This window comes from Triticum aestivum, chromosome 6A (assembly GCF_018294505.1).
Source record: "Triticum aestivum cultivar Chinese Spring chromosome 6A, IWGSC CS RefSeq v2.1, whole genome shotgun sequence".
Lineage (NCBI taxonomy): Eukaryota > Viridiplantae > Streptophyta > Magnoliopsida > Poales > Poaceae > Triticum > Triticum aestivum.
In genome coordinates this window covers 54351329-54423417 of record NC_057809.1, presented here as the reverse complement: position 1 = coordinate 54423417, position 72089 = coordinate 54351329, and the positions used below count along the sequence as shown (strand labels likewise).

The 72089-nt window shown below is 45.0% G+C and overlaps 1 protein-coding gene, 1 long non-coding RNA gene and 1 pseudogene across 14 annotated transcripts; 2 read left to right on the top strand and 1 right to left on the bottom strand.

Moving 5' to 3' along the window:
• The first annotated feature begins 25147 nt into the window (after positions 1-25147).
• On the top strand, positions 25148-38880 carry LOC123131964 (vacuolar protein sorting-associated protein 8 homolog). 10 transcript variants are annotated; one of them, XM_044551700.1, is made up of 22 exons: positions 25150-26678; positions 28379-28672; positions 28774-29016; positions 29133-29265; positions 29359-29498; positions 29583-30216; positions 30738-30802; positions 30882-30983; positions 31181-31323; positions 31852-31907; positions 32248-32894; positions 32996-33186; positions 33304-33595; positions 34527-34895; positions 34983-35092; positions 35796-36126; positions 36670-37074; positions 37448-37685; positions 37790-37830; positions 37960-38118; positions 38355-38481; positions 38565-38880. In XM_044551700.1, exons 1-19 carry the CDS (start codon positions 25245-25247, stop codon positions 37813-37815), a joined length of 5853 nt encoding a protein of 1950 aa, XP_044407635.1. In that variant the 5' UTR covers positions 25150-25244; the 3' UTR covers positions 37816-37830; positions 37960-38118; positions 38355-38481; positions 38565-38880. The 10 variants fall into 10 exon arrangements, with proteins under 10 accessions (XP_044407637.1, XP_044407635.1, XP_044407629.1 ...); XM_044551694.1 differs by having other exon boundaries at positions 38352-38481; XM_044551695.1 differs by having other exon boundaries at positions 37790-37859.
• Positions 38881-56620: 17740 nt separating this feature from the next.
• LOC123130252 (F-box/LRR-repeat protein At3g26922-like) lies at positions 56621-58692 on the top strand (annotated as a pseudogene).
• A 5561-nt stretch (positions 58693-64253) lies between these two features.
• LOC123131963 (uncharacterized) lies at positions 64254-66970 on the bottom strand. 4 transcript variants are annotated; one of them, XR_006464436.1, is made up of 5 exons: positions 66560-66970; positions 66321-66387; positions 65218-65380; positions 64999-65060; positions 64254-64862 (listed from the first exon to the last, which is right to left on the bottom strand). It is a non-coding gene; the product is annotated as an uncharacterized lncRNA (long non-coding RNA). The 4 variants fall into 4 exon arrangements; XR_006464438.1 differs by adding an exon at positions 66189-66248 and having other exon boundaries at positions 64999-65380; positions 66347-66387; XR_006464437.1 differs by having other exon boundaries at positions 64999-65380; positions 66189-66387.
• Between the last annotated feature and the right edge of the window lie 5119 nt (positions 66971-72089).

Sequence of the window (72089 nt, the reverse complement as noted above, 5' to 3'; positions counted from 1 at the left end):
CAGCGACCAGCTCTCGCCCTATCATGACAGTCAGTTTTAGCGTTCTCAACTGAGGTGCTTAGCCCAGCTCAACCGGGGCACAATCGCAGTAGTTCTCCCAGCGCTACCTTAGCCGATACAGCGGAACATAAGGTACCAAAACATGGGAGCCGGGCAAACCCAACTATTGACCAAAGACATGATTCGGAGCTAAAGCATATAATGCTATAAGTTCGGAGGGGCGCACTTTGTGAAAGTGTTCGGACTTCTCATGCCGTATTATGGGGTGCTTGAGCCCCTGGCATATGGACCGTACCAAAGTGTACGGGTGCTAAATGTCATAACTGAACATATGTATTGAAAAAGAAATGAATAAAGAATGCAATAATAAGCTGAAGCTAAGCATTGTTTATTTTAAAAGGCTGCTGTGAAAGCAGAACGATACAAATAGTGTGATAAGCAAGAGATGGGACTATTTGACATGTCCCCCTCCAGGGGCGAGCTGCAAGACGGTATGTAAGACAGGTATTTTGCTCGTTATAGAGACCACCTGGGAATTCGACGTAGCTTTCTGCCTCCTTGGTTGTTGCATCGTGTGTTCGGTGGTTGTGCTGCCGGACAGGCCTTCCGAAGAGTGGAGTCCTGAAAGTAGGAAATAATGACAAAATCGGGAGCCCCTAGTGCGGTTGAGCCGCATTTTTGGGCGTGCCGTGGTCGTGCCCCTCCCCCTGTGCCCATGGTATTTTCAGAGCGTAGTTATGTACGCGTAGTACTGATTTCGTAGTTTCACGAGGGCTGGGGTTGGGGTCGTATTGCTATGCTTGCTCGGAACGTGCCAGACAGTCTTGTTGTAGGTTACTCCGGGCGCGCTTGACGGTGTCCGGACGTTTAATAGCTGGACTGGAGAATTGCCTTGAGAGGCTGCTCTGTACTTCCGTTGTGAGGGCCACCGTGTGCTCCTCCATTCGGAGAGAGCGTTTGGTGTTTCCATTGACCGTAATGACTCCTCGAGGGCCTGGCATCTTGAGCTTGAGATTTGCATAATGCGGCACCGCATTGAACTTTGCAAATGCGGTTCGTCCGAGCAGTGCGTGATAGCCACTACGGAACGGGACTATGTCGAAGATTAACTCCTCGCTTCGGAAATTATGCGGGGATCCGAAGACCACTTCAAGTGTAAATGAGCCTGTGTAGCTGGCCTCTACACCTGGTATGACGCCTTTAAAGGTCGTTTTTGTGGATTTAATCCTTGAGGGACCTATGCCATTTTCCGCACTGTATCCTGATAAAGCAGGTTCAGGCTGCTGCCGCCGTCCATAAGGACTCTAGTGAGGTGAAATCCGTCAATGATTGGGTCTAGAACCAATGCGGTGAATCCGCCATGGCGGATGCTAGTGGGGTGGTCCCTTCGATCAAAAGTGATCGGGCAGGAGGACCATGGGTTGAACTTTGGGGCGACTGGCTCCAACGCGTATACGTCCCTGAGTGCACGCTCCCACTCTCTTTTGGGGATGTGGGTTGCGTATATCATGTTCACCGTCCACACTTGTGGGGGGAAGCCCTTCTGTCCACTATTGTTCGGCGGCCGGGGCTCTTCGTCCTCGTCGCTGTGCAGCCCCTTGTCTCTGTTTTCGGCAATTAACTTGCCGGCCTGCTTGAACACCCAACAATCCCTGTTGGTGTGATTGGCTGGTTTTTCGGGGGTGCCATGTATCTGGCACGAGCGATCGAGTATACGGTCCAAACTGGACGGGCCCGGAGTGTTCCTCTTAAATGGCTTTTTCCGCTGACCGGGCTTAGAGCCTCTGAATCCAGCATTAATTGTCGTATCTTCAGCGTTGTCGCTGTTAATGCGGCGCTTGTGCTTGTTGCGACGCGACCTGCCATTGTTGTCCTTGGTATCCAAATTACCAGGGCTCTTGGTCATGTTATTGCTACGAGCCAGCCAGCTGTCTTCTCCCATGCAAAAGCGGGTCATGAGTGTCGTGAGGGCTGCCATAGATTTCGGCTTTTGCTGTCCAAGGTGCCGAGCAAACCATTCGTCACGGATGTTATGCTTGAAGGCTGCTAGGGCCTCTGTGTCTGGACAGTCGACGATTTGATTTTTCTTGGTTAGGAACCGTGTCCAGAATTGTCTGGCAGATTCTTCTGGCTGCTGAATTATGTGGCTCGGGTCATCGGCGTCTGGTGGTCGCACATAAGTGCCCTGGAAATTGTCGAGGAATGCGGCTTCCAGGTCCTCCCAACAACCAATTGATTCTGCTGGTAGGCTGTTAAGCCAATGTCGAGCTGGTCCTTTAAGCTTGAGTGGGAGGTATTTGATGGCGTGTAGATCATCGCCATGGGCCATGTGGATATGAAGGAGATAGTCCTCGATCCATACCGCAGGATCTGTTGTGCCATCGTATGATTCAATGTTTACGGGTTTGAAACCCTCTGGGATTTGATGATCCATTACTTCATCTGTGAAGCATAGTGGGTGTGCGGCGCCTCTGTACTGGGCTATATCATGACGTAGCTCAAATGAGCTCTATCTGCTGTGTTCGGCCCGGCCGGATTTACTGTATCCAGCATGACGGTTATTGTCTTGTGTCGTGGGGCGCCCGCGTGATCGATCTTGTTTGCCTTGCCCTGTCTTCCAACATATCTCGCAGGTCTAGCGCATTTCCCCGTGCCTTGGTATTTTTTGAGCGACGCTGGGGTGAGGCTTGAGTGGAGGGCCGGGAGGACTCTCTGTCGCGGTCGTGAGGTGGCCGGTCAGCCGCATCATGCGCTGGTGATGTAGGTTTAAGTGCTTCCTCCTCTAAACGGGGTAGCAACCTGCGCTTTGGGTAGCTCTTGAAGGGGCGTTCGAGTTCATATTCCTCAGCCGCAAGGACTTCCGTCCATCTGTCGGCTAGCAAGTCTTGATCAGCTCTAAGCTGTTGCTGTTTTTTCTTAAGGCTACTCGTCGTGGCCATAAGCCTGCGCTTAAAGTGCTCTTGTTCGATGGGATCCTCAGGCACGACAAATTCGTCGTCGCCGAGGCTTGCCTCGTCTTCGGAGGGAGGCATGTAATTATCATCCTCTTCTTCTCTGGCTGCCGCTCTCTCAAGGGGGCTGGCTTCTCCATCCTCCTGCGCTGAATCTTGCTGGAGGGAATTGTCTTCGGCACTGTCCAGGGTGTTATTATATCCCGTGCCGGCATCACCGTTTTTGCTTTGGCGGGACTTAGAGCGACGCCGCTGACGCCGGCGCTTGGGTTGCTTCTTGGAGGGGTCATCCCCCGTTGTTCCGTCACCATTGCCTTCTTTGGGTGTATCCACCATATATATGTCATATGACGAGGTGGCTTTCTAGTGCCCTATAGGCGTTGGTTCATGTTCGTCTCCTACATCGTCGTCCATACCGTCGATGTCTTTGGAGTCGAAGTCGAGCATGTCGGTTAAATCATCGACAGTGGCTACGAAGTGGTGGTGGGTGGGCGTCGAATTTCTTCGTCGTCCGCATCCCAATCCTATTGGCCATAGTCCGGCCAGGGCTCTCCTGACAAAGAGAGAAACCTTAGTGAATTCAGAATGTCACTGAAGGGCGAGTGCTGAAAGATATCCGCGGCGGTGAATTCCATGATCGGCGCCCAATCAGATTCAATTGGTAGGGCGCGGAAGGTTCGGAGTCCGGAGAAGAGTCCAGCACCTTGGAGTCACGGGCTTCGCAGAGGATGAGGCTGGTGTTCGGCTTGACCGCCGTTGAGACTGCAGCCCCTAAGGCGGTGTCTAGCCACCCGTCCTCGATCGGCGCAGTTGGCTCCGAGCTAAGGGTCGGAGCTGATGCGGGCACGGCCTCTAGGGTACTGTTCGGTGGCAGAGCTAGGTCATACCCATTGTGACAGTGCGGCGCCCGGCTGTGGCTCGAATCCGTCGAAGATCAAGTCTCCACAGATGTCAGCCGTGTAGTTCAAACTTCCAAATCTGACCTGATGGCTAGGGGCGTAGCTTTCAATCTGCTCCAGATGGCCAAGCGAATTAGCCCGCAGTGCAAAGCTGCCGAACACGAAGATCTGTCCGGGGAGAAAGGTCTCACCCTGGACCACATCATTGTTGATGATCAGAGGAGCCATCGGGCCTAAAGGTGATGACACAGAGGAACTCTCAATGAAAGCACCAAGGTGTCAAAACCGGCGGATCTCGGGTAGGGGGTACCGAACTATGCGTCTAGGCGGATGGTAACAGGAGACAAGGGACACAATGTTTTTACCCAGGTTTGGGCCCTCTCGATGGAGGTAAAACCCTACTCCTGCTTGATTAATATTGATGATATGGGTAGTACAAGAGTAGATCTACCAAGAGATCAAAGAGGCTAAAACCCTAGAAGCTAGCCTATGGTATGATTGTTGTTCGTCCTATGGACTAAAACCCTCCGGTTTATATAGACACCAGAGAGGGCTAGGGTTACACAGAGTCGGTTACAATGGGAGGAGATCTACACATCCGTATTGCCAAGCTTGCCTTCCACGCCAAGGAAAGTCCCATCCAGACACGGGACGAAGTCTTCAATCTTGTATCTTCATAGTCCAAGAGTCCGGCCAAAGGTTATAGTCCGGCTATCCGGACACCCCCTAATCCAGGACTCCCTCAGTTACACATGATGATTTTGATAGATATAATATGCATGTGCTTGCTTCTCCTACTTGCAATTATTATGAGAGAGGAACTATATCTCCACCTCTCTATGTTTCCAACATGATAAAATTGCAAGAAACTGTTTATACTATGCATTGGCCTTTACTAGGTGTGCATGAATTGTTCTTTTATGACATGCCGATGCATAGGAAGAGAGTTAGACTTCATCATTGCTTGATATATGTTGCTTTGTGCTCACTACTAAATTACAAATCATTGTTAATTAAAATTGGCTTTGATATACCTTGGGATCCGGGTGGATTCACTACTTGAGCACTATATGCCTAGCTTAATGGCTTTAAAGAAAGCGCTGCTAGGGAGACAACTCGGAAGTTTTAGAGAGTCATTTATTTCTGTTGAGTGCTTTTATATAGTTTAAAAACAACAAAAATAAAGAGGGGAACCCAAAACTTTTCAAAAAGGAAAGTGAAAGTGAGAAAGACAAGCACTGTTGAAGTGGGAGAGCTCCTTGAACTTTGTTCATGCTCACGGCAAATTTGTGAATATTGATTACAGAAACTTTTCAATAAAAATAATTATCCCCTTGTACAATTCCATTGTATTATAAAAATAATGTGCCAAGGTTTGCCTTTAGGATGTTTACATTTGCTTGATGGTTTGTACGGTGCAGGACAGAAACTTTGACTGTAGTGCGCGATTTTAAATTTTTAGCTGGAACATCAAATGGTTCTGATTCTTTTTGCACTGTATTCCTACACAAATTGTTTATTTTTCCTAATTTTGGTAGAATTTTTCAAGTATCATAAGTATGGTGAATGTTCAGATTGTTACAGACTGTTCTGTTTTAGACAGATTCTATTTTTGATGCATAGTTTGCTTGTTTTGATGAAACTATCAATTTATATTAGTGGATTAAGCCATGAAAAAGTTATATTACAGTAGACACAATGCAAAACAAAATATGAATTGGTTTGAAACAGTACTTAGAGTAGTGATTTGCTTTATTATACTAACGGATCTTACCGAGTTTTCTGTTGAAGTTTTGTGTGGATGAAGTGTTCGATGATTGAGAAGGTCTCGATGTGAGAAGAAGGAAGAGAGGCAAGAGCTCAAGCTTGGGTATGCCTGAGGCACCCCAAGTAAATATTCAAGGAGACTCAAGCGTCTAAGCTTGGGGATGCTGGGGAGGCATCCCCTCTTTCTTCAACAAATATCGGTATGTTTTCGGATTCGTTTCGTTCATGCGATATGTGCAAGTCTTGGAGCATCTTTTGCATTTAGGTTTTTATTTTTCTTTTATGCACCATGCTGGTATGAGATGGTCCTTGGTTGATTTATAGAATGCTCTTTGCACTTCACTTATATCTTTTGAGTATGGCTTTATAGAATGCTTCATGTGCTTCACTTATATCATTTGAAGTTTGGATTGCCTGTTTCTCTTCGCTTAGACAACCGCCATTTGTAGAATGCTCTTTTGCTTCACTTATATTTGTTAGAGCACGGGCATATCTTTTGTAGAAAGAATTAAACTCTCTTGCTTCACTTATATCTATTTAGAGAGATGACAGGAACTGGTCATTCACATGGTTAGTCATAAAATCCTACATAAAACTTGTAGATCACTGAATATGATATGTTTAATTCCTTGCAATAGTTTTGCGATATAAAGATGGTGATATTAGAGTCATGCTAGTGGGTAGTTGTGGATTGTAGAAATACTTGTGTTGAGGTTTGTGATTCCCGTAGCATGCACGTATGGTGAACCGTTATGTAACGAAGTCGGAGCATGAGGTGTTTATTGATTGTCTTCCTTATGAGTGGCGGTCGGGGACGAGCGATGGTCTTTTCCTACCAATCTATCCCCCTAGGAGCATGCGCTTAGTACTTTGTTTCGATAACTGATAGGCTTTTACAATAAGTATGTGAGTTCTTTATGACTAATGTTGAGTCCATGGATTATACACACTCTCACCCTTCCACCATTGCTAGCCTCTCTAGTACCGCGCAATTTTCGCCGGTACCATAAACCCACCATATACCTTCCTCAAAACAGCCACCATACCTACCTATCATGGCATTTCCATAGCCATTCTAAGATATATTGCCATGCAACTTTCATTATCATCATATACATGACTTGAGCATTCATTGTCATATTGCTTTGCATGATCGTAAGATAGCTAGCATGATGTTTTTATGGCTTGTCCGTTTTTTGATGTCATTGCTACGCTAGATCATTGCACATCCCGGTACACCGCCGAAGGCATTCATATAGAGTCATATCTTTGTCCTAGATATCGAGTTGTAATATCCAGTTGTAAGTAAATAAAAGTGTGATGATCATAATTATTAGAGCATTGCCCCAGTGAGGAAAGGATGATGGAGACTATGATTCTCCCACAAGTCGGGATGAGACTCCAGACGAAAAAATTAAAAGAAAAAGAAAAAGGAGAGGCCAAAAAAAGAGAAGGCCCAAAAAAGAGAAAAAAGAAGAGAAAACAAAACAAAAAAATGAGAGAAAAAAGAGAGAAGGGGCAATGCTACTATCCTTTTTCCACACTTGTGCTTCAAAGTAGCACCATGTTCTTCATATAGAGAGTCTCTTGAGTTATCACTTTCATATACTAGTGGGAATTTTCATTATAGAACTTGGCTTGTATATTCCGATGATGGGCTTCCTCAAATTCCTGAGGTCTTCATGAGCAAGAAAGTTGGATGCACACCCACTTAGTTTCAGTTAGAGCTTTCATACACTTATAGCTCTAGTGCATCTGTTGCATGGCAATCCCTACTCACTCACATTGATATCTATTAATGGGCATCTCCATAGCCCGTTGATACGCCTAGTTGATGTGAGACTATCTTCTCCTTTTTGTCTCCTCCACCATCATATTCTATTCCACCTATAGTGATATGTCCATGGCTCACGCTCATGTATTGCGTGAAAGTTGAAAAGGTTTGAGAACGTCAAAAGTATGAAACAATTGCTTGGCTTGTCATCGGGGTTGTGCATGATTTGAATATTTGTGTGGTGAAGATGGTGTTGGGCAACGTAGTAATTTCAAAAAATTTCCTACGCACACGCAAGATCATGGTGATGCATAGCAACGAGAGGGGAGAGTGTGATCTACGTACCCTTGTAGATCGACAACGGAAGCGTTTGGTTGATGTAGTCGTACGTCTCCACGGCCCGACCGATCAAGCATCGAAACTACGGCACCTCCGAGTTCTAGCACACGTTCAGCTCGATGACGATCCCCGGACTCCGATCCAGCAAAGTGTCGGGGAAGAGTTCCATCAGCACGACGGCGTGGTGACGATCTTGATGTACTACCATCGCAGGGCTTCGCCTAAGAACCGCTACAATATTATCGAGGACTATGGTGGAAGGGGGCACCGCACACGGCTAAGAATATGATCACGTTGATCAACTTGTGTCTCTAGGGGTGCCCCTGCCTCCGTATATAAAGGTTCAAGAGGGGGAGGCCGGCCGGCCATCATAGGGCGCGCCAGGAGGAGTCCTACTCCCTTCGGGAGTAGGACTTCTCCCCCAATCCTAGTTGGAATAGGATTCACGAGGTGGGAAAAGAGAGAGAGAGAGAGAGAGAGAGAGAGAGGGAGAGAGAGAGAGAGAGAGAGAGAGAGAAGGAAGGGGCGCCGGCCCCCTCTCTCCTTGTCCTATTCAGACTAAGGGGGAGGGGTGCACGGCCCAGCCCTGGCCGCCTCTCCTCTTCTTCCACTAAGGCCCATTAAGGCCCATGTACCTCCCGGGGGGTTCCGGTAACCTCCCGGTACTCCGGTAAAATCCCGATTTCACCCGGAACACTTCCGATATCCAAATATAGGCTTCCAATATATCAATATTTATGTCTCGACCATTTTGAGACTCCTCGTCATGTCCGTGATCACATCCGGGACTCCGAACAAACTTCGGTACATCAAAATGCATAAACTCATAATATAACTGTCATCGTAACCTTAAGCGTGCAGACCCTACGGGTTCGAGAACAATGTAGACATGACCGAGACACGTCTCCGGTCAATAACCAATAGAGGAACCTGGATGCTCATATTGGTTCCTACATATTCTACGAAGATCTTTTATCGGTCAGACCGCATAACAACATACGTTGTTCCCTTTGTCATCCGTATGTTACTTGCCCGAGATTCGATCGTCGGTATCCAATACCTAGTTCAATCTCGTTACCGGCAAGTCTCTTTACTCATTCCGTAATACATCATCCCGCAACTAACTCATTAGTTGCAATGCTTGCAAGGCTTAAGTGATGTGCATTACCGAGAGGGCCCAGAGATACCTCTCCGACGATCAGAGTGACAAATCCTAATCTCGAAATACATCAACCCAACATGTACCTTTGGAGACACCTGTAGAGCACCTTTATAATCACCCAGTTACGTTGTGACGTTTGGTAGCACATAAAGTGTTCCTCCGGCACATGAGAGTTACATAATCTCATAGTCATAGGAACATGTATAAGTCATGAAGAAAGCAATAGCAACATACTAAACGATCGGGTGCTAAGCTAATGGAATGGGTCATGTCAATCAGATCATTCAACTAATGATGTGATCCCGTTAATCAAATGACAACTCTTTGTCCATGGTTAGGAAACATAACCATCTTCGATTAACGAGCTAGTCAAGTAGAGGCATACTAGTGACACTCTGTTTGTCTATGTATTCACACATGTATTATGTTTCCGGTTAATACAATTCTAGCATGAATAATAAACTTTTATCATGATATAAGGAAATAAATAATAACTTTATTATTGCCTCTAGGGCATATTTCCTTCAGTCTCCCACTTGCACTAGAGTCAATAATCTAGATTACACAGTAATGATTCTAACACCCATGGAGCTTTGGTGCTGATCATGTTTTGCTCGTGGAAGAGGCTTAGTCAACGGGTCTGCTACATTCAGCTCCGTATGTATCTTGCAAATCTCTGTGTCTCCCACCTGGACTAGATCCCGGATGGAATTGAAGCGTCTTTTGATGTGCTTGGTTATTTTGTGAAATATGGATTCCTTCGCCAAGGCAATTGCACCAGTATTGTCACAAAAGATTTTCATTGGACCCGATGCACTAGGTATGACACCTAGATCGGATATGAACTCCTTCATCCAGACTCCTTCGTTTGCTGCTTCCGAAGCATCTATGTACTCCGCTTAACATGTAGATCCCGCCACAACGCTTTGTTTAGAATTGCACCAACTGACAGCTCCACCATTTAATGTAAACACGTATCCGGTTTGCGATTTAGAATCGTCCGGATCAGTGTCAAAGCTTGCATCAACGTAACCATTTACGATGACCTCTTTGTCACCTCCATATATGAGAAACATATCCTTAGTCCTTTTTAGGTACTTCAGGATGTTCTTGACCGCTGTCCAGTGATCCACTCCTAGATTACTTTGGTACCTCCCTGCTAGACTTATAGCAAGGCACACATCAGGTCTGGTACACAGCATTGCATACATGATAGAGCCTATGGCTGAAGCATAGGGAACATCTTTCATTTTCTCTCTATCTTCTACAGTGGTCGGGGATTGAGTCTGACTCAACTTCACACCTTGTAACACAGGCAAGAACCCTTTCTTTGCTTGATCCATTTTGAACTTCTTCAAAATCTTGTCAAGGTATGTGCTTTGTGAAAGTCCAATTAAGCGTCTTGATCTATCTCTATAGATCTTTATGCCTAATATGTAAGCAGATTCACCGAGGTCTTTCATTGAAAAACTCTTATTCAAGTATCCCTTTATGCTATCCAGAAATTCTATATCATTTCCAATCAGTAATATGTCATCTACATATAATATCAGAAATGCTACAGAGCTCCCACTCACTTTCTTGTAAATACAGGCTTCTCCGAAAGTCTGTATAAAACCAAATGCTTTGATCACACTATCAAAGCGTTTATTCCAACTCCGAGAGGCTTGCACCAGTCCATAAATGGATCGCTAGAGCTTGCACACTTTGTTAGCTCCCTTTGGATCGACAAAACCTTCCGGTTGCATCATATACAACTCTTCTTCCAGAAATCCATTCAGGAATGCAGTTTTGACATCCATCTGCCAAATTTCATAATCATAAAATGCGGCAATTGCTAACATGATTCGGACAGACTTAAGCATCGCTATGGGTGAGAAGGTCTCATCGTAGTCAACCCCTTGAACTTGTCGAAAACCTTTTGCGACAAGTCGAGCTTTGTAGACAGTAATATTACCGTCAGCGTCAGTCTTCTTCTTGAAGATCCATTTATTCTCAATTGCTTGCCGATCAACGGGCAAGTCAACCAAAGTCCATACTTTGTTCTCATACATGGATCCCATCTCAGATTTCATGGCTTCAAGCCATTTTGCGGAATCTGGGCTCACCATCGCTTCTTCATAGTTCGTAGGTTCATCATGATCTAGTAGCATGATTTCTAGAACATGATTACCGTACCACTCTGGCGCGGATCTTACTCTGGTTGATCTACGAGGTTCAGTAGTATCTTGTTCTGAAGTTTCATGATCATTATCATTAGCTTCCTCACTAATTGGTGTAGGTGTCGCAGAAACAGGTTTCTGTGATGTACTACTTTCCAATAAGGGAGTAGGTACAGTTACCTCGTCAAGTTCTAATTTCCTCCCACTCACTTCTTTCGAGAGAAACTCCTTCTCTAGAAAGGATCCATTCTTAGCAACGAATGTCTTGCCTTCGGATCTGTGATAGAAGGTGTGCCCAACAGTCTCCTTTGGGTATCCTATGAAGACACATTTCTCCGATTTGGGTTCGAGCTTATCAGGTTGAAGCTTTTTCACATAAGCATCGCAGCCCCAAACTTTAAGAAATGACAACTTTGGTTTCTTGCCAAACCATAGTTCATAAGGCGTCGTCTCAACGAATTTTGATGGTGCCCTATTTAACGTGAATGCGGCCGTCTCTAAATCATAACCCCAAAACGATAGTGGTAAATCAGTAAGAGACATCATAGATCGCACCATATCTAGTAAAGTACGATTACGACATTCGGATACACCATTACGCTATGGTGTTCCAGGTGGCGTGAGTTGCAAAACTATTCCGCATTGTTTCAAATGTACACCAAACTCGTAACTCAAATATTCTCCTCCACGATCAGACCATAGAAACTTTATTTTCTTGTTACGATGATTTTCAACTTCACTCTGAAATTCTTTGAACTTTTCAAATGTTTCAGACTTGTGTTTCATTAAGTAGATATACCCATATCTGCTTAAGTCATCTGTGAAGGTGAGAAAATAATGATATCCGCCACGAGCCTCAATATTCATCGGACCACATACATCTGTATGTATGATTTCCAACAAATATGTTGCTCTCTCCATAGTACTGGAGAACGGTGTTTTAGTCATCTTGCCCATGAGGCACGGTTCGCAAGTACCAAGTGATTCATAATCAAGTGGTTCCAAACGTCCATCAGTATGGAGTTTCTTCATGCGCTTTATACCGATATGACCTAAACGGCAGTGCCACAAATAAGTTGCACTATCATTATCAACTCTGCATCTTTTGGCTTCAACATTATGAATATGTGTGTTACTACTATCGAGATTCATCAAAAATAGACCAGTCTTCAAAGGTGCATGATCATAAAAGATATTACTCATATAAATAGAACAACCATTATTCTCTGATTTAAATGAATAACCGTCTCGCATTAAACAAGATCCAGATATAATGTTCATGCTCAACGCTGGCACCAAATAACAATTATTTAGGTCTAATACTAATCCCGAAGGTAGATGTAGAGGTAGCGTGCCGACCGCGATCACATCGACTTTGGAACCATTTCCTACGCGCATCGTCACCTTGTCCTTTGCTAGTGTTCGCTTAATCCGTAGTCCCTGTTTCGAGTTGCAAATATTAGCAACAGAACCAGTATCAAATACCCAGGTGCTACTGCGAGCTCTAGTAAGGTACACATCAATAACATGTATATCACATATACCTTTGTTCACCTTGCCATCCTTCTTATCCGCCAAATACTTGGGGCAGTTCCGCTTCCAGTGACCAGTCTGCTTGCAGTAGAAGCACTCAGTTTCAGGCTTAGGTCCAGACTTGGGTTTCTTCTCTTGAGCAGCAACTTGCTTGCTGTTCTTCTTGAAGTTCCCCTTCTTCTTCCCTTTGCCCTTTTTCTTGAAACTAGTGGTCTTGTTGACCATCAACACTTGATGCTCCTTTTTGATTTCTACCTCCACAGTCTTTCAGCATTGCGAAGAGCTCGGGAATAGTCTTATTCATCCCTTGCATATTATAGTTCATCACGAAGCTCTTGTAGCTTGGTGGCAGTGATTGGAGAATTCTGTCAATGACGCAATCATCTGGAAGATTAACTCCCATCTGAATCAAGTGATTATTATACCTAGACATTTTGAGTATATGCTCACTGACAGAACTGTTCTCCTCCATCTTGCAGCTATAGAACTTATTGGAGACTTCATATCTCTCAATCCGGGCATTTGCTTGAAATATTAACTTCAACTCCTGGAACATCTCATATGCTCCATGACGTTCAAAACGTCGTTGAAGTCCCGATTCTAAGCCGTAAAGCATGGCACACTGAACTATTGAGTAGTCATCAGCTTTGCTCTGCCAGACGTTCATAACATCTGGTGTTGCTCCAGCAGCAGGCCTGGCACCCAGCGGTGCTTCCAGGACGTAATTCTTCTGTGCAGCAATGAGGATAATCCTCAAGTTACGGACCCAGTCCGTGTAATTGCTACCATCATCTTTCAACTTTGCTTTCTCAAGGAACGCATTAAAATTCAATGGAACAACAACACGGGCCATCTATCTACAATCAAACATACATAAGCAAGATACTATCAGGTACTAAGTTCATGATAATTTTAAGTTCAATTAATCAAATTACTTAAAGAAATCCCACTTAGATAGACATCCCTCTAATCCTCTAAGTGATCACGTGATCCAAATCAACTAAACCATAACCGATCATCACGTGAAATGGAGTAGTTTTCAATGGTGAACATCGCTATGTTGATCATATCTACTATATGATTCACGCTCGATCTTTCGATCTCAGTGTTCCGAGGCCATATCTGCATATGCCAGGCTCGTCAAGTTTAACCTGAGTATTCTGCGTGTGCAAAACTGGCTTGCACCCGTTGTAGATGGATGTAGAGCTTATCACACCCGATCATCACGTGGTGTCTGGGCACGACGAACTTTGGCAACGGTGCATACTCAGGGAGAACACTTTTATCTTGATAATTTAGTGAGAGATCATCTTATAATGCTACCGTCAATCAAAGCAAGATAAGATGCATAAAAGATAAACATCACATGCAATCAATATAAGTGATATGATATGGTCATTATCATCTTGTGCCTGTGATCTCCATCTCCGAAGCACCGTCATGATCATCATCGTCACCGGCGCGACACCTTGATCTCCATCATAGCATCATTGTCGTCTCGCCAATCTTATGCTTCCACGACTATCGCTACCGCTTAGTGATAAAGTAAAGCATTACAGCGCGATTGCATTGCATACAATAAAGTGACAACCATATGGCTCCTGCCAGTTGCCGATAACTCGGTTACAAAACATGATCATCTCATACAATAAAATTTAGCATCATGTCTTGACCATATCACATCACAACATGCCCTGCAAAAACAAGTTAGACGTCCTCCACTTTGTTGTTTCAAGTTTTACGTGGCTGCTACGGGCTTAAGCAAGAACCAATCTTACCTATGCATCAAAACCACAACGATAGTTTGTCAAGTTGGTGTTGTTTTAACCTTCGCAAGGACCGGGCGTAGCCACACTTGGTTCAACTAAAGTTGGAGAAACTGTCACCCGCAAGCCACCTATGTGCAAAGCACGTCGGGAGAACCGGTCTCGCGTAAGCGTACGCGTAATGTTGGTCCAGGCCGCTTCGTCCAACAATACCGCCGAACCAAAGTATGACATGCTGGTAAGCAGTATGACTTATATCGCCCACAACTCACTTGTGTTCTACTCGTGCATATAACATCAACACATAAAACCAGGCTCGGATGCCACTGTTGGGGAACGTCGTAATTTCAAAAAAATTCCTACGCACACGCAAGATCATGGTGATGCATAGCAACGAGAGGGGAGAGTGTGATCTACGTACCCTTGTAGATCGACAACGGAAGCGTTTGGTTGATGTAGTTGTACGTTTCCACGGCCCGACCGATCAAGCACCGAAACTACGACACCTCCGAGTTCTAGCACACGTTCAGCTCGATGACGATCCCCGGACTCCGATCCAGCAAAGTGTCGGGGAAGAGTTCCGTCAGCACGACGGCGTGGTGACGATCTTGATGTACTTCCGTCGCAGGGCTTCGCCTAAGCACCGCTATAATATTATCGAGGACTATGGTGGAAGGGGGCACCGCACACGGTTAAGAATATGATCACGTGGATCAACTTGTGTCTCTAGGGATTCCCCTGCCTCCGTATATAAAGGTTCGAGAGGGGGAGGCCGGCCGACCATCATAGGGCGTGCCAGGAGGAGTCCTACTCCCTCCGGGAGTAGGACTTCTCCCCCAATCCTAGTTGGAATAGGATTCGCGAGGTGGGAAAAGAGAGAGAGAGAAGGAAGGGGCGCCGGCCCCCTCTCTCCTTGTCCTATTCGGACTAAGGGGGAGGGGCGCGTGGCCCAGCCCTGGCCACCTCTCCTCTTCTTCCACTAAGGCCCATTAAGGCCCATGTACCTCCCGGGGGGTTCCGGTAACCTCCCGGTACTCCGGTAAAATCCCGATTTCACCCGGAACACTTCCGATATCCAAATATAGGCTTCCAATATATCAATCTTTATGTCTCGACCATTTTGAGACTCCTCATCATGTCCGTGATCACATCCGGGACTCCGAACAAACTTTGGTACATCAAAATGCATAAACTCATAATATAACTGTCATCGTAACCTTAAGCGTGCGGACCCTACGGGTTCGAGAACAATGTAGACATGACCGAGACACGTCTCCAGTCAATAACCAATAGCGGAACCTGGATGATCATATTGGTTCCTACATATTCTACGAAGATCTTTTATCGGTCAGACCGCATAACAACATACGCTGTTCCCTTTGTCATCGGTATGTTACTTGCCCGAGATTCGATCGTCGGTATCCAATACCTAGTTCAATCTCGTTACCGGCAAGTCTCTTTACTCGTTCCGTAATACATCATCCGGCAACTAACTCATTAGTTGCAATGCTTGCAAGGCTTAAGTGATGTGCATTACCGAGAGGGCCCAGAGATACCTCTCCGACGATCGGAGTGACAAATCCTAATCTCGAAATACGTCAACCCAACATGTACCTTTGGAGACACCTGTAGAGCACCTTTATAATCACCCAGTTGCGTTGTGACGTTTGGTAGCACACAAAGTGTTCCTCCGGCACATGGGAGTTACATAATCTCATAGTCATAGGAACATGTATAAGTCATGAAGAAAGCAATAGCAACATACTAAACGATCGGGTGCTAAGCTAATGGAATGGGTCATGTCAATCAGATCATTCAACTAATGATGTGATCCCGTTAATCAAATGACAACTCTTTGTCCATGGTTAGGAAACATAACCATCTTCGATTAACGAGCTAGTCAAGTAGAGGCATACTAGTGACACTCTGTTTGTCTATGTATTCACACATGTATTATGTTTCCGGTTAATACAATTCTAGCATGAATAATAAACTTTTATCATGATATAAGGAAATAAATAATAACTTTATTATTGCCTCCAGGGCATATTTCCTTCAGATGGAGCATAGCTAGACTATATGATTTTGTAGGGATAACTTTCTTTGGCCATGTTATTTTGAAAATACATGATTGCTTTATTAGTAGGCTTGAAGTATTATTGTTTTTATGTCAAATGATAGATTATTGCTTTGAATCACTCATGTCTTAATATTCATGCCATGATTAGACATATGATCAAGATTATGCTAGGTAGCATTCCACATCAAAAATTATCTTTTTTATCATTTACCTACTCGAGGACGAGCAGGAATTAAGCTTCGGGATGCTGATACGTCTCCGTCGTATCTATAATTTTTTATTGTTCCATGCCAATATTATTCAACTTTCATACACTTTTTGGCAACTTTTTATATTATTTTTGGGACTAATATATTGATCCAGTGCCCAGTGCCAGTTCCTGTCTATTGCATGTTTTTGGTTTCGCAGAATATCCATATCAAACGGAGTCCAAACGGGATAAAAACGGATGGAGCTTATTTTTGGAAAATATGGAAAATTCGGAAGGAAAATCAACGCGAACCAGTGCCCGAGGTGGTCACGAGGCAGGGGGGCGCGCCCCCTACCCTCATGAGCCCACCGTAAGGCGGTTGACGCTCTTCTTTTGCCGCAAGAAAGCTAATATTCGGAAAAAAATCACGGCGAAGGTTTCAGGCCAATCGGAGTTACGGATCTCCATATGTATACGAAACGGTGAAACATAGCCAGAGGAGAACGCAGAAACAGAGAGAGACAGAGAGACAGATCCAATCTCGGAGGGGCTCTCGCCCCTCCCACGCCATGGAGGCCATGGACCAGAGGGGAAACCCTTCTCCCATCTAGGGAGGAGGTCAAGGAAGAAGAAGAAGGAGGGGGGCTCTCTCCCCCTCGCTTCCGGTGGCGCCGGAACGCCGCCGGGGGCCATCATCATCACCGCGATCTACACCAACACCTCCGCCATCTTCACCAACATCTCCATCACCTTCCCCCCTCTATCTACAGCGGTCCACTCTCCCGCAACCCGATGTACCCTCCACTTGAACATGGTGCTTTATGCTTCATATTATTATCCAATGATGTGTTGCCATCCTATGATGTCTGAGTAGATTTGCGTTGTCCTATCGGTGGTTGATGAATTGCTATGATTGATTTAATTTGCTTGTGGTTATGTTGCTGTCCTTTGGTGCCCATCATATGATTGTGCGCGTGGATCACACCATAGGGTTAGTTGTATGTTGATAGGACTATGTATTGGAGGGCAAGAGTGACAGAAGCTTCAACCTAGCATAGAAATTGATGCATACAGGATTGAAGGAGGACCAATATATCTTAATGCTATGGTTGGGTTTTACCTTAATGAACATTAGTAGTTGCGGATGCTTGCTAATAGTTCCAATCATATGTGCATAGAATTCCAAGTCAGGGATGACATGCTAGCAGTGGCCTCTCCCACATAATACTTGCTATCGGTCTAGTAAAGTAGTCAATTGCTTAAGGGACAATTCCGCAACTCCTACCACCACTTTTCCACACTCGCTATATTTACTTTATTGTTTCTTTACCTTAACAGCCCCTAGTTTTATTTTCGTGCTCTTTACTATCTTGCAAACCTACCCAAAAACACCTACAAAGTACTTCTAGTTTCATACTTGTTCTAGGTAAAGCGAATGTCAAGCGTGCGTAGAGTTGTATCGGTGGTCGATAGAACTTGAGGGAATATTTGTTCTACCTTTAGCTCCTCGTTGGGTTCGACACTCTTACTTATCGGAAACTATTGCGATCCCCTATACTTGTGGGTTATCATACACCGTTTCCATTCCACAGCTATAAAAGTTCTTCAACTAATGGCCTTAGGTACACATCAATGTCGTTGCCGGGTTGCTTAGGGCCTTGGATGAGAACTGGCATCATAATGAACTTCCGCTTCATGCACATCCAAGGAGGAAGGTTATACATACATAGAGTCACGGGCCAGGTGATGTGATTGCTACTCTGCTCCCCGAAAGGATTAATGCCATCCGCGCTTAAACCAAACCATATGTTCCTTGGGTCACCTGCAAACTCAGCCCAGTACTTTCTCTCGATTATTCCCCACTGCGACCCGTCAGCGGGTGCTCTCAACTTCCCGTCTTTCTTATGGTCCTCTCTGTGCCATCACATCAACTTGGCATGCTCTTTATTTCTGAACAGACGTTTCAACCATGGTATTATAGGAGCATACCACATCACCTTCGCAGGAACCCTCTTCCTGGGGGGCTCATCGCCAACATCACCAGCGTCATCTCGTCTGATCTTATACCGCAATGCACCGCATACCGGGCATGCATTCAAATCCTCGTACGCATCGCGGTAGAAGATGTCGTCATTAGGGCATCCATGTATCTTCTGTACCTCCAATCCTAGAGGGCATACGACCTTCTTTGTTGCGTACGTACTGTCAGGCAATTCGTTATCGTTTGAAAGCTTCTTCTTCAATATTTTCAGTAGCTTCTCAAATCCTTTGTCAGCCACAGCATTCTCTACCTTCCACTGCAGCAATTCTAGTACGGTACCGAGCCTTGTGTTGCCATCTTCGCGATTGGGGTACAACCCTTTTTTGTGATCCTCTAACATGCGATCGAACTTCAGCTTCTCCTTTTGACTTTCGCACGGTGTCCTTGCATCAACAATGACCGACGGAGATCATCATCATCGGGCACATCGTCTGGTTCCTCTTGATCTTCAACAGCTTCCCTCGTTGCAGCATCACCGTATTCAGGGGGCACATAGTTGTCATCGTCCTCTTCTTCTTTGTTGTCTTCCATCATAACCCCTATTTCTCCGTGCTTCGTCCAAACATTATAGTGTGGCATGAAACCCTTATAAAGCGGGTGGGTATGAAGGATTTTCCGGTCAGAGTAAGACTTTGTATTCCCACAATTAGGGCATGGACAACACATAAAACCATTCTGCTTGTTCGCCTCAGCCACTTCGAGAAAATTATGCATGCCCTTAATGTACTCGGAGGTGTGTCTGTCACCGTACATCCATTGTCGGTTCATCTACGTGCATTATATATAACTAAGTGTGTCAAAAACCATTACAGAACATCATGAATAGATAAGTGACCAAATTAATAGAAGTTCATCATCACATTAAAACCAAAGTACATACATAGTTCTCATTGAACAACATATAGCTCTCCAGAGCATCTAGTTAAACCATACATTGAAACTATGTAAACCTTTCAATGCAACAACAAATGCGATCATAATCACAACCAAGGTAACAATTGATCTAATGGCATAATGATACCAAGCCTCAGTATGAATGACATACTTTCTAATCTTTCTAATCTTCAATCGCATTGCATCCATCTTGATCTTGTGATCATCGACGACATCTGCAACATGCAACTCCAATATCATCTTCTCCTCCTCAATTTTTTATTTTTTCCTTAAAATAATTGTTTTCTTCTTCAACTAAATTTAACCTCTCGACAATAGGGTCGGTTGAAATTTCCAGTTCAACTACCTCCTAGATAAATAAAATCTATGTCAACTTGATGGGCATAATTTTCATAAACAACAAATGAACCAAATAGTTATAAAAGATAATATATACCACATCCGAATCATAGACAGGACGAGGGCCGACGGAGGCGGATACCAAAACCATCGCACTATATAATAACAAGCAATAATAAAAGTAAGAAAATTAGACAAGTATCTATCTAAAGTAAGAATTTTTTTTCTTTCAGAAGAAGATAAGAACAAGAGGCTCACCACGGTGGTGCGGGCGACGAGATCGGCGCGGGCGATTGACGGCGGTGAAGACGGGGACGGGACGGGATGGGCCGCTAAATCTAGACAAATCTTAGGGAAAATGGAGTTTGGAGGTCGAGCTTCGAGAGGAGAAAGCTTAACTAGTGTGGCTCGGGCATTTCATCGAACACCTTGTGTGCATAGGAGGTGAGCTAGAGCACCACAAAGCTCTCCCCTCGCCGGCCAGAAAAAATAGAGCAGTGTGGAGTGCTCTGCTCGCGGGCGAGGGGTATATATAGCCACCTCATTGGTCCCGGTTCGTGGCTGGAACCGAGACTAAAGGCCCCCCTTTTGTCTCGGTTCTAGGCACGAACCGGGACCAATGGCTGTGGGCCAGGAGCGAGTCCCATTGGTCCCGGGTCGTGGCTAGAACCGGGACAAATGGGTCACATGAACCGGGAAAATGCCTCCCGAGGCCCGGCCAGGCCCCTGGGGGCACGAACCAGGACGTATGCCCCCCATGGGTCCTGGTTCTTGACTGAACTGGGACTAATGGGCTTGGCAGGCTCCAACCAAAGCCCTGTTTTCTACTAGTGCATATATAAAGGTGGGGAGGCGCGGGGGGCAACAGCCCTTCCACCCTTGGTCGCCGCCTCTCCCTAATTCCTCCCATCTCCTCCGCGCAAACGCTTAGCGAAGCCCTGCTGTAGTTCTGCTGCCACCACCACCACCGCGTCGTCAAGCTGGCCTAGATCCCATCTACCTCTCCACCCTCCCTTGCTGCATCAAGATGGAGGAGACATCGCCGAGCCATATGTGTGCACATCTCGGAGGTGTCGTTCGTTTGCCGCTAGATCAGATTGGACCGCGAAGGGAGTACGGCTACGCCGTACACGATCTCTAGATCGTTAACGCTTTTGATCTACAAGGGTATGTAGACACTCCCCTCTCGTTGCTAGCATCTCCATAGAATAGATCTTGGGTGTTTCGTATGATTTGTTTTGTTTTCCATACAACCTTCCCCAACAAGACCATGGGAAGCCGCCGCCGCTTGGGTCCCAGGAAGGCCACCGCCACCATCTTGCCGGATTACACAACCCGTGACTTTCCCTCTTTGCGGGGGGCATAGGTACCGCGACCGTCTTCTCCCGCCCAAAAACCAACCACTGATTCGGTCTTCGCGGAGGGGAGGCTATTCTTTCCCTCCCGCTAAAGCATTTAGCTCTGGGCTCACGACGGGCCGGTGATCTTGCTGTTGGACATGGGGAAGACATGTCGTGGGAAATGGGCTCTACCTTGACCGCAATAGACTAGGTTAGAATATCCTATTCTAGTCCGCTATAGTTTTGTTGAAATATGTCTGAAATGTAAATGTTTTCATTCAGTTTATATTGAAATCATTCAGTTTGCATGAACCATCCGTTTTGTTAAAATACACTTTAATTTGGAATGTATGCGGGTAGGGTTTGGTGGCAGCTCCCACATCAGTGTCAGTGGACTGCTCCCTACCGATCCGCAACTGGATATGGTGTCTAGTTTGGGAGGCCAACATTCGAGATGCCCTTATTACCTTTACTTTTGGTTTGGAAGGATCCTTTCAGCCTTTTTCTCGTTTCTTGCCTTACATGGTTTTCCCCTAAGAGACCCTGGCCAGGGTGGTTCTTGGGGCAGCCATGCATTATTTGCTTTTTCCTTCATCTTTCTCTTATTATTTATTTTATACTTTTCATTTATTATTTCATGCTTCTTTATCAGCAACCATGGTCAAAAAAACTATGTTCGTGGAGATTGATGCGGCAACGGAGGAATATTTTCTCAAGTTTGTGAACATTTTTTAAAATCATGCACTAGTTTTCAAAAATTGCAAACAATTTTTGAATTCTAATGTTTATTGAAATACCATAACAATTTGCAAATTAATAATTAAAAAAATCGTGAACATCCTCTACAACTTAACCGTGGCTACCTAGGCCATCGCTCAGGCCACATGCAGATTTACAGTGGTTGACAAGTGGGCCATCTTGCTGTGGTGTACCCTGTACGTCAGATTGTGCGCAATGTGGCCCCGGTTGTGTGGTAGAGCTGGCTGCCTTTGAGCGTGCTGTGTGCGGTCTCATCAATGACCAGCCCACGAGCTTCCATTTCAATAGAAAAAAATGGGTGGCGCATAGTTTTCATCAATTTTGTTTATATTTTCGCGGCACAGTTTCCTTTGGTTCTTTTGACTGTTTCTTTTCTCCTTTTTATCTGTTTTTTCTGGCATTCCTTAATTTTTATGTTTTTTCTGATTCATTCATATTTTTCAAATTTTTAGATATTGTTCAAAATTCATTAAAACCTTTATAAATTAACAAAATATTTTTATTTTACGAACATCTTTTAAAATCCCTGAACACTTTTTTTAAATCCATGATTTAAAAACACTAAGAGCATTTCAAAAATCTAAACTAGGTTTTCCAAGAGCTGGGAACATGGCTTTTTAAACTGGTTAGATATTTTTTATGCTGTAATGCAGTTTTCAACAGTCTTTTACTAGCCAGGTACACAATTTTGTCAACCAAGTTTTTCAGAGCCAGGAGCATGGTTTTCTTCAATTGGTTTATTTTTCTTCGGACACAGCAACTTCAGATTTTTTTTCTTTGAGTGGGAGCCACGAGTGCTTCAACCAAACAGCATAGGACACAGGAAAGGGTTGGGCACATATGGCCACATACGCCCATGGTTATTTCCATTTTTTTCTTTCATTTATCACAATTGCTAAAAAATGGTACATACATTTTTTCTCTCACATGAGCTATAGAGGACATGTAAAGTGTATACTTCAAAAGATTGTTTATCTTGTTTTAAAAATGTGAATGTTTACAAAAAATATCCATGTGCTTTTAGAAAATGTTCATGTAAAAAAATGTTAATGTGTTAAAGATGTTTGTGCGATTAAAAATGCTCATATGTTTTTAAAAATGGTTATGTGTTCAAAAGATGACCATGCATTTCTAAAATGTTCACATGTCGAGACCAGTGATTCTGTGTCCAGGCTCATCTGCACCCGCGCTGAAGAACAAATTTAAGACAAATAGTAGAAAAATTCAAAAAAATCCAATTTGTTTTGCATGGTAGATAGTTTTGTGCGTGAGGTCCGCTCCAAAATTCAAATCATTTGGACATCTGGTTAGCTCTCAGTAAAAAAGACAAATTCGGGGTCTGTAAAAAAGTTTTCTTTTCATATATTATCCGGACTCAATTTTTTTTGCTAATAGCTACTCATATGTCCAAATAATTTAAAATTTGGAGCGCACCTCATGCACCAAATTATCTACCATGCAAAATTGGATTTTTTTAAATTTTCTGTGAATTTTTTCTTGATCGGTACACATGAGTCTGGGCTCAGAAATGGATATTCGTTACATGTCTAATTTGTATGTGCTTAAAAATGTCCACACATTAAAAATGTTTAGGTATTTTGCAAAGGTGGAAAATAAGACTATAAAATAGAAAAAGATTAAACTAGAAGAAAATTGGCAGAAATGGCAGAGAGCCAAAAGAAAACTATGTGTGTGTGGCGCTAACGTGAAAAGTCACCGAAATGTATGGTCATGCGCATGAATGCTTCGCATGTGCGATTAGGCTATTGTTTTCCGCCTCAGACGGAGAACATGATTTGCCCCCATCACAAAATATTCATAACCTAAGGGGACACATAGGCCATGAATAGGATCTTGCGGATAAACATAGACAAACGTTCAAATCCACCATCACCAACAATGCATAACCCAAACCTACATAAAATGTACATGGAGAACATGGTTATAGCTGGGCGCGGCAAAGTGCACCTTTTTGTCTACTTTTTTGAAACCCGAGAACATTTTTCTAGTTCATGAGATTTTTCAGAAGTTTAAGAGCAATTTTTAAAATATGCGAATCTTTTATGATTTTGTGAACATTTTTTGAATCGACTGACAATTTTTGAAATTGGGGGACAAGTTTTTAAATTTACACCCATTTCCTGAAGCATGGATACTTTTAAAAGAATCAGATTTTTTTTCAAATTCATGAACATTTTTTGTTTGAAATTAGGAACAATTTTCAAACTCACTAATACTTTTTATAATTTGTGAATATTTTTAAAAATGTGTAATATTTTTTGAATTTTTTCCTAAAAGAAATAAAAGGATAGTATTAAAAGGATGAAATGGAAAAACTAGGCGTACCCTGCCCTGCGCATGGGTAGGCACAAAAGGGCATGCGGGTAACTAGGGGGGTGCACGTTTGGGCAACTAGGACTGCACTATGCGCGAAATGTGGCGAGCCCCAAATCGAGCGTGAAGGATGAAGACAAGCAGCTCTCCCTCGGCGATGGCGCAACGAGGAAATGGGGTAGGGATTTGACTTGAAAAGTCCACGTTTCAACCCTCAACTAGCCTCGATTTATAACCCTCATCTTTGAAATCGGTTGAATTGCACCCTCAAATTGCCACAGTGCTCAAAAAATAACCCTTGACTTCATTTTGAGCTGGTCAACCTGTTTTGACCGAGTCAAAAGCTGACTAGGTAGCCAACTCCCAAAACCGAGTCAAAGGTTACCTTTTGAACTATGTGGTAACTTGAGGGTGCATTGTGACCGGTTTCGAAGATGAGGGTAATAAATCGAACCGACTGGTTAATTCGGGGTTGAAATGTGGAGTTTTCTCGGATTTGACACAGAGATGAGATGGGATGTATGATGTCATCTTGTTCGCGGATAAGCCATTCTCAGCGAACGTTTTCCTCTCTGGCGTGGCAACAATCCCCTGCTTTAAGATTCACACTCTCATCCAAGGGTGGCTGACGCGTTCGCTGGGAAATGTAAAAAATCTGAGGTTTCTGGATAGCATTTCCTTTTTTTTCTTTGTGGATACGTGATCTGGGCTTAGGACACGAGCCTTTCGAGCCCGCGCAATGCGTATGGTCTCGGCCCGTGTAGGCCTACTTGGCACCTGACGGACTGATGATGATACAACCGAAGCAACATATTCTCAAAAAAAAAAAAACCGAAGCAACATCGGAACCGAAAGCATCCCAACTCCCAAGCTCCGCACCACCGCACCTCGGCGAGACGGCGACCATCTCCCCCATGCCGTCGTCGTCGCCGGCGATGGCAACCCCGCCACCGCCGCGACCACCGGCTCAGGAGCTCGACCTCGACGCCTTCCTCCCGTCGTCTCCCGCCTCCTCCTCAGCCTCCGACGCCGACGCCGATCACCGCCGCGCCGTCGACGACCTGCTGCTCCTCCTCTCCTCCTCCGACTCCGAAGGCGACGACGAGCCAACCCGTACGCCCGCCACCAACCTCAAACCCCTAACCCGTATCAAAGCCCCACCGCCGCCCCCTAAACCTTCTCCCCCATCTCCTCTGCCATCGCCTTCCGCTTCCCCCGGGAGATCCACATCCGCATCGCCGTCGGCGACGCTCTCCTCCCTCGTCTCGAGAACCTTTTCGAGCAACGCTGCTTCCTCATCCACCTCCTCGGCGAGGTCGCTCCCCTCGCTCTTCCGGGGTGTCCGCCCCAGCCCCAAGCCCGGCGCCGCCCTGGCCGCGGCGGCAGCCGCGTCCCGCGCCGTTCTCACCCCGCACGCCGCTGCAATTAAGTCGCGGCGCACCGCCTCCGCGCCCATCGAGAAGCTCCTTGACGAGGGCTCCGGCTCCGGCTCCGAAGCCTCGGAGGGGATCCTTTCCGCTGGAAATTTCGAAGCAGAGGAAGTAGCTGAGAAGGTCAGTGAGGAAGTGGTTGCTAGGGTGACCGAGGAAGCTGTCGGTGGGAGTGCGGGTGAAGAATTGGCAGAGGACAAGCATGGGGAAGTTGGGACTGAAGAGAATTTCGAGCCCTCCGAATTGGTAGACCTAGGCAATGTCGACTCTGTTGCTGTGGAGAATGCCAATGAGCAGGAGCAACTTGGGGGCGAGAATTTGGCAGAAACATATCAAGTTGGGAATCAAATTGGGCTTGTTGATGAAGAAAATAGTGATGAGCAACTTAGTGACGGAAATTTAGCGGAAGCTGGTGAGATTGTGGATCAAGATGGGTCAGTTTCCGAGGAAAAGACTGATGATGGTCTGGAAGTTGAACGTTCTGACACTGATTTGGAAGAGCAACTAGAATCTGAGCGCATCATTGATCAGGTGATCGAAGAGAGGTTGGAGATCAGCAGGATGGCTGAAAAAAATGCGGAGAAAAGGCCGAAGGTACCGATGAAACCATTGGAGCGGGCTGAGGAGCTTGAGAAGAGACAGGCCTCATTTGGGCAGCACTGGGAGGAGGGAGCAGCAGCGCAACCCATGCACCTGGAGGGGATTGGGAAGGGGCAACCAGCTATTGGTTACATGCAGATTGAGGTGGACAACCCAATAACTCGTGCCATGGCATCTCCGTCTTTTAGACAGGACCATGGCTCTCCCCAGGTCTTAGCAGTACATAGGAGCTATATTGCCATGGGCATGTCCACTGGATCTGTTATCATCGTCCCAAGCAAATACTCCATCCATCAAGCTGATGATACAGATGCAAAGGTTAGTCATTGCCTCCTTGGTGCTGGTGTGCATATTGCTTGTTTTGGTCAATACACTATATGGTTCAGTGGTATGCTTCACATGTTGGACTTCAAGATGTTTCAGTATTATGTGGTTATGTGGTATAGACTTGAAGATGATTCATTAGATAACACTGAGTCATAGACACTACTTGGGGTCGCAATTTTGCAAGAGTTGTAGGCATCACTTGGTGTTACAGTTTGCCGGACTTCACACCTTCCTTGACTTGAAGAGAAATTTGAGAGGAAAAAAGATGTGGTCATACCAATTTTACTGGGATGACCATACATTGTATTTGTGCACCATCATTCTGAAATAAGTCTTGTGATCGGGGTTGCACTTACATCTTGTATAATTAAGTCAATCCAGATTCAGTGTGTTGCACATAATGATATTGAACTTGATGTGCAAACATCTGGTGTTCCCATTACTGCCCTAGTATGCGAGACTTGAATACAAACATGACATTTAGGTAGAATTTCAAAAGCATACAGAATCTTAGATTTGGAGCAGAAACAAGAGGTAGGATAAGGTCCCCACAAGGAATCTGCTCAAGTGGCTCATTTGTCATCTGAGCCCTATTAACATGACTGAAATTCCAGTTGCTGCTATGCTATGCATCAGTGACAGTAACACATTGTAATAAATCTACACACTGGAGCTTGTTATTTTCGGTAATCCATCTGATTGTTTAATAGGGAATAAAGAAGAAAACACTACATGCAGCACATAATATATAAAAAATACTTATCTGTTGCTGTACATTGGTACTGTCAGCAGGACTTGTGCATCACCCTGTCAGATTTGCGTGCTTTATGGTGTTGCCAGAAGTTGACCATGTGGGGTTTATGTACACACTAAATTTTTTGTGTCGCCTATTCCCTGTTCTCATACTTATGTCCAAAGTTCACTAAGGCAAGGCTGTGGAAAATAGGCCAAACAGTACCACATCCTTCATAGTGGGGCCCACTTATAGTCTTTAGCAGTTGATGGCAACAAAAGAAGACAAGGGCTCCTTACTCAAATATTCATACATTTAAAGCAACTATTCCTTTGTGCCAGAATCTAATCATGCCAACTTTGATTGATTTGCCATAATTTCTATTTAAAAAGCTGATTGATTGTGTGGCATTGATTGCCATGCCATACATAAATGGTAGAAATAGTTAGATGCATCCAGATGTTTCAGATGATTATGATACATCTCTATGTTCTTTTATAAACAAGGAACCAGAAGAAACTGTTTTTTTTTAATGTTTTGCTCACCCAAATCATCAAGGCACTTTTAACTTCTTGTTCCACAGTTCACCAATTAATCTCTGAACAATTAAACCTTGTGTTCTCTTCTCTTGCTTGCTTGCTGAAAATTAATATTTTTCCAAGATAGTACATGAACTTGAAAAGTAATCTCCTGGATTGGGGTGTACTGCACATTTCATGTGTTTGCCAGTCATATAATAATTCAGTGGCTGCACATATAGCTACTAATCTTATAAGCCTGTAGCCATTTGCTATTCAAAAATCTTGTTGGATGAACTCAAATGTGGAACATAATAAAACCCTAATACTGGTTATGATTTGAAATGAGGACAGTTGTTGTAGATTAGTGGTTCTGATGTCCTGGGAATTGTATGTCACTTTGATTTTTCGGTCTGTAAAGATTGCTTTTATTATTTCAGATGCAGTTCTTTTGGAACCAAGGTGAGAAAACCCAATCACCAGTGACTGCCATGTGCTTTAACCCACAAGGGGATCTTCTGCTAGTAGGATATGGTGATGGTCATATGACAATTTGGGATGTACAGAAGGCTACTGCAGCAAAAGTTATATATGGTGAACATACAGGAGCTGTAGTGCATGTTTGTTTTATCCGCCAATCTAAAGCCATCACTGGTGATTCAAAAGGGCTTGTTCTTCTGCATACATTCTCTATTATCCCCGTCATTAATCGCTTGACTGTTAAGGGAACTCAGGTATGAAAAAACATCATTCCTTCCATTGTACACATATTAATCCACTTGATCCCCTTTTAAATATATTACTGCTCTGACAAAACATAGCTACACTTTGCCAGCGCCTTTTTGATGGAAACACTGGAATCGTGCTCTCAGCCTGTCCTCTTCTAGCGGATGAATCCTTTGGTTCTGGCAACTCATCTACACAGGGCAACCTACCAACTTCCTCCAGTGGTGGTCTTGGGAGCATGATGGGAGGTGTAGTTGGAGTAGATTCTGGATGGAAGTTTTTCAATGAAGGTTCTTCTCCATTGGAGGATGGTGTTACAGTCATGTTCATTATGCATCAACACGCTCTTGTGGTACGGATGATATATTTAATAATGGAAACATTTTATAGTTTTTTCACTATCTGTTATCTCGTGAACTTACCGTGACTCTTGTACTGATTTATGTTGTTATGTCTTTCTCCTGTTAGGTTAGACTCCGTACCAACATTGACCATGTTGACCATATTGAGAACTTTTCTAGACCCGAAGGAGCACGTGAAGGGTCAATTGCTTATGCTGCATGGAAATACACATCGCCCTCCACTGATTCATCGCCGATTGGTAAGATTAGACCTCCTTAGACATTGACAATGATTGGTAGTTCCTTATATTGGTAAATTTTAGTTTCTTGGGCTAAAAATGACAACACTATAGATGAAGAGCGGGTATCTTGGCTTGCGCTTGCATGGGACCGTCAAGTACAGGTTGCAAAATTTGTTAAATCGAAGATGATCAGACATAAGGACTGGAAGCTTGATAGTGCCGCTGTTGGCGTTGCCTGGTTAAATGATCAGGCATGCAAAAGTCTCCCCTTTTGGTTATTCATTTAGTCTGTGTCTTTTTCCCAGTTCTAAAATCAATTTTTTTTTTCCATTCAGATGTTAGCTGTCCTTAACTTGAAAGGGCAGCTCTGTTTGTTCTCAAAAGATGGCAGTGAGCTTCGCAGGACTATCTTTATTCTTGATGGTTTTGTCTTTGATGACAGCATACTGTACCATACACATTTTTCTAACAGATTTGGCAATCCTGAGAGGCATTTTAACAACTCAGTAGCAGTGAGAGGTGCTACAGTATATATTCTTGGCCCAAGCTTTCTTACAGTTTCACGACTTCTTCCATGGAAAGAGCGGATTGAAGCACTAAAAATGGCTGGTGATTGGATGGGTGCACTGGACATGGCGATGAAGCTTTATGACGGTCACACACAGGGTGTTGTTGATCTTCCGAGAACAGTTGATTCTATAAGGGGAGCCATAATGCCGTATTTAGTAGAGTTGCTGCTGTCATATATAGGTTATGTCTTTGAATATATTTCAATTGCATTGTCAAATCATACTGGAAAGGGGGGAGCAGCAGATGGCCTGATAGACGCCGATAGATCCCTGCTGACACAGAGAGAAGAACAATATGCTCGTGTAGGAGGGGTTGCAGTTGAGTTTTGTGTTCACATTGGGCGGAATGACATCCTGTTTGATACAGTCTTCTCTAAGTTTGTTGCTGCCCAAAGTGGAGGTAGGCTTGTTCTAATTAACTCATAAGAACTAGCAACCTTCTTATTTTGCTTAACTCTGATGTTTATTCTGTTCATGCCTGAAGTTGATGCAATCCTCCCTTCCGTGTTTAATGCATCTTTCTTTAGATCATTCGTTGATACATCCTGTGGTCCTCCTAATTTTTTCTCTACAAGAACGCAAAGGAAGATACTTTCCTGCTTCCGTTCTAAGTTGCAGGCATTCTGTAAATCTCTTTTGATGGATGCTTTAATGGGCTCTAGTTGCGTAGCCAGGCATTTTTTTTCTTTCTTTTATTGCTCTGACTCCATTTAATTTGGAATAATTTTACTTGCACTTTTGAAGATTCCAGTCTTTAAAGGAATATTCTAGAGGATCTTATATTAATTTTCATGTGGTATAGTATAAGAAATGTTTTGCGTATGTCAATTTATCTGTTTGCTGATAAGATTGTGCACGCACATGTTTCTGTTATTAAATTACTGCTATAACTTGAAAAGGCTGACATGACATAAATAACAGGTATATTTCTGGAGGTACTAGAGCCATATATATTGAAAGATATGCTGGGTTCTTTACCCCCTGAGGTGAGTGCCACTGAGGATTTTCTAGTGTTAGCACATGAATTTGCAAATGATTATACATTTATGCCAATTTGATTTGTAGATCATGCAAGTTCTAGTAGAGCATTATAGTGGCAAAGGATGGTTGCAGCGAGTCGAGCAATGCATTCTTCATATGGATATTTCATCACTGGATTTTAATCAGGTATGCATAAAAGTTGCATCAGTAGTGTAAGAGGCACATTTTTAGAGCTTTATCAGACATGTTTCATTGCCATTGTTACATTCATTGACCAAGAAAAAACCCTTTTCAGTATCTTCTGGTACCGTTTTTGTAATTTGAACTAATGTGTTGCACAATTATGCATCCGCATGATATTGTTCTACTTGTTCTGTATGCAGGTAGTCAGACTGTGTCGTGAGCATGGGTTATATGGTGCTCTAATTTATTTATTTAACCAAGGGTTGAATGATTTCCGTACACCTCTGGAGGAACTTCTATCTGTCATCCAGAATGCTACTCGAAAAGATGCTACTTCTACTTGGTATGCCATACTCCTGCCAGTAAGAGTTGTATTAAACTCGCTTATAATCAATCATTTTGCTCGTATAGATGAGATAATAGTACACGTTATGTTCAAGTTATTGATATGTGATTTGAGCATACTTGTGTTATTCCGAAGTTCCTGATTGAATATCTGTTCTGGTAAATTGATTAATCAGAATTTGATAATTTTCTTAGCATTAGTTACCTGGTTATCATTGCAATTTACATGAATCTTTATCATTGCAATTTACACGAATCTTTATCATTGCATTTTACATGAATCTTCATTTGAAATGCATCTTTATGTTTCCCCTGAGATTTCTCTATGATATGCACGAGTGTGAATAAAAATGTTGATACTAAGCAAAAAAACATCCCATGCTTTCAAAGGGCTTGGTTAGACTTGCTTGATTCTGTTTGATACTTCTAGCGGCCTAGTTTTGTATATGCAATTGCTGTTTCTTTTAGAATATAATACTAGTGCTATGTGGAAGGCCAGTATCTTACCATATTTTCACTTTAACAGCTACAGAATGCTTGTTTATCTGAAGTATTGCTTCCAGGGCCTAGCATTTCCTCCAGGTTAGTAATGTAAGCCATTCATGGCATTTTTTTTTACTATTTCATAAATTATATGCTAGTTTAATGTTGACCTTAGACTGTTTTTCCTGTGCTGTTGGGCTTTTGGTGGGCCTTGAATCTCGTAGATTGTAAAGTGTGTTAGTAAAACTATGTGCTTCAATTGTGACTTTCTATAATTGGAAAGTTCAGATTTACTATAATGTGCTGGTGTTGTGTCTTCTTCACGGGAACATCTGCATACTTCCAACAGGATTATGTTCTGAACTAGGAATACATATGAACATGCTAGTGCTAGACAATTCAACTCCATGATATGTTATCACATGATCTATTTTTGCAGGGCATGGAAGAATTCCCCGAGCCCAACTTCATGCGGTGAGAAAGGAACTTCTGCGATTCATGCTCGAGGACTCTAAAATGCTCACTTCTGAAGTATTTAAGGGTTTTAGTTCTTCTTCTGGAAAATGCCCAAACATATGCTATCTACTATGGATGGATACGGAAGCTACTTTGGAAGTTGTCAAGTGTGCTTTTGCACAAGAGAATTTTGAATCTACTTCTAGTACTCTTGATGCATCTGTATCTAAGGATGAAGAAGATACTGATATTCAAAGCCCAGATAGTCAAAATATTTTGTTACAAAGTGTAGTTGACACCATCATTCATATTGTTGGTTTAGAAAATGAGGCGATCCATTCCGTTGTTGTGGGTACTGCTGAGTCCGAAGAATCGGAACTTTGGCCTTCAGTGAATGACTTCGGTCATATAATTGAATTTGTGTCCTTTTTTGTTTCCCATAAAAGGGCAAATGCATCTCAAAGAGTTCTCAAGCACATTCTTAAATACCTCACGTCATCCACTACATCATATGATGATAAAAAGATGCCACCTCAGAAAGAAGTTCTTCAGCTCTTCAACGTGGTTCCTCAAACTAACTGGAATTCAGATTATGTGTTGAATCTTTGTTTAGATGCCCATTTTCATCAGGTTTGTCACTACTACCTTTGGAAAGTTCACCTGTATAATATAGCTTTGCTGCTCAAAAATATCTTTCAGCTTATGACTGTAAATGTATTGTTACTATACAGGCCTGTGGCATGATATATACAGCCAGAAATCAAAATTTGGCTGCTTTAGATAGTTACATGAAGGATACAATGGAACCATACCATGCATTTATCTTCATCAACAAAAAGTTACTTCAATTGGCAAGTGATGAAGCTTTGTCGTTTCGTTCCACAGTAATATCTCGTTTTGCTGAGCTAGTCAATCTAAGCAGGTGAGCTTGTTAATTAATGTTTTAACTAGTAATATTCTTCCCCTTTAAATTTTCACTTGCTGGCTTGTCTTTCTACCGAATGTGCTCAATTTCTCTCCTATCCTTTCATTTTCTTAGGGAGTGTGCATTTGTCTTGGTCATTGATCATTTTCATGATGAGATCCAGCAAATATTGGCAGAGCTTCATTCTGATCACCGCAGCCTCTTTCTTTTCTTGAAAACTGCAATCGAAGTACACTTGTCAGGAAAACTTGACTTCAGTGAACTTACTGCCAGAAACTATGAAATTGTTGAAAGTCTGTACTCTGGAGAACTCGAAGATTATCTTCAGAGATTATCAAATCTCCCAAAGTTGTTTGACCGCAATCCTATTTCTATGACTGATAAGTTAGTTGAACTCTATCTGGAGGTACGTTTTTTGACAGATTTGTAACATCAGTATTTTTGAAATAGAGCTTTTTAACAATAATGAAATACCTTCGGTTGGAGCCTTAAGCCATCAGTGTAGACTTTAGTAGAGCCTTTCACCACTATATTGTCACAAAAGTTGTACTGGGAGAACAATCTATCGGCAACTGGTAGTGCAGTGATTTGCCATAACCGTTATATTGAATCATTGAGCAGTATGTGCTTTGCAAATACAACACAAGCATAGCTGCTTTTTACAGGCTTTGGTGTTAGTAGCACTCCCTTGTTAGACATATCAAGCAATATTCCAAAGTTGCTTAATGTTAACCATTATAAATGTCCCAAAAGGCGATGTTAAACATTGCCTACTCACTAGCCGGAGCCTGGTTATGGTTCACCTCTAGGCAGTGGTCTTAGGCGACCTTCGAGGGGCACCAGTGTAGAATCAGCACTATTTTGAACCTTGACCATTATACTGCACAAAATGTTCTCATCTGAACAAACTATCAGCAGTTGGTTGAACACTAAGTCAATATCATGACATGAAACCAAGAAGCAAAAATTTCCTTGCAACTAAGGTACGGTCACATGGACTTCGAAGTCTGATGGTATCATTGTATCCTTGTAGTTGTATTTGGCTGACCTTGGACGCAGTTTTGTACTTCAGATCTAGAGTTGATTGTTTGGTTACAATGATTGAGTCCTGGTGAGATATCATGGTTGGAAAAACCAGAGGATTCCTTGAGAACATATTTGTGGGCAGTATTGCACTCTAGTTTTTTGGAGCTTTAGACTCCGATATTATATTTGAAACTGTTGTTGTCAAACCAATATGTCAATTGCTGTTTCTTCATTTTGTCACGGTGAATGGTACAAATTTTGCCACTTTTCTGAAGAGGTGCAAAGTTGACCTTTATGATGCAATTTGTTAGGTTGAAGTTTTTTTAGTGGCAGCACATGCTTTGCGAGATCATCATCCTTTTTTTGTTAATCAAATACGCCTTCTTGCACAGCTTCTGTGTCAGTATGAACCAAGGTCAGTTCTGAAGTTTCTGGAGACTTTCGATAGCTACAGATTGGAGAGGTGTTTGCTCCTTTGTCTAGATTATGGAGTTACAGATGCTGCTGCATTTCTGCAAGAGAGAGTTGGTGATGTTGCGAGCGCGTTGGAACTTGTTCTAGCTGGACTAGATGAGAAAGTTAACCAGTTTATCGCTTCGGTGGAAAATGCGTTCTCTCGGACATCGTCAAAGAGTATCTCTGAAATTGAGCAACCAGACATTGTTCTAAACATGAGCGAGGTTCTTTTTCTTGTGCCCCATTGAAATACTAACTATATTTGTATCCTCTGTTGTACAGTTGATAACATATTTGATATTCTCATTCAGGCTCGTCCTGTGCTTGATGTGTTACGTTCCTCCATTGGATTGTGCCAAAGGAATTCACAGCGTTTAGATCCAGAGGAGTCTCAGTTACATTGGTTTCAACTGGTTGACTCGTAAGTTGTGCCAATATATAGTTATATACATAAATACTTTCTTTCAAAATCATTTCTCACTGCAATGTATTGGCATTTTGTCCTATTATTTGGATCTATAACTAGAAATTTGATAGTCGTTGCTGGTTTTTGTTAGTAGTGATATGTTATTTGGCAGATGTGAATCATGTGATATGGTTCTCTTTTCACTAGTAATTTAGCATGTGCACTGTCCAAATATCCACCTTAAGGCATCATCTCTATTGGTCATTGGCCTGGGCACTGCCACAGGAGCTGCGCATGGACAAGTGAGAGTATAACATAGGATCAATTAAACCTCACTTAAGTGATGATTAACTTTCCACTCTCTTGTAACTGATGCAATTCTGAGGTAATTTGCAGGGGTGGAATTTAATTTGTGAGTCTGATCTCACGGATGCTTAAAAACATTTGGATCACAACCTACTTGTACCTTGTATAGTTGTACAGATTGCTAGGAATATGATCCTAAAATGTACTGACTGCTGATCTTATGCCATTCTCGAAGCTAATACTGTTCAATTATCTCAAGCAAGGCTTATTATTAAATACTGATAGATATCTGTCAAGCAGTGTAAAGTATTGTTGCACTTTTAGTTTGTTGAGGGGCCATCATATCAGAATATATCCCTCTATCGTGCTGGTAGATACAATTTCTGCTAATGCCATTATGTTGTTGGTGCAGTTTCTCAGATCCACTGAAAAAGTTGTATGGAAGCAAGGTTGTAAATGGAAAAGGTTGTTGGTCCGTGGGTGGTGAAACAACAAATGGACATCCAACAGGCAAAGGATTCTCACAAAAAATGGTGAATTCAGCTTATCAAAGGTGTTTGAATACTCTGCGGAGAGTTTTCTCACAACTTGTTGGAGAGATAATTGAGGCAATGTCTGGGTATATACCCCTGCCAGCAATTATGGCAAAGCTATTATCTGACAATGGAAGTCAAGAGTTTGGTGATTTTAAACTTGTCATACATAGAATGCTGTCTATGTATCTCTACGAAAAAAGAATACTGGTACACACATACTGATTTTCCTTCCTTTGCCGTTTACTTAGTAAGTATAACATGCATGGCATTTGATGCTTTGCAAAACACCAATCACTGGGCAATAGGCCATTATCTTTGACATAACAAATTACATATTCCATTGCAATAGAGCAGAGTTGTTACATTATGTCAAGTTGATTTGTATCCCTTGTCCTGAAGCTTCAGTGCTTAAAGTGATTGAAAATAACCCAAGGCTTTTAATATTACATTTTTTGCTAAATTCATGAACCAAGTGCCGTGAAGCGCTTATACACTTTATGGATCAATTAACATATTCCTACTGATCTAACTAGTGTCGGGACAATGATATCTTGAACTAATTTCTTAATTTGTTCAATTAAATGTTGTTTCTTCAGTATTTTCTTGCAATATTTCCTATTCTATATGGAAGACCAGTTAAGTTAACTATGGTGAAACGAGTTCATCACCTTCTTTGGTTATTTTCTTCTTTATTTTATCCAGTAGTGTAAAAATTATAGCGCCTCTGATACCTTGCGCACCTGCTTGCAGGAAACAGCTAAGTCAGTTATCGAGGATGATTCGTTCTATACCTTGAGCTTATTAAAGAGAGGGGTTTGTCATGGATTTGCTCCACAGACTTTTGTCTGTTGTGTATGCAACTGCTCACTTTCTAAAGAAGGTGCTATTTCAGCAGTTCGAGTATTCAGTTGTGGACATGCAACACATCTTCACTGTGAGTCTGAACAAAGCAAATCATCCAATAAGGATTTTAAAGATGGATGTCCAGTTTGTCTCTCAATGAGTGACACACAAGCCCGGAACAAATCACCTATAATAGCTGAGAATGGGCTACCCAAGTATCCCGTGGTTGAACATGAAGTACCATATGGCGTCCATCATAATCACGAGACAGATCATGTTGAGAGATCTCGTGGGCTTCACCAGATGTCACGGGTAGGAATATCTTGAGATATTTCTTTTCTGCTAGTATAATAAATTTCTCTATTATTACCAGGCGCTTTCCAAAAACTTGACTTGTGATATTTGGAAGCCCTGGTCCAGTTATAACTTGTGATATCTCTCTTGTAATGAATATAATATTACATCCTGTTTTAGTTATCTGTGTTAGATATTATATCAGCTGTGTACTTGGTTATGCTTCGGTCAGTGATATAGAATTTAGTGTCCACTCTAATACTTTAAATTTAGTTAATAAAAAATCTAAGTTAATTTCTAGTTTTGCAATGGTGATAAAATGGATCTGGCCCTATACTCTGTACTTCTATAGTACTAGCTAAAGTTTTTGCCATGATATTTCCTTTTGCAGTTTGAAATACTGAACAATCTCCAGAAAGGTCAGAAGTCTTTTCATATTGAGACTGTACCCCCGTTGAAACTTTCTCCGCCAGCCATATATCATGAAAAGATACAAAAGAGAGTAAGTTTGGTGGGAGAATCCAGCAGACATTCAGTTAGAAGTGAAAAAACACAGAAAATATGGCACATGAAGGAGCCAAAATCAAAGAAACCAGGGAATTGGCTTCCACCAAAGTCAAGCATATTCAGTAAGTCTCTGATTCTCTTGGTTGACTGAACAAACATGATCATCACAGTATTGATCTTATCTTGGATTCTTATTTGTCTATTGACCTTTTAAAATCTTCTGCAGGTTCTGACAAGAATCAAGTGCGGTAGACTACTGATTGTACGGTATATAGCTCAGTGATATTTATGTGCTGGTAATTTTGTTGAGAGTGTTTGTATGCTTCTGTCATCTGTGAGATCATCATTGATATTTTTTCTAAATGTCGAGACTTAATAAGATCCCCTCACTAGCAGATTCAGGCTTAATCTTTTTTCTTGGAGAAAATGATTTAGACTCAATTGACACTGGTGCCTTTTGAGGCACCATATCAATCATCTGCTCAACAACAACAAAAAAACCCTGGTCCCACAAGCACATCACAATGATGCCAAGTTGTGCCTTTGCATTATACAGTAAGATTTCGTTTGTTTTAAACTTGTACAATAAGTAGAAGTAGCTGACATGACACTTCAAAACTAACGGAGAATGTAAAAGAAAGCATTTGTTTTAAGGCTTAAATCTGTTACCAAGCATATAGATGTGTTTACTTTTATTTACATTCAGTTTCTGTAAATCACAAGTGGATACTGGGGTTCTTGTCGTACTGCTCAATCGTGAAGCACTGAACCTTCCTTGTTCTGTGCAGCAGCCAGACTATTTGCCACTATGGCTGTCGAAGCTTCAACCAATCTGATGTGCTGGAGCTGCATAGGATTCTCCTGAGTGATGTGTCCTTGGACTAGCATGGTTCTTCTCTCCTGAGACAATATTCGAAGGTAGAGGGTACTTCTTTTTTCATCTTATAATGGTTCGTCCAGGTTCGGTCGTCTTGCAATTTATTGTCATCCATCTGTTTCAGATTATTTCTCAGTTAGAAGAAGAATCATATAGGAAGGTGAGATGATAGATGCGAGCGAACCCATGACCATGAGTCTGTAAATTAGAAGACTAACTGAAAAGGAAACTAATTTTGAGGCAGGACAAGGTCCACATTTGTTGAACATGACCCACACACCATTTCACTGTAAATGACTTGTTCATTCATTGTAAAAACCATGGAGGCGCTGAGATGTATAGCTGCAGGAGACACGACAACCAACGTTAGATAAACATAAACAAATACAGTATATATTTGATCCAAATGTTGTACAGAGTGACTCGTTCCTTCCTTTTTTCCCTATGCTTCCTAAAAGCATATATGGCTGCCTTCCTGGTTGAAAAGGCTGTTGTAAACTATTCAGTTATTCTTTTTTTTGCTGGTGAATATTCAGTGGGTACCAAAGTTCTTGCCTTGGCAGAGGAGCATTTTCGGTAGGGATGTAAACTGGGTCCCGTTTAAACCCACTAATAATGATCTAAAAGTTCAATAAATTTTTTTGTTGGGAAAATAAACTATGGAGCTAGCTAAAAGCTAACTAGACGGGACTTGTGGACGCTGCTTGTTTGCCATTTACATGCCTAATTTTCACCTCTACAAGATTATTCTAGGCTGGCGAAAATCTTGACCGGCCAACTTTTTTTTAAAGGAAAGGTCATCATGGCTAGCTTTATTAACTTAGATATAAATTATATCGTTCACAAGGCTATTAACGACACATGCAGGCGGTTCATCTGTCCAACTATCTGACACCTATTATAGAAACTAAACTTAGCTAGCTCATGAGGTGCGGTATTCGCTGCACGAAAATAGTATTTGCAGAGTGTCCAGATATTGTTACGTCAATCGATCGGCTAACTTTACTCTAGTTTGATTCCGAATGACCTTAGATTATATGGGAATCTGGATCGGCCGACCGATCTCATGCTTCGCCGAACGCTCCCATGTATGCCATGAGTTCTGTGGGGCCATGCACATTGGGGGGGGGGGGGGGGGGGGGAGGGGGGGGGGGGCGTTCTAGATCTTTTCTCGGCCCTGCTTGTTCTATCTCCTCTTATCCCCATTTTCATTCTTCTCCGCGTCGTGAACAAATCGAAACCCTACTTCATGTTAGTGCAATTTTTTAATGAGATGCAACTAAAATGTCGATCAGACGATTTGTTGTTGGCCCTACTTCATGTTTATCCTGCCGGGGGGGGGGGGCTACTTCATGTTTAATAACTACTTTAAATCATCTCCAACAACAGCCCTATAATAGGGCACCAAAAAGTAGTTATTGGGCACCAAAAGGTTGGTTTTGTCAATTTGCAATTCATTTGCTTTTCAAGGATGTACTGCTCGAGTGCCTTGTTTGTTGTTGAGCATTTTCCTAAGCATAATTTTCTTCAAGCTTAGGAATTTCTTCACGGCGATGGATGACCACTTTATCATCAGCTATTTCTTTAGTAGGCACTATTTCACGAGTGCTTATTAACTTTATGGATTCCTCATGAGGCATTTCATCTAGCACAGGAGGCAGGTGTTCTCTTTGCGAGCCGTTAGTTTCATCGAACCGCACATCTATAGTTTCAACAACCTTGCTGTGATAGGTGTTGAAGACTCTGTAGGTGTGCTAGTCCTTACCATAAGCAAGCATGAAATTGTGTGTGCTTTCGGTGCAAATTTATAACTGTGACGAGGATCTCTAATCCAACATTTAGCATCGAAGACTTTGAAATAAGTCACATTGGGTTTCTTGTCAGTAAGAAGTTCATATGAAGTCTTCTTGAGGAATTTAGAACTGTGATGAGGATCATGTGACGTGCAGTATCAATTGCTTTGGGCCATTGTAAGGGCATATTTATCCCTACGGTGTTTTGGTGATTGATGACAATGCATTTGCGGACTAATCGGGTGCTTTGAGTTTTTTCAGATATTCATTCTTCGGCACGAAACGATTATTTCCCCTCGGCGCTCTACTCAAGACGGTGTAGCTTCTTTCGTTTCTTTGTTGGTGGACTAAGTTTCGTAGTAGTCACCGTACTATCAAGAGGGGATCCGCTTCGGTATGGTTTGGGTGGAATCAACACGTACACGTCCACTTCACACCCTCCGTTTCTTTCCGCCTCAATGGAGCTTCTCTTTTCTCCCCTCTCTGTCTTTTCCTGGACCCAGCGGTAGTACCGCGGAAGCCCACTAAGCGGTAGTACCCCTCCTCGGAGCGGTAGTACCGCTTGATGGTCTCAGCAGTAGCACCGCTGCGGCTCCGTGCTCCTACCGCCTCGACTCGAGTGCGCATTTTCTCGTGTCGGGTTTTGCGGCACTAGCTGCAGTAGTAGTAGCGGTAGTACGGCTGAAGCTCATTAAGCGGTAGTACCGCTCCTCGGAGCGGTAGTATCGCTTGATGGTTTCAGCAGTAGTACCGCTGCGGCTCTGTGCTCCTACCGCCTCGACTCGAGTCATTTTCTCGTATCGGGTTTTGCGGCACTTGTTGCGGTAGTAGTGGCGGTAGTACCACTTATTAGCGGTAGTACCGCCCTGCCTCCACGGTAGTACCACTCTGGGTCCCAGCCCCAGCCCCTTCTCTTCTGGCGCGGCAGTACCGCTGAGGGGGAACGGTAGTACCACTTATGAGCGGTAGTACCGCCCTGCCTCCGCGGTAGTACCGCTCTCTGCGGGGCTGAGTGGGGGATAACGGTTGGTTTGTTTCCCCCACTATAAAAGGGTGTCTTCCTCCTCCCCTTTGACTTACCTCTTCCACCCCAAGCTTCAATTATTGCCCAAGCTCCATTTATTGCTCAAGCTCCATTAAATACTCCAAGCTTCACTTTGCCCGATCTATCTCCCTAGCCAATCAAAGTTGTTGATTTGCTCGGGAGTGGTTGAGAAGGCTCCGATCTACACTTCCACCAAGGGATTTTTGATTCCCCCACTCATCCTTAGCGGATCTTGTTACTCTTGGGTGTTTGAGCACCCTAGACGGTTGAGGTCACCTCGGAGCCATATTCCATTGTGGTGAAGCTTCGTGGTCTTGTTGGGAGCCTCCGATTAAGTTGTGGAGTTTGCCCCAACCTTGTTTGTAAAGGTTCGGTCGCCGTCTTCAAGGGCACCAATAGTGGAATCACGGCATCTTGCATTGTGTGAGGGCGTGAGGAGAATACGGTGGCCCTAGTGGCTTCTTGGGGAGCATTGTGCCTCCACACCGCTCCAACGGAGACGTACTTCCCCTCAAAAGGAAGGAACTTCGGTAACACATCCTCGTCTTCACCGGATCCACTCTTGGTTATCTCTTACCTTTACTTGTGCAAGCTCTTTAGTGTTTGTTCCCTTGCTTGCTTGTATGCTTATTGTTGTTGCATCATATAGGTTGCTCACCTAGTTACACATCTAGACAACCTACTTTGATGCAAAGTTTAATTTGGTTAAGAAAAGCTAAAAATTGGTAGTTGCCTATTCACCCCCCCTCTAGTCAACCATATCGATCCTTTCAATTGGTATCAGAGCCTCGTCTCTTTATTAAGGACTTTACCGTCCAAAGAGTATGGTTGATACTGTAGACGGTGTGGACGAACACTCCGGTGTGAATCCGATCTCGTCTACGGGCGATGGGGGAACTTCGGTCTCTCGTGAGGAGTTCAATGTAGCCTTGGAGACATTGAAAACCTCCATGACTACCGAAGTTGAAAGCATGTTTACTAAATTTCTTGAGGGGCTTAAACTATCCACCGCACCATTGAAAGTGGGGGATCCCGCCAACAAGGTGTCGGATGCTACCCCCGACAAGGGGGAAGCTAGTATTGAAAATGCTCCTTCTTCTAGTGGCAAGAATGGCACCGGCATCTTTGCCCATGTGGAACCACCACTTGTTTATGGTGGACCGGTTCCTTCTACTCATTTGAATCATGCCGGTCCTCCTCCTAAGATTGTGAAAAATGAGGATTTTGATTCTTGGGTTTACCGCTTTAAACGTCATTTGAATCATGTGAACACTAACCTTTGGAGAATCATTGAAGAAGGTTTCTACCCACATGATCCAAGCAACTTCACTCCTCGAGAAGCCGCGGACAATCAATTCAATGAGAATGCTCTCTTCATCATTCAAGATGCAATTCCACCCGAAGACCTACCTCATCTTCGTCCCTTCGCCTTGGCCAAAGATGCATGGCAGTGTATCGTGTCTCTCTACCAGGGAAGCGCAAGCATTCAACGCTCCAACTATGAAGTGGTACAAGATGAGGCCGATGAGTTTGCAATGAAGGAAGATGAAGAACCTCGTGAGCTCTATCGGAGAGTCACCAAACTCGCGGTCTCACTACGAGATCACAGGAGCAGGGACACGGATGACAATTGGATCAAGCGCAAATTCCTCAAGGCAATGATGCCCTACCACAAGGCCATGTCCTCCGTCATCCGCCAAAGACGGGACTTCCACACTTTGACCTCAAGCGAAGTGTTGGATGAGTTTGTGGCCATGAACATTTTGGACAAGACCGCCGACAATGCGGTGCTCCGTTCTCAAAGGGCAAAGAAGCCTAACCTTGCATTCAAGGCCAAGCTCACCGTGGAAGAAGAAGAAGAGGAAGAAGAAGAGAGCAACCCCGAAGATACAAAGTATGCATATCATGAACACATGGCACTTGCTTCAAGGCAATTTTGGAGCAAGAAAAACTCGAGGCCCAACTTTAGCAAAAACAACTCGAGTGGCACAAGGGGCAAGCAACGTGTTAGGACTTGCTACAATTCCGACAACGTGAGTCATTTCATTGCGGAATGCCCGTATGAGAAGAGGGAAGACAATGGTGGCAAACTCATCCGAAAGGACAAGGCCAAGTCGTTCCCCAACAAGAACAACTTCACCAAGAAGACTCCTCCCAAGGCCTTGGTTGTGCAAGAAGAGTACAATGAGGATGATGACGATGATGAAGATGATGAGTCGGTTGCCATGGCCTCCGTTCCCATTGCAACAATGTCACGAGTGTCTCTCTTCGACTCACCCAACGAGAGCATCAACGCCAAGTGCCTCATGGCTAAAGCCACCAACAAGGTAACCTCCAACATCAAAACTACCATCATTAATCATCCTTCCCCATCGGATAGCATTAATGAAGTTGAGGGAGCTAATGTGGAGGCTAACGAGTTTGAGGCCTTTATGGGCAAACTCAAGGAAAAATCCAAGAAGCACTTTGTTGCTCTCTTGGAACAACTTGGTGAGGCCAATGACATGATCGAGGCTCACGAAGACACCATCTCGAAGATGGAAAGGCATAGTCGTGACTATGCCAATGAGATTTCGGATCTTTCCAATGCTCTTGAGGAAGAGCGTGGTCTTCATTTGGCTCTTGAGGAGTCACACAACGTTGATCATGCTAATTTAGAGAAAGATTATGATCATGCCCTCGTTGTTTCTCGTGTGCTAAATTCTGAGAAGGCCAAACTTGGGGTTGATCTTACTAGACTCAAAGAGGAGTTTGATATACTTGACAAGGCCCACAAGGCCTTGAAGGGTATTCACGCTAGTCTCAAGGAGTCTCATGATCAACTCCAAGTGAAGCTAACTATGGAGAAAGCAACTTTTCCTCATATGGTTTTGATTGATAATGCAAATGCTACTAACCCGTGTTGTGAGCATATGCATCTTGTTGAAGAAAATGCTAAGTTGAAGGCGCAACTTGAGAGAGGTCTTGCGACGTGCATACAAGGCAAGAAGAACCTCAACGATCTCTTGATCAACCAAAAGGGAGGTGTGGCGAAGGAAGGGGTTGGGTACGTCCCCGACTCCAAGAACAAGAAGAAGAATGACAAGACCAAACGACCTCCTCCCCTCATGCAAACCTTTGTGAGGGCGGGAGAGAGTGTCCCCGAGGAGAAGAAGAAGAACAAAGTCAAGAAGGGCAATGTCACCTCTCCCAACAAAGCCGGCGATTTTAATCCTTCTTATGTGTTATGCCGAGCTAGTGATGGGCATATTTATGCCAAATTTGTTGGTTCTCTTCATGAGCACATTGAATGGTCTATTTGGGTTCCTAAGACCCTTGTTACTAACATCAAAGGATCCATTACAAAATGGGTACCTAAAACCAAGCATTGATCTCTTGTAGGTGTTTGCTTTCGGTGGTGGATCATGGTTGCTCGATAGCGGAGCTACAAATCATATGACCGGAAGCAAGGACTTGGTGGTGGACGTGCACAAGGTTCCATCTATGCCCACCAATGTCGAGTGGGGTGACGCCTCATCTTCTAAGGTATTGGGACTTGGCAAGGTTGTCATCTCTCATGATCTCATGATCGAGAAGGTCATGCTTGTTGAGTCCCTTGCATACAATTTACTTTCCGTTCGTCAACTTGCAATCATGGGTTTTGCCACTTTCTTTGATATCGATACCGTGGCCCTCTTGTGGAACACGACTCTTAAAGTAGCCTTTGTTGGGCATGTCGAGAACGGTCTATATGTGATTAACTTTTCGGAGAGACCCACTAAGACCGCGACATGCCTAATGGCTAAAGTTGATGTGGGATGGCTTTGGCATCGCCGTTTAGCCCATGTCAATATGAGATATTTGCAAAGTCTCCTAAAGGGGGACCATGTCCGTGGACTAACGAATGTTAGCTTTGCTAAAGATCGTGCTTGCAGTGCCTGTATCGAAGGAAAGCTACATGAGAAGGTTCACCCTCCCACGACTATCATTTATTCAAAAAGGCCTTTGGAGCTCCTTCACATGGATCTCTTTGGGCCTCCATCCTTCGATAGTCTTGGAGGTAGGAAGTATTGCTTGGTGATTGTGGATGACTACTCAAGGTACACGTGGGTGTATTTCTTCAAGAGGAAGAGCGAGACCCAACAAACCGTCATTGACTTTGCAAATGAAGCACAACGTCAACACAATGCAAAGATCTTGACAATAAGAAGTGACAATGGCACCGAGTTCAAGAACTACACCTTGGATGAATTTCTTAGTGATGAGGGAATCAAGCATCAATATTCCGCACCATACACCCCTCAACAAAACGGTGTTGCGGAGAGGAAGAGCCGGACATTGATGGATGCGGCAAGGACCATGATGGCGGAGTTCAAGTCTCCGTACAACTTTTGGGCCGAAGCCATCAACACCGCGTGTCACGCATCCAATCGGCTCTACCTCCGCAAGGGCTTGAACAAGACTCCATATGAGATACTCACCGGTAACAAGCCCAACCTCAAGTACTTCCGGGTATTCGGGTGTAAGTGTTTCATTCTCAAGAAAGGTGTTCGGTTGTCTAAATTTGAGGCTAGAGCTTATGAGGGCATATTTGTTGGTTATGCTACAAACTCTCATGCTTACCGTGTCCTCAATAAATCCACGGGACTTATTGAGGAGACGTGTAACGTGGAGTTTGATGAGAATAACGGCTCCCAAGTGGAGCAAAGTGGCTCTTGTGATGTAGGTGATGAAATTCTTCCTCAAGCCATAAGAAGAATCGGTGTTGGTTTCATCCTACCCATTGAGGAGCCCCTTGTGGACGAAGGAGAAGGACAATGCTCCACTCAAGTGGAGCCATCACCAACCCAAGGCCCACACGCTTCCGAAGAACAATGTGAAGGCCCTCAACCTCATGAACAAGACCAAGGGCAAGATCTTACTCAAGATGGTGTTGACACACCAAGTGATGCCCAAGGTCAAGTTCCCTCCCCCGAGCAAGTTCAAGACCAAGAACAAGTTCATGACGACGCTCAAGATGATCAAGTAACCGCTCCTCAACTCTCCACCGAGGAGGAATTAGAGCGTTGTGCCGCCAAGGTTGCTTCCAAGCTCTCCACCAAGGATCATCTCATGACGAATGTGCTTGGAAGCTTAAGAAAGGGGGTAAGCACTCGTAGACAATTAGCAAATTATTGTGAGCATCACGCGTTTGTCTCTTGTGTGGAACCTCTCAAGGTCTATGAGGCGCTAGAAGATCCGGATTGGCTCAATGCCATGCATGAAGAACTCAACAACTTCGAGCGCAACAAAGTGTGGAGATTGGTGCCAAGGCCAACGGGGAACCACAATGTCATTGGAACCAAGTGGATATTCAAGAACAAGAAAGATTCCCATGGGATTATCATTCGCAACAAGGCTCGTTTGGTAGCACAAGGCTACTCCCAAGTCGAGGGTATCGACTACGGTGAAACCTTTGCTCCCGTCGCTCGTCTTGAATCCATTCACATGTTGATTGCATATGCTTCTCATCATAACTTTAAGTTACATCAAATGGATGTGAAGAGTGCTTTTCTTAATGGTCCCATTAATGAATTGGTATACGTCAAGCAACCCCCCCGGGTTCGAGGATCCTTACTTTCCCGATCATGTGTATCAACTCGATAAGGCACTCTATGGCCTTAAACAAGCCCCACGTGCGTGGTATGACCACCTTACCGAGTTGTTACAAGACTGTGGGTTTGAAGTTGGGATAATCGACCCCACTCTTTTTACTAAGAAGGTCAAATGGGAGTTGTTTGTGTGCCAATTATATGTTGATGATATTATCTTTGGTTCTTCTAACAAAGCTTTCAATGAGGAATTCGCCGCTCTCATGACCTCAAAGTTCGAGATGTCCTCCATGGGGGAGTTGAAGTTCTTTCTAGGGTTCGAAGTGAAACAAAGAAGAGAAGGAACCTTCATCAATCAATCCAAATACACTCAAGACATGCTCACGAGATTCAAGCTAAGTGACGTCAAGCCGGCTTCCACCCCAATGCCCACCAAGTGCCAACTTGACTTAGATCCCAATGGTAAAGTGGTGGATCAAAAGGTATATTGTTCCATGATTGGATCCTTGCTTTACCTTTGTGCATCTAGACCGGACATCATGTTAAGTGTGGGAATTTGTGCACGGTTTCAAGCCGCACCTAAGGAAAGTCACTATGTGGCGGTCAAATGAATCTTTCGATATTTGGCTCATACCCCAAACTTTGGCTTATGGTACCCAAGAGGATCAAACTTCAAGCTTGTAGGGTACTCGGATTCCGATTGGGCGGGAGACAAAGTGGATAGGAAGTCCACTTCCGGAGGGTGCCAATTCCTTGGTTGCTCTTTGGTAAGTTGGTCTTCCAAAAAGCAAAGTTGTGTGTCTCTCTCGTCCACCGAAGCGGAGTATGTTGCGGCCGGTAGTTGTTGTGCACAACTCTTATGGATGAGGCAAACTTTAAAGGATTACGGTGTCACTTGTGACAAAGTGCCTCTTTGGTGTGACAATGAAAGTGCCATCAAGATTTCTCTCAACCCGGTGCAACACTTCAAGACGAAGCATATTGAGATTCGGTATCACTTCATCCGGGATCACATTAGGCGAGGAGAGATCGAGCTCAACTATGTCAACACTCATGACAACCTTGCAGATATCTTCACGAAGCCCTTGGATGAAGCAAGATTTCGCGAGTTAAGGCATGAGCTAAATATCATTGACTCGAGCAATGTGGCTTGAACCCGTGCACACCCTACCATGCTCAATTTGTTGTCTAGTTTAGGTGTAGGCATGGGAATAGGGGGAGTGTTGTTCTCTCAATGAACTCTCCCTCCCCCCATTATGCATAAATTGATCAAGTCTTTCACTTTAGCCATTGTTGATGGCACTTGTGCTTAAAAGACGAGTTTTGGTCATGGGCCTAAGGTTAAAATCTTCGCGGCACCATACCTCTTGACTCAAACATAGGTGGCTTTGGCCACCGCCCTCTCTTGAAGAGGGGTTCTTGGCCTTTTGCTGGTGTGTCCTTTTGCTTTTCGTTGCTGGTTTTTCTGCCTTCTTTTGAGCTAAGCCATGTAGTCTAGTTGTCGTGGCGTGCTGGGCGGTACTACCGCTGTTGGTGAGCGGTACTGCCGCTAGTGGTGGACGGTACTACCGCTTCTAAGCGGTACTACCGCCCCACCAGCGTGGTACTACCGCTCCTCAGCGCGGTACTATCGCTGCGGGGCGGGGCCAGGGGGTTATATCGGGGCAGGGGGAGGTTTCTTCTCCCCCATACCCATTCGCTCGCCCCCTCGTGTCTCTCCCTCTCTCCAGCACCGTTCCGCCGCGGAAGGGCTCCGGTGGATCTCCTCCTCCGGGGCGTTCCTCTCCATTTCCTTCGATGGAGTCGATCCCCACCTCGTCCTCTTGCCATGGATGCCGGTATTGCCCCCGTTCCTTCTCTCTTTTGGTCTTGCTTTCAGTTCTTGTGCTTTAGGGGCAATGGTGGTTGCATCTCTAGATTTTTGGCTAAATCTAGGCTTGAGTTGGTTGGAGAAGGCAACTAGACAGTCTAGATTAGTGTTTGGTAGGATTATTTTTGAATTTGGTAGGCCGGTAGTGCCGGATCTGACCACGGTAGTAGGAAACCACTGTTTCATTGCCTCGTGCTAAATCTAGGCTATGAAACTGTTGTTTATCCGCCTCAAGCCGTACTACCGCTCCCTTTGGAGCGGTACTACCGCTTGACCTAGAGCGGTACTACCGCTCCCTTTGGGGCGATACTACCGCTTGGGGCGGTACTACCGCGGGCAGGTCACGATACTACCGCTGCATGCCAAGTTCCATCATTCTCCTACCTTACCTTAATCTTTTTGTTGTGTTTGTTGGCTTATGCTCGTTTCTTCTGGTTGTTTTGCGTCTTTTTGTGTTTGGCTCCAGGTGATGACCTTTCCGAGCAGCAAGGTCGCCGTATCAACCCCGGGCGTGCCACCTCCAAACGCTACCGCACCTCAGAGCCTGCAGGTGGTTCCTCGAGCACCCAACCACCTCCAGCAAGTGCTTCTGCAAGTGTTCCTCCACCTCCTCAGCAATCGAAGCGAGCCGCCAACAAGCCAAAAGGGAAGACTGTGACTGAGATGACAAACAAGGAGTTTTGGGAGAAGCGTCGCCGCAACCCCTATGCGGTGGACCAAGAACCCACTTTGGTCAACCGCCCGTTCTGGAACCGTTTTCAGTTTGGCATCTACTTTGATGTGATCAAGGCCAAGAAGAATCTTTTTGTTGATGTTCGCTCCATTGACACTGATGCTATGGAGAAGGACCCAGAGTACTTTGGAGAAGCCCTTCAGATGTGCACTCAGCTGAACATTCTCAGGATCATGCAGTTCAACAAGGATTTCAATGCGCATTTGGTGGCTCAATTCTATGCCACCGTCCATCTTGGAACAGATGGCGACAGGACTCTGACTTGGATGACCAATGGCAAGCGGCTTTCCGTCAAGTGGCGGGCGTTCATGGAGTTACTTGATGTGGTGGATTACGGGCTTGAGACTCCTATCGGTTTCCGTCCTCACCGCAATGCTACATCCACCCACAAGCAAGCTCTTTGGCCCTACTGCACTGTGAAGGTTCACCCTGTCACTGAAAAGAAGACCTATGAGCTGTGTCCATATCTGGACATTCTTCATCGCATATTCCGTGAGACTCTCTTCCCTCGCATTGGGAATCTGGATCAGGTCCACTCCTACCTCGTGGACATGCTCCTTTTCTGTCAGCATGAGAAGGAAGCAAACACTGGCGAGAGCCTGGATATCTCTCATGTCATGTGGTCTGAACTTCTATCTGCCGTGTCTGAGCGCAAGTGTCCTATCTATGGTCCCTTCATCACGAGGCTCATTGAGAGGGCCTGGGCACAGACTTATCCCAGAGTGCTGCTAGAGACTGGAGACTTGGTTTCTCATGAGATCAAGCGTCTGAGGAAGAAGGACAACTGGACAACGCCTCACACAGGGGGTCCATCTGCTACTACTGCCACAGGGGGCCCATCTGCTGCTGTTGCTGCCATGGGGACCGAGGGTGAGGCCGCTACTGATGCTCACGATGAGGACTTTGGCCACTCTAGTGCAGAACCATCATGGGCACAGAAGCTCAAGCGCAAGATGAAGAAGCTCTTCTGCCTGGAGTCCCATGGTCAGTACATGACTCATGTGGCGGAGAAGAATGCCAGGACGCGCCACAAGGAGATCATGCGTCAGTTGGGGGCAACAATTGTCAGTGGGTCTGAGGGTCAGATCACTGAAGAGGAGGACTGGATTCATTAGAATTGCCACTGGACCGACTCCGATGCCGAGTAGTTTTCAACCCACGATGAAGATGCAGAGATGTGATGTTCGAGATCTTCCTCTCCCATCACCTGGAGTCGTAGTGTCCCTCTCTGCCCTTTTTGGTGTCTCGCTGCCAAAGGGGGAGAGAGTGTAGGGATTTGCCTTGTGTGTCGTCTTTTGAGTTGTCTTGTGGTTTCTTGCGTGTTTCTTTTGGTTTGTTTTGGTGTGAGACCTCTGTTCTAGTCATATGGTGTAAGACATATGCTCCCTATCGCTACCTTATTACTTTTGTTGTAGTTATGAGATGCATGCTTATCCTATCATATATGTTGTTCTCATATATCTTGCTTAGGATGTTGGTCTCTAAAATATAGGGGGAGCGGTGATCCTAGTATGTGTGCCGTGCAGTCCAAAGCACTTATCTAGTTTGCACACATCCAAGGGGAGCCTGTCTATATTTTAGAGGTGTGCATTCGCTCACATTCTATGTCATTACTCTTTTCTGTGCAAATCCCGTATTGTCACCAATCCACCAAAAAGGGGGAGATTGTAAGGGCATATTTATCCCTACGGTGTTTTGGTGATTGATGACAATGCATTTGCGGACTAATCGGGTGCTTTGAGTTTTTTCAGATATTCATTCTTCGGCACGAAACGATTATTTCCCCTCGGCGCTCTACTCAAGACGGTGTAGCTTCTTTCGTTTCTTTGTTGGTGGACTAAGTTTCGTAGTAGTCACCGTACTATCAAGAGGGGATCCGCTTCGGTATGGTTTGGGTGGAATCAACACGTACACGTCCTCTTCACACCCCCCGTTTCTTTCCGCCTCAATGGAGCTTCTCTTTTCTCCCCTCTCTGTCTTTTCCTGGACCCAGCGGTAGTACCGCGGGCCACAGCGGTAGTACCGCTGAAGCCCACTAAGCGGTACTACCGCTCCTTGGAGCGGTAGTACCGCTTGATGGTCTCAGCAGTAGTACCGCTGCGGCTCCGTGCTCCTGCCGCCTCGACTCGAGTGCGCATTTTCTCGTGTCGGGTTTTGCGGCACTAGCTGCAGTAGTAGTAGCGGTAGTACGGCTGAAGCTCATTAAGTGGTAGTACCGCTCCTCGGAGCGGTAGTACCGCTTGATGGTTTCAGCAGTAGTACCGCTGCGGCTCTGTGCTCCTACCGCCTCGACTCGAGTGCGCATTTTCTCGTATCGGGTTTTGCGCACTTGCTATGGTAGTAGTGGCGGTAGTACCGCTTATTAGCGGTAGTACCGCCCTGCCTCCACGGTAGTACCGCTCTGGGTCCCAGCCCCAGCCCCTTCTCTTCTGGCGCGGCAGTACCGCTGAGGGGGAACGGTAGTACTGCTTATGAGCGGTAGTACCGCCCTGCCTCCGCGGTAGTACCGCTCTCTGCGGGGCTGAGTGGGGGATAACGGTTGGTTTGTTTCCCCCACTATAAAAGGGTGTCTTCCTCCTCCCCTTTGACTTACCTCTTCCACCCCAAGCTTCAATTATTGCCCAAGCTCCATTTATTGCTCAAGCTCCATTAAATACTCCAAGCTTCACTTTGCCCGATCTATCTCCCTAGCCAATCAAAGTTGTTGATTTGCTCGGGAGTGGTTGAGAAGGCTCCGATCTACACTTCCACCAAGGGATTTTTGATTCCCCCACTCATCCTTAGCGGATCTTGTTACTCTTGGGTGTTTGAGCACCCTAGACGGTTGAGGTCACCTCGGAGCCATATTCCATTGTGGTGAAGCTTCGTGGTCTTGTTGGGAGCCTCCGATTAAGTTGTGGAGTTTGACCCAATCTTGTTTGTAAAGGTTCGGTCGCCGCCTTCAAGGGCACCAATAGTGGAATCACGGCATCTTGCATTGTGTGAGGGCGTGAGGAGAATACGGTGGCCCTAGTGGCTTCTTGGGGAGCATTGTGCCTCCACATCGCTCCAATGGAGACGTACTTCCCCTCAAAAGGAAGGAACTTCGGTAACACATCCTCTTACCTTTACTTGTGCAAGCTCTTTAGTGTTTGTTCCCTTGCTTGCTTGTATGCTTGTTGTTGTTGCATCATATAGGTTGCTCACCTAGTTGCACATCTAGACAACCTACTTTGATGCAAAGTTTAATTTGGTTAATAAAAGCTAAAAATTGGTAGTTGCCTATTCACCCCCCCTCTAGTCAACCATATCGATCCTTTCAGCCATCATCGATGAGGAGCCTTGTATTTGTCAAGCATTATGCAAGCCATCTTGATGAGGGTTCAGTTCTTGCATTCCACGACTCCATTCTGCTGAGGTGTATTGGGGGCAGATAGCTCATGAGTGATGCCGAGTTCATCAAGATAGTCACTGAGACTTGTGTTCTTGAACTCGGTGTCGTTATCGCTCCTGATGTGCTTGATCTTGTCACCGTCATGGCCCGTTTTCAGAATCGTCTGAAGACATCTTACACTTCAGTTTTGCACATGATGATATGCACCCAAGTGTAACAATAGAAATCGGCAACAATGACGAAATGGGGGGGGGGGGGGGGGGGCGTTCTAGATCTTTTCTCGGCCCTGCTTGTTCTATCTCCTCTTATCCCCATTTTCATTCTTCTCCGCGTCGTGAACAAATCGAAACCCTACTTCATGTTAGTGCAATTTTTTAATGAGATGCAACTAAAATGTCGATCAGACGATTTGTTGTTGACCCTACTTCATGTTTATCCTGCCGCGAGGGGGGGGGGGTACTTCATGTTTAATAACTACTTTAAATCATCTCCAACAACAGCCCTATAATAGGGCACCAAAAAGTAGTTATTGGGCACCAAAAGGTTGGTTTTGTCAATTTGCAATTCATTTGCTTTTCAAGGATGTACTGCTCGAGTGCCTTGTTTGTTGTTGAGCATTTTCCTAAGCATAATTTTCTTCAAGCTTAGGAATTTCTTCACGGCGACAGATGACCACTTTATCATCAGCTATTTCTTTAGTAGGCACTATTTCACGAGTGCTTATTAACTTTATGGATTCCTCATGAGGCATTTCATCTAGCACAGGAGGCGGGTGTTCTCTTTGCGAGCCGTTAGTTTCATCGAACCGCACATCTACAGTTTCAACAACCTTGTTGTGATAGGTGTTGAAGACTCTGTAGGTGTGCTAGTCCTTACCATAAGCAAGCATGAAATTGTGTGTGCTTTCGGTGCAAATTTATAACTGTGATGAGGATCTCTAATCCAACATTTAGCATCGAAGACTTTGAAATAAGTCACATTGGGTTTCTTGTCGGTAAGAAGCTCATATGAAGTCTTCTTGAGGAATTTAGAACTGTGATGAGGATCATGTGACGTGCAGTATCAATTGCTTTGGGCCATCATTGACGAGGAGCCTTGTATTTGTCAAGCATTATGCAAGCCATCTTGATGAGGGTTCAGGTCTTGCGTTCCACGACTCCATTCTGCTGAGGTGTATTGGGAGCAGATAGCTCATGAGTGATGCCGAGTTCATCAAGATAGTCACTAAGACTTGTGTTCTTGAACTCGGTGTCGTTATCGCTCCTGATGTGCTTGATCTTGTCACCGTCATGGCCCGTTTTCAGAATCGTCTGAAGACATCTTACACTTCAGTTTTGCACATGATGATATGCACCCAAGTGTAACAATAGAAATCGGCAACAATGACGAACCATATAGTGATGCTGCACTCGTTAGTGTGGCATAATGAGTAGGACCAAACAGATCCATATGAAGCAATTCAAAGGGATGAGTAGTGGTCATGATTGTCTTCGAGGGGTGCTTTGATCTCGTCATCTTCCCCGACTCACAAGCACCACAAAGATGATCCTTGACGAATTCGACACCGTCGACACCTATGATGTGTTTCTCCTTCAGGAGGGTGCTCAAATTCCTCATGCAAGCATGTCCAAGTCGCCAATGCCACATCTAGCATTCTCAAGCTTTTGCCAATAGACATGTGACAGGCTGAGGTCCTGGAGAGAAATCAAGACCCAATGCCTTGCTTTTCCCTTTGTCAGCGTATGCGATATGCTTCATATGAGACGGAGTGAGGGGAGCATCAGTAAGTAAATTCCTATCACCAGTCATATGATTCGTGCAACCACTGTCCATTATCCATTCAGTGGCTTTGGGTGTGTCTTCCTGCAGAAGAATTAGTCTGACTTACAAACTCATATACTCTAGAGTGAAGAATATAACAATCAAATTCCTCGGAGAGAATTTCGTCTAGTGATAGAGTAATTTCAGTAACATAGAGGGCGTGAGAAATGAATAATTCATTTCCTCATGATTGGCTTGCGTCTCATCAAGCAGCTTGAAGGTTTCCATCAATTTTATCTGATTTGAATTTCGTCTGAAGACCTGACTGTGCAGAAGAAATTAGTTCTTCTTCTTAACCACCCACATCCGTAAGGGTGGCTGAGAAGCAATGTATCAAAGTGCGCCAATTGAGAATTTAGGCATTGAAGAAAATGCATTTCTCTTGGGGGGGGGTTATAATATTCAAATGAATATGCAAAGAAATTCTTCGTGGGTTTGTGAACATAGTGGTTCGAAGAATAATGCACATATTCATCAGACCGATGATTGTTTCCCTGCGAAGCAGAAGCATTAGCACGACCATTAGTAGGTCTGCGACCATTTGGCGAGTTTGGCCCATGTGAAGAATTTTCCTTGGGTTTTCTTCTTCTTCATTGGTGGTGTCATGACCACATTCACCTAAAGACTTTCTAGAAGGCTTTTGGGCACCCAGATTTTCGTCATTGGGGGACCATTCCTGTTGTTAGTTTCAACAAACCTGGCAAATACTTCATCGTTCTGATTTTTGAAAAATTTATAATTAGAGTCAAATGACTCATTAGAGGAATATGAAGTATCACAGTCATAGCCAGATAAAGTGGATGGATCTACAGGAGGTCCTTTTGCAGCAACCCGGGTGGTTTTGGGGTACTGCTCAAGTTTGCAGTAAAATCCATCAGCATTGAGTTTCCTTAAAAATGCAATACCCTCTTCATAGGGTTCCTGTTCAGAGTCTGCTTCTTGAGCACATCGCAAAGGGTTTGATGCCCTCTCAGTCTTTTGTAAACGCCTGTAATAAACAATTTCTTCAACCCTTCATTTTCATTAGTAAAACCTGTGCGTCCTCAGATGAGGGGATTGAAACCACAAAACAGTTGAAGATATTGCTTTAGTTTCGGTCCAAACTGGATATTGCTTGTTCTGCTTCGATATATAATATTGGGGCAGGGGGCAACCCCTTTCTTTCAAAAAAAAGTTGAAGATATTGCAGTTTAAGAAGCATTTGAACATTCAGTTGAAGAATTTTCATTATCATGTTGGCATTTCAAGCAAGGTGGGACAAATTATTCCCGAGCGATACTGATCTGTTGAGCGAGCAATGAATCATTTTCTTTTTGAAGATCGTCATGAGACGCTGTTAGTTTTTCGAGATCTTGCTTTCTTTAAAGAATTTCGTAGGAAAGCTTCTCATGATCGGCTGAGAGGGCCACATGACGACTTTGAAGTTCGTCATACTTTGACTCACGACTTTTGAGATCGCCAATCAGAGCTTACCTATGATCCATTTCCTCATCCAACAGATCATCACTTTTGTCTAGCAGTTTTTGAATCTTTTTCATAGCAGTTTGTTGCACAGTTGCAATTTTAGCAAGTTTCTTATTGCATTACAATGGAGTACACATAATGCATTTGAAAGCTTTCGATTTATTCATTAACTGTCAAAACAGTACAAAGAACATCAAAACTAATACTCCCTCTGTAAACTAATATAAGAGTGTTTAGATTACTACTTTAGTGATCTAAACGCTTTTATATTAGTTTACGGAGGAAGTATAAATTACATTTAGATTCGCAAACCATCTAGTTGGGTGTTTGATTCTGACCTCAATAAATTGCTCAAAATAACCAAGAAGTTGGCAAGAATTTGTTTAGTCAAAGTTCAGAATAAAATCACAGACGAACAAGGGAGAAGGCCTACCGACGCGAAACCCTACCAAGTGGAGTATAGTGAGACCTAACTCAATTTGTTTTTATTGCCATCTCAGTTTATCTCAGATCTCACTCGTCGGTCGGAAGGAAGGACACACACCCGCTCCCCCCAAGGGAAAACCCACACCTTTCTCCTCTCCCGCCGCCGCCGCCGTCGCCGGGCGCCATGTCGACGGCCGACATCGCCTGCCTCGAGCACGTCATGGACTGCTGCCTCCCGCCCTCCCCGGTCTCCCCCGCCGCCCACCTCTCCGCCTCCACCTCCTCCTCCTCCAGCGAGGACCGCATCAGCGCGCTCCCCGACACCCTCCTGCGCAACGTCGTCTCCCGCCTCCCCGTCAAGGACGCCGCCCGCACCGGCGCGCTCTCGCACCGCTGGCGCGGGCTCTGGCGCGCCACCCCGCTGGCCCTCGACGACGCCCACCTCCTCCCGTCCCCCGCCCCCGCCGCCGCGTTGGTGTCCCGCGTCCTCGCCTCCCACCCGGGCCCCTTCCGCGCCGTCCGCATCGCCGAGATCCGCGTCGACGAGTCCAACGAGGAGGCGCTCCTCCCGGAGTGGCTCCGCCACCTCGCCGACAAGGGCGTGGAGGACCTCACCCTCGTCAACCGCCCCTACTCCTTCGACGTGCCCGTGCAGCTGCCCGCGACCCTCCTCCGCTGCGGCGCCTCGCTCCGCCGCCTCTACCTCGGCGTCTGGCTCTTCCCCTTCACCACCGGCCTCCTGCGCGGCCCCGACGTCTTCCCCCACCTCCAGGAGCTCGGCCTCTGCCACGGCATCACGGAGGAGCGCGACCTGGAGTACGTGCTCGCCTGCAGCCCCAAGCTGGAGACTCTGGCGCTCATCTCCAACTACGGCTACCCCGACCGCGTCCGCATCGGCAGCCGCAGCCTCCGTTGCCTGGTGCTCTGGCATTCCTTGGCGGACGAGGTCGCCGCCGTGTCCGCCCCAAATCTGCAGCGCATCATTATCTACTGTACGCACCCCAGTGAGGATGACGGGGTCACCAAGGTCAGGATCGGCCATGCTCCCCAGCTCGCCGTGCTCGGCTACTTGGACACGGCCACCCACGAGCTTGAGATCGGCAACACCATCATCAAGGTACTCCAATTCTCACAAATCTTTGAGTGTTATGCTATCTTGTTTGATTTGCATCGAATTGTAGCATCAATTGATCGATGTTGCGACTATGTGCAGGCTGGGCTGACAAACCCAAATACAGTGGTTCCAAGTGTGAAGGTGTTGGCTCTGAAGGTCCGTTTCAGAGTGCCCAAAGAAGTCAGAACTTTGCTGTGTTTCTTGAGATGCTTCCCTGGAGTGGAGACCTTACACATCATGGCTGTGAGTTTTACCCTGTGGCGCATTCAAAATTTCCAATTTTTACTGCTTGCATTCCATCGTTGGCCCGCTGAGTTGTGTGCTTTGATTTTGCAGTCCGACAACGACACCGACCACTACGATGACCCGGGTGAAGTCAAGCCCAGCGACATGCTCAAGTCCACATTCTGGCAGGGGGTCGGTCCGATCAAATGAGTCAAGTCACGCGTCCAGAAGCTGGTGTTCGACCAGTTCACCGGGGGCACCAACCAGGTTGAGTTCCTGAAGCTGGTTCTTGGGAGAGCTGTGTTGCTGCAGAAGGTGATTGTCTTGCTGGCTGGTGCGGATTCTACCTCCATTCGCGAGGCCACGCGCATGCTCCAGCCGTTGGCTTCCAAGAGAATGTGGGCGAGTAAGGTCTCGGGCAGAACTTCCATGGAGGTCCGTGGGCGTGCGGCAGGCCAGGTTTGGAGGTATGACGAAGCGTCTGATCTTTCTATCAGTGACCCGTTTATCTCTTAAGCCGGTATCGATGGAGCGTTTTCATTAGCAGCTAGAGCATTATCGTTTGAATGGCACATTTCCTTGTGAAAGGGAAGTGATGTAGCATTAGCTAGCAGCTCTTTTTGGAGTGTTGGAGATTTGGGGTTTAGCAACAGAAGGTTGTGGGTTTAGCAACACCGATGAACTGAGACTTCTCGTGACTTGGATATGTAAAATGTAGTACTAGTTATCTGCACCCGCATGTAATGTGACATCCCTAGCTCTACTGTTACTTTTATTTCTGCAATCGATGAGATTTTCATGGCTGCGGCTGTGGCTTACTTATATTCGTATCTGCACTCAATGTGATTTTCATGGTCTGACTTAACTGTACATGTTACACCTCTGTTTGCTTCTAGTTTTTTTTAGCTCATTTTTGAGTCATGCCACTGCCGGGATTCATCTCTTAATCTTTTGTACGCCGGGCTCTGGGTTTGTTCATCACAATCCGCGTGGTGGAAAATGTTGATGTGAATCTTAAACCTGACGTATCCTGGGTTGCTGATAGTGAGGAATTTGTTTAGCTTAGCCGTTTAAGTAGAGGATAGTGTACTAGTGATCTTCCTAAGTTTGACTGCTCCAGTTTGAGTGCTCTCCATAATGTCTAATTCTAGAGCAAGGCTATGTTAGCCATTAAATTAGGTCTTTTGTTGTGGATGCTAGCCTTTTTTAAATGGAAAATCAAGATAATGCCACACCTGTTTCTCCAAATCTTGATTTGAAAGACACAGCTTCTTCCATGGTTCCACCACCAGTCTGAGCTTACACATGCTACAGTTGAGTAAACTGAACTTAGATGATTCTGTTCAAGTCTGACAGCGCCGTTACCGGTCCCTGATTTCTGCCTCTATCAACTACGGCGGCGGACTGAGAGTTGCCGGCCGCGATCACTTGAACGGTTGGCCGATTCGTTTTTTGATTTTGATGAGGAAGGTTGCATTCAGGGCATAGGGACGAGATCGTACGGCTGATGTGAGCCTCATCCTACGGTCCACCGGCGCCTAACACGCGCCCCCTGTCCTAAAGGCCCAAATATACCCCACGACGCAATCCAGGCAAAGCTCAGCAAACCTCAATCGCCTCCGCTGCCTCGCTCAAAACCTCGTCGCATCGTCATCTCCCCGAATCTCATCACCCGGAAACGGACGCGTTTACGATCCAGTTTTGTTTGCCCCCATGCAAAATTCAGGCGAGGCGCCCATCTGCGCTGCAGGGAACGCTCTACTTCCGAATTCCGATGATGAGTTTGGACGAGAGGTTCACTATAATCAAGCCGCATGAACCGTCCGTGGAGTACCGAGAGCTCATCAAGCCGCATGAACGGGGCCATGTGGTGGGCGCATGCAGTGTGCTACCGTGCTATTCCAGAAGGCATCTCCAGCCGTTCGGCCCCCCAGGGCGCCTAAATAGAGCGGCTTGGGGGCGTGCCGGCGCTAATTCGGCCTCTGGGGGCGACCTAGCTCCCAGTCACGCCCCCAAGCGCCGGCCTCAGGATCCGGGAAATTTAAACTTGATCGTTCCCACTCTCAAAAGACGCCACAAATCCGGCGATCGGGCGTAGTCTGGCGTTATAAAAAACAAGCACGCCGCAAGTTCGCGTGCGCAATGATTCACCCGACGGGGTCGGCTCCAGGCGTTGGTGGAGTCGGCGTGCGCGGGCTCGGCGGTGTCGGAGCTGCTTCGGTGCTGGGCTGTGTCGGCGCGGCTTCGGCACTGCTGGGCGGCAATGTAGAGGCGTCGTTCGGGCTTGGCGTCCGTGGGGTCGTGGGCACGGGAGCTTGACACGTAGGCGGCGGGCGGCGAGTAGTTGTATGGAGGGTACTGCACGCCGACGAAGGCGGACGAGGGTGTGCGCGTCGCGGGGTGGCCATGGGGGAAGGTCATGTTTGGGTTGAAGCCACCGTGCGCGTCGCCGTCGGCGTAGCCGGCCGACGACGAACCCCATGGAGATCCGACGCCTTGCTGTCCCCAGGGCGCATACTGAGCGTGGCTGACGACGGGTGGATTCATCATCCTCGCCTGGTCGACCGATGAGGAAGACGCCGCCGCGCGCGCCGCGTTGTCGCGGGCCTTCTTGGCAATGGCCCTGTTCCGCCGGTCGGCGGTGACTGCGTCGCGTCGCTGAACTTTCACCCTCCACTCGGCGTTTGACAGGCCTGGTGGCTTCGATGGCGGCGCCCTCGGCTTCCTCTGCTTCGGCTGGGTCACGGTGCCATTCGCGGTTGCCGCCGCGCGCGGCATGGCGTACTTCTTCGGCGGCATGGCGGCGACTGGAAGACGAGCGGGAGGGGGTTTGGCGGAAGAAAGGGAGGGAATGGCGGGAGGAAGGCGAGCGAGCGGGAGAGACGCGAGGGAAAAGCGTCAAAAAACGGCGGGAAAAGGCCCTCGGGTCGCCGCCAGGGCGGACCACGCGCCTTTTTCGCTTGTGCCGGCTCCCCAAGCGCCTCCCAGGGCGCCGGGTTCGGCCTGGGTCTGCCGGCACCAGTTTTGGCCCGAGCCGGTGAAAAACGGGTTTCTGAGGGCGCGACTAGGCCGTTTTTTTGGCGTCGGCGCGGCAAAATCGTCTGGGAAGGGCCTGTTGGGAGCACGGCTGGAGATGCCATTATGAAAGCGGCGCTCTGCATCCCGCCGAGGTGAAGCTGGCTCTTACAAAGGCGCTGAACAGGATGATGAATATTGTGTGTGGCCACTTCACCGACATCAGTAAAGCCAAAGATCTTAAGAAAGCTATGAAGGTGTAGTACGTTAATCAATGACCGTTGTATGCATAACGTTGGAGTCTTCAGGGATCCGGTCTAGTTTAACTTATGCCTTTAAGGATCACAATATGTTTGAGCAAATCTGTATTTAGTTATTTATTTGCAAAATACTAGCAGCAATGTGTCCCATTTGTGAATAGTTGATACATGGTATGAAGCAAATTTCTTAAAAAAAAGGGTTGAGGAGCTCAACATTTTGATGTTGTGCTGCGTGAAGATACAGAGGTCTAACATTCAGTTCGTGTGCATAAGCTGCTGTTCTCTTAGACAGGTTGTTGATTTCCCACATGAACAAGATCAGGCAGGAGGTTGAGGGCATAGTAGCAAAAGGTGAAATAGTTCTTCCATCCATGTGTCATCTAGGACTGACAATATTGATATCCTTTTAGATCTTTCAAAAAAAATATTAATATACTTTTACAGCCCACGCGAGGAGGATATCCCAACAAAACCCGACAGGGGTGCGCACATTAGCTTCTTTATTTTGTTCCACAAAGGTGCCCAACCAGTACAAGTGTTCTAGAATGGTTCCTTCATCCGCATCGATCAACCAGTACATGTTTTACAGAAACAAGAAGGTCGTACAAAATAATCGAAGGGCACAGAAATATCAACCAAAATGGTGTACTCCCTTCGTTCCTAAATATAAGACATTTTAAAGATTCCACTATGGACTATATACGGATGTATATAGACATACTTTAGAGTGTAGATTCACTCATTTTGCTCTATATGTAGTCTATAGTGAAATCCTTAAAAGGTCTTATATTTAGGAATGAAGGGAGTATGTAAACAATTCCATTTTCTGGTTAAACAAAATTGGAACGTGCAACAATTCCAACGCGGACGATACTCCTTTCCATTAATTTATTAACAAAAATATTCAGTACAAGTTAAAGTAACCACTGATCAAACAGAAAAAGGGGCGGGTAAGGGGAAGCGAGTTGGGGCATGAATGGGAAACCCGCTGTAGATGCTTAGTATAGAGACGTCTACCACGGGGCAAAAACCCACTAACACCACACACACGACATGATCAGATTCACAAGGTCCATGGGACAAAGGGGGCCTTACGAAACTGCACCTCACCAGGCATCAGACCTATGTGAAGAAACCTACAGCCAAAATACGAAATAGCAACTAAAACCTCCAGAACATGACAGCAACAGAACAATCACACGTGATGCACACCGACCGCATCCACGACCAGAAGATTGCCAGGCGATCTACCAACGAAGAAGCCAATAAAAAGTGCAAAAATGAAGGACGGATGAGCTAACATCGGCCGAGGCACACATTCAGCCCGGTTGGTATGTGCGCCGCTTCTCAACCGGTGGGTGGGCAACCACCGTGTGGGCTGTGTGTACCACACGATGGCCCTGGCCCTCCCCCAAGCCGCCGCCTATACAAATGCCGGCACAGCTTGATGATGGGCTCGCCGGAGAAGGCCTCGCCGCCCAACACCCGCGCCGAGCTCGACGCGAGGAGGATCAGCACCGTCACGACCATCAAGATCGCCGCTGAAACAAACTTCGGTCTCATCGTCGAACTAATGTGCTTTGCAATTCAGCAATAGCGTTGTTTGTGATAGAGATGCACATAGAGAGGTAGAGAAGTTCACGATGCATGGAGTTTCACGACCGTCGACGGCGTTCTCGCGAATGTTTAAAAAGGGAGAGATTGGCTGCTGCGTTTGTTTGAATGCCAGCCGCAACGCGCGCTTGTCGCTGCATGTATACGTAGGCCGCACGCTTGCTACATGTGTGGCTGAGAAGAGTTCTGCGCGTAAGGGCCGTACATTCTGTCATGCATGATGAATCACTCCATCCAACGGCCGTGTGAGTATAGACGAGGGTCGACCGGCAAGACGTACCGCAAGCTGGAATACGTGCGCGGTACGGTATGTATGCACTCTCAGAGGACGTAATATATACACGAATGCACCGTAGACAGTTACAAACGCATGCAGTTGCTTGATACCCACGTTTTCCATGTTTCCTTCTCTGACTCCGAACTCAACCGGTAGCTATGCTACATACCCCGCAACATAACAAAACCAGACGTACGTACAACTGTTAATTGGTTTCTAGCGTTTTTCTTATATATAGACACCAAAATTTGAGTCCAATATTGTATACCACCATGCATTCAGATTGTGGACATTTTCTCAGGTCCTCCTTTTGCATTTGGCTTGTATATGTACTAGTTGGATGCCCATGCGTTGCCACAGGACATAAACATTTATAAAGGCAATAAGCGGTCAAATTACAACAACTGTAAGTGTTCAATGTATCTCCGGCTACACGTGCTCAATGTATCTCCGGCTACACGCATCGTGTGCCATCTCCTCTTAAACTCTGCTCTCAGGCGGGTATTGAGGTAGGAGACCAACAATATGGTCATGTACTAAGAACTTCACATTAACATGGATAATGAAGGGTTAGCCAATTATATGGATAATGAAGAGTTAGAGGGTGTTTGTTTCCAGGGACTTATTGGTCTAGGGACTTAAATAAGCCTCTATAAGTCTCATCTAAACCAAACATGAGGGACTTATAGGGACTTAAAGTGGGCATTTGGGACTTATGAAATAAGGCTCTCAAGGAGAGACTTATAGGGACTTATAGTTGTAATATGGTCTTATAGAGACTTATAAGTCCCCGGAACCAAACATGTAGGAACTTTTTAGGGACTTGGAACTTATAAGTTGGGACTAAAAAAAGTCTTAGGACTTATGAACCAAACAGGGACTTAGACATCCGGCGGCAACATCTGCTACTACACGGTTGGTAGCAGTGGCCAACATAAATTAAAGATGGAAATCATGCTCGGGTTCTTCCCATGATTGTTACTCAAACCATGAATCTTTACTTCTTAATGCACTCCTCCCGAGCGTAAAAAAAGAGAACTTCGTTATTTACTTTAGTTTTTCTATTTGCATCATGTACATCAAATACAAGAAAATACCATGCAACATATAACAAGTAACCATGCAGCCATTTATTAGTTCACCAGAAGAATGTCTAATAGAGATTAAGCTTAGTGATATGCAACAAAGATCACGCAACAAGATGAGTCAGTGATACACAAACTATTTATCTGAAATATGGCTTTATTTCAACATTATAAAAAGGGAATCACAACATTACATCCGGCTGCCTACAACTAACAAATAAAAAAATAAAAAATTGCATTGAAACTACAACTTACATACAAGTTCATTTCAAAAAGAGTTGCTTTCCTCTCTGACAAAACTATCTGTTAACACAAGCAGGACCAAGTGTCGTCATATATACAAGAGTGCCCTTGTTTCTGGTTTCCTACAAATTTCAAAAGAAGGGATGAATTTTACCATGCCCCCCACACTCTGAACCTCTAATCAGAACATCAACCATAGCCGTTCTCTGGCTGCTTTCCCATGCTCAACTCCGCGAGCTTGCCTGACCATTTCTCTAGTGCATCTTTGTAGTCATACTAACCATGCCGCTGAATGGAGTGTAGTAGGGCAAGGACATCATGTCAAACTCCGACGCGACCTTGGTGTCATTGAAATAATGATGTGTGCCCTGCAGGTGCTCCTGCTTGTTAGAGCCATCTGACTTCCGGTCCCTTGCCACTATTCTTGAATGTGTCGATCGGTGACACTTTCACTCTTGATTGGTGTCGCTGACGTAGTCACTCTGTCTGTCTAGCTGCGAGAGTAGCAAAGGTGAAATATGTTAGACATTTAATTAATCTGCAGATCGAAAAAATTATATTCTAGATTATTACGTGCAATCAGCAGATTACATGTGCCACATACATGTCAAGGTATGAAAGAAAACTCACCTTAAATATAACTGAAGTGTTGGATGCTGTGTTTTATGATTTGACATCATACAGACATTATCCTGCAGATGGGCAAAAATCTTAAGCCATTTCAATAAATAAAGGTCTACAGTTCTCAAATGCATGGTATATATCAATGTGCCAACGCATTGCAACGAAACAATATAGATGATTTGATCAGGGTGGCTATATTTGATCAAAACAAATCTTGAACACAACCTATATATGGCCTCAACCGCGTGTCATGACGAAGACTTGACATCTTCTCCAGCAACCATTGGCGCTCTCTCCCTTGCCACCATGCTTCTCGCTCTTAATTGCTTCATGGCTCGCCATCCAGTTTATTGTCAATCGATTAAGAGTCCATGAGAGGAATTTATCCCTGCACCATCCATCGACATTACACAATCCAGGTCCATTCATCTCTCACAAAATCCAAAAAGGAACACAATCAAATATGAATCTATGCCTTCCCATAGGCACGTCTCAGGATTGCGCCCGTGAGCACAAGCAGCATACCGAACACCTCATGGAGGCATTATAATACGATGGCAAGTAACAAATAGATTAACAAATGAGCAAAGGAAAAGTAGCAGATGCTTCACCCATGTTAAATCGGTGGGCAGCCCTTAGGCTCTACGTGGTAGATCACATGGCCTTATGGATAGTCAATAGGAAGTCATATCAACAAAAAATATGGTGCTCAGTGCATCATCAAAATGCATTTTTCTTCTTCTGAAAATCAAATACTTATGGCGTAACAAGACTATTGTGTTCAAGACATAAGCATCAGTACCCGCCATATATATTAAATAGAAAAGTTGTGGGCAAGCAAATGGAATAAAATGATGTCATCCATATGTAACAAGTTTGGACAGGTACATTACCAAATCAGTCATCTATGCAGAGTTGCATAGTAATGTTATTGCTATGCCTACCTGACCTGCTCCCCCCCCCCCCCCCCCCCCCCCCCCCCCCCCCCCAAAAAAAAATGGGATAGGAATAGCTAGCTAGAGAATGGAGTGAAAACTTTGTCAATCTAGCAAGCTTGAACTTCTTTTAACGCTTTCAGCAACCTAACGTTACTCCTCTGAGGAAGATTTGATACAAATATTCTATTCAAGCATGAAGTTAAACTTCGTCAAACTTCAAAAACTTGCTATGTGTTTTCTTGCTTTCAGCAACTTTACCTTAGTCCTCCGAGGTTCACAATAGTCTGGAACTAAGGAATTGCATAGGCCTTATATGAGCTATAAAGGAAGAGACAAGAGTATTTTCTGAGGATTCCGTTTCATCGAGTCAAAGAAGAAATTACGAATCACCTAAAAAATTGTTCTTCCATCTCTACCTCCATGAATCCATTGCCTTACGCAATGCCCATGATTCAACCTGCAAATAAAAGAACAAAGGTGAGCATTCACACAAGTGGATGAACATATATAGGTGATGCGACGTGAGACCAATGGTTCTTGTAGAAGAGTCTGTCTGGCGCATCAGCAACAATATCGGATCACGAGGAAGCAGAGGACCATAGCGAGTCTTTGTGATGGATAGAACGCACCTAGGCTGGCCCTGGAGTAGAGGAGGGCGTGGACGAGTTTATTGTCGTGGAGGGGAGACTCCGCGCCGTCGATGCGCCCAACCTAGATCGTGCCGTGGTCCCGTCGCCTCACCTCACCTCCGTTGCGTCGTAGTCACCTCGCCGCCGCCGCCGTCCTCATGCCTCGCACCGCATGGACTGGGGGAGAGGACGCCGGTGAGGTCGAATCTCGAGGGAGAGGGAGGCGCACCTCGCCGCCGCCGCCGCCGCCCACATGCCTCGCCTGGATTTGGGGACAGGAGGGCAGGCCGCTGGGGAGGTCGAGGGAGAGGGAGATGCCGGCCAGCGGCGTTGGGAAAACCAATTTGCATTGGGGAGGCGGAGCACGCGCGCTGGATATGGAGTTGCCTGCGGGGAGAACGACTGGTTTTGCTTTTGCCCAGGTCAAGCGGCAGTTGGGGATCGCGGCACGGGAACGTGTGTGCGTGGCTTGTAGTTTTTTTTTTTTTGGCTTTTGACGAAGGAGTCGTGCGGGTTTTTTTTTGGCTTTTGACTTTTTTTTAACACCAACTTATATTAATTAACCAACCACACCAGTACACTCATTCGATACAATATTCACCACACAGGGCGGTACATCATTTACAAAAATACTATCTAATCTATTGTCAAAGCTATACTTAGCGATTAAATGAGCCACCATATTGGCCGTACGGCTAATCTTTGACAATTGAAGATTGTTGATCAACTTCGAGATACTTAACGCTTCCATCTTCAGGTCACGCATAGCAGACCTGTCATAGTCCCCCGATGCAAGAGACGCTACCACAAAAGCGCAGTCAGTCTCTAAAATTATAGGATTATGAAGATAATACCTATGTAGAGACCGGCAATGCAAGCTCTAAGCTCCGCTTCCTCCACGCTTTGACAGGCACCAATGAAATCCCACGACGAAACAATAACTTCCCCTTCCTCGTCCCTGACCACCAACCCCACACTGGCTTCTCTAATGGACTCCACGAAGCTAGCATCGACATTAATCTTGAACCAACCTGCAGGAGGCGGGGACCAGCCACTACATCCAGAGAATTAGGAACTCCGCTAATCCGGACCAACGGCCCTTTTCCTTTATTTTGAAAATCCACCGGCCTCGGAGAATGATATGCACCAAAAGACGCCCAATAACTGTCCACAAAGCAAGTAGAAGCTGAAACTGATTCCTTTCCTTTACCAAAGATCAAATCATTTCTCAAATGCCAGGTCCTCCAGAATAAGAATATAATTTGGTCTCGCATTACGGGGTTTAATTGACTTAGGAGAACAATAAACCAATCATACCCCGTATATCTGAAAACCTCCTCATCACGTAGAGCCCAAATGTTCCTCATGGCCATGCGAAGCGCACGCGCCTTCGGGCACAAGACAAGCGCATGGAAGGTATTTTGATCCTCCATGCCACAAATAGAACACGTACTAACAGAGGCTTGATGATGCGCCACTCTATTAACCTGTACGGCCAAGCTATTGGAAGCAACCCTCCATGCAAAAATACGAATCTTCTGAGGAATGTTTGCCTTCCAAATAATATTCCAAATTTTCCTCTCCGTCCCTACCGCCTCAATGGATTGTCCCTCATCCTCTTTGTTATCCTTAAGGGTGAGCGCTAACTTGTACGCACTCCTAACTGAGAACAACCCTGACTTTTCATAATGCCAAGCAACAAAATCTGCCTCCCCATTTGATTGGATCCGCATCCTCAAAATCTCATCTGCATCATAAGGGTAAAATAAATGCCTAACCAGCTCCTCATCCCATCTCCTTTCACCACTCATGAACAATTCCTCAACCCATTTAACTCTAGTTCTATTCTTCTTTGCAGAGATTTTAAGTCCAGAAGCTCTACGAAGCCAATTATCTCTCCAAATATGTATATTAGCCCCATCACACACTCTCCAAATAACTCCGGATTTAAGCAGCTCCAACCCATGCAGAATACCTTGCCATGTGAGAGAAGCCGACTGCGGGAAAGCTGTGTCTAAAATATGCCCCTGTGGATAATATTTTGCCTTGATCACTCTGGCACACAGAGATTCCGGATTTACCACCAGCCTCCATGCCTGCTTCGCTAAAAGAGCCTGGTTAAATAATCCGAGATCCCGAAAACCCATACCACCCTCCGCTTTAGGCTTTGTCATCTTATCCCAAGCCAAGCAATGAGTCTTCCTTCTGTTTTCCTCATCCCCCCACCAGAAATTCCTTATAATCTGAGATAATTCCTCGCACAGAGACGCCGGGAATTTAAAAATACCCATAGCATACACCGGAAGAGCTTGCAGAACAGATTTAATCAATGTTTCTTTTGCCCCACAAGAAGCATATTTCTCTATCCAGTCCGATAGTATTTTGAGAGCTTTGTCCTTAGTGGATTGAAATTTGCCCGCCTTCATTCGACCTTGAGGCACCGGTAAACCAAGATATTTGTCCTCAAATCCTTCGGCGGTAATGCACAAAATTACCATAACAGCCACTTGAACTTCCATACTACATTTTTTACCAAACATGATAGAGCATTTATCTGGGCTCAACAATTGGCCAGTCCCTTTCTCATATGTTGAAATAATATTTTAAATTGTCAACGCTTGATCAATGGCTCCCTTGAAAAATAAAAGACAGTCATCTGCAAATAATAGATGTGAAATACCCGGCGCTTGCCTGTTCACCTTGAATTCTAGCAGCGCTCCTCTATTACACGCATCCTGTAACAATACAGAGAGGGCCTCGGCCACGAACAAGAATAAATAAGGAGATAGAGGGTCTCCTTGCCTGATACCACATGAAGGCATAAATGACTCCAAGAGTTGTCCGTTGAAGCGAACAGAGAATTTCACCGAGGTAACACAGGCCATAATCCACTTTATCCATCCACTTGCAAACCCGAGCGCACTCAACATACACTTCAGAAAATTCCAATCCACTCTATCATAAGCCTTAGCTAGATCAAGTTTATACGCACAAAACTCACCCCGCCCATCCTTGAGAGTGTTTAAAGAGTGCATACATTCAAACGCAATAAGCGCATTATCAGATATCAATCTCCCAGGAATAAAAGCACTTTGTGTTGGCGAGATCATACCATCAAGGAGCGGCCTCAATCTGTTCACTAGGCACTTTGAGATAATTTTATAAATGACATTGCAGAGGCTGATAGGCCGAAATTCTTTGATCGATTGGGGGTTATTTACCTTTGGTATAAGGACAATTACCGTATCATTAACACCTTCCGGCATCATACCTGTATGAAAGAACTTTTTAACTGCACGAATAATGTCCTCCTTCAACACTCCCCAATTGCGCTGAAAAAATCTTGCCGGAAAGCCATCAGGACCTGGAGCTTTAAGCAGCCCAATTTGAAAGAGAGCATCACTAACTTCCTGGTCCGTAAACGGTTTGCATAATTCACTATTCATGTCCTCACTGACAAGAGGTTTTACCAATGGAATAATCAAAGAGGGATCAACCATACCATCGCCAGTATACAACTTTTTAAAAAACGAATTAGTGATGCTATGAATTTTCGCCACATCCTCAGTAACCGTGCCATCATTCCTTTTCAGGCTAGATATAAAAAATTTCTTTGCTCTCCAAGTATCCTTAGCTCTAAAGAATTTTGTATTCCGATCTCCCCATCTAATTTTATCAATCCGCGACCTCTGTTTCCATAACATTTCCTCTTTATAGAGCAACTCATCCATTTCCTTGAGAAGAGCCTTTTTCTCCATCACAGCGGCATGATCATTCCTGTTATAAAGCACCTTGAGTCTGCTCCTAGCCAACTCAAGCTTTCTAGGAAGATACCCAATATATTTTTGACTCCAATCATGCAATTTTCCTAGCATTCTCTTGAGCTTAGAAGCCACATCCTTCAAATCATCAATATACATACCTTCGTTCCAGCAAGATTTAATATGCTCTTCTAACACCACCCCTTCCCTCTCCCAGTATGCCTCGTATTTAAGCTGTTTAACAATATTACCTTGCCGAGGCAACCCTGACAGTTGAATGAGCAGAGGGCAATGGTCAGATCTTGAGCTAATAATATGAGACACCCTGCACTCCGGAAATAGTGCCGACCATTGAGGACACGCAACAGCTCTGTCCAATCTTACTCTAACATTTTTGGAACCCTGTTGCTTGTTGTCATAAGTCCACGGCGTACCATGAAACCCCAAGTCAAAAAGATTACAATCAGAGAGCACACTCCTAAAATCAGCCATCAAAGAATTGGACCTTTTATTCCAAGAAAAATGCTCATTTTGCCACATCGCTTCATTGAAATCTCCAACCATGAACCAAGGACCAGAACCCATAGGCTTAATTCTCCGCAAAAGTTCCCACATGACGTACCTTTGACTAGCCTTAGGCTCTCCATAGATAAAGGTGCTTCTCCACTTTGCTCCATTAGCAGTACATATAAACATATCAATGAAATGCTCCCCATATTTGTTCAGCTGTATAGTATAAGAATCATCCCAGAACACCGCAAGACCACCACCTTTCCCTGGAGAAGAATAGGTAAAAACATTACTCATACCCAATCGATAACGCAAACGCTCAACATAATCTTTATTTTTCCTTGTCTCAGAGAGAAAGATAACATTGGGTTGGTGCATCTTAGAGATACACACTAGCTCCTGAACTGTGCAAGGTTGACCCAAACCCCGACAGTTCCAACTAAGTATTTTCATGGCTCCTGACGGGCACTCACATCCGCGCCCGTCAGTTGACCGACTGCCCCATGGTCGGTAGCTTCCTTAGTGATCTCACCCACAGCTCTCCCCTCCCCTACAGATTCTCTTTTTCCCCCTTGATTCACTTCCTCTCCCCCATCTACTTCCTTAGTTACATGAGTGACTATACCATCTATCCCAACTACAGCCTCAACTCTCTCAACACACACTCTTTTACAAGCAGAAAAGTCCACACTCTCAGAACTAGCACTGTTCATGTTGATGATGAATTCCTGGCTGCCGTCGGGACCGCGTTTCTTGGGCATAATTGTGTTTTGGAGGATGTCGACGAAGGCAGTTTTTCGGTTGGACAATTCACTCCCACTGTTAGGCGGAGTGGGCACCCCGAACATGGCATGCTTGACGCCGGCGTACTGCACCATAGCATGCTCCTCGCGCTCCTCCCTATGGACACGCTTCCAGCGTCCCCAAATGGTCTCCCTGCCCTTGGCATCGAGACTTGGCCGCATCCCACCGGAGCGTCGCACCGGGCCCTCATACATGCGGGGTGGTGTGGTGGCATGTCCGAAGAGGCGGCACGTGTCTCGGGGGCATGCCCTCCCCCCTCACGGACGGCGATGACACAGTAGTAGACGTTCTGCGGTAACGATGCGGCGTGAATATTATTAAATACTCGGAGCGCGATAAAATCATGAGTTTTTTTGCACGACGTGGGCACATGTGCTATAGGAACGATGGTATTTTTTCATAATTTTTGGTGATGGAGAAGTATCCGAAAAAATCCCTCTACGCGGATTGCCCTT

Excerpts from the sequence above, each read along its gene's own strand:
- LOC123131964 (XM_044551697.1), top strand. The coding sequence starts at position 25,245 with ATGCCGTCGTCGTCGCCGGCGATGGCAACCCCGCCACCGCCGCGACCA. Across the intron at positions 29,499-29,582 it reads TTGCCTGGTTAAATGATCAG|ATGTTAGCTGTCCTTAACTT; the intron begins GCATGCAAAAGT and ends TTTTCCATTCAG. Across the intron at positions 31,908-32,247 it reads GGGCCTAGCATTTCCTCCAG|GGCATGGAAGAATTCCCCGA; the intron begins GTTAGTAATGTA and ends CTATTTTTGCAG.